Genomic DNA, 72089 nt, shown 5'->3' on the forward strand with positions numbered 1-72089 from the left:
TTTTAAATCACGTCAGGCATAAGCTGTATCTTTACTTTCAATGTTAACATATATTTTTGAGTATTTTTCCATTCCATTGTTCAAAAGTAATACAATTTGATTAAAGTGAAATTTTTGGCAACATAGTTATTCATGCAAACAGTTGCAAAATATGTAATTTTGCAGCACGACTCTTACATTAATGCAACTAAGCTTACCAAGTTGGATAAATACGATGAGTGCTGAATTTTAAATTACTTCAAATTATTGAATAACTGCGACCTATCAGAAAGCCAGCTCTCAAGACACATTCCCCACCAGTTGGGACATTTGTGCCATGAGATCTAACCCCCCAAAGTTGACCATTTGATATGGAAATTTAAAAAGTTGCAAAAACATTGTCCAGCACTGTACATCGGACCGACGAAATCGGCTTCGCCATCGACCGACTACCGAAAGGAAAAACTCTGCTGGCCCGCTGTGGAAGGAAATTCGCGTATCTAATCTTTCCGTTCAGTTTGTTCTCGTCGTTCGGAAGGTTTGCGTCTAAAATCGCGTTTGTGTCGCCGTTGTCGTCTTCGGTCGGTTGGTGAATTGTGCAATTTGCCTACATATCTCTTGCTCAGCAATTAGTTACCAAACAGCTTGAGGTACCTTATCAAAGCAAAAAAAGGTGAGAATTTGAGGAAAAAATGTTTTGGATTTTTTTTTGAGATCATTGTCAAGTTCAAGCCAGGGTTGTTTCCTGGTGTGTGGCTCGACTTGGTCCAGTGGTTGGGGAAACCAGCTTTCGAAGCAAGTGTCATTTTGGTGCGATCAGTGTGAAATCCTTGAGCCATCGAGAGTGAAAAAAATCGCATGAAGATTTTTGTTGGACCATAGCATCGAACTGGCTGTCGAGTGGAAGCGAATGATGCTGGTGAAAGGATTCGAATTGGATTTATCTATTGGATGGCATGGAGCGGACCTTGGAATAATAAACGGGTTGCATTCCACTTATGCGACCGGCCAGCTCGATCCTCTAGGACATTCTATATCTCGATGATTTGTGCTTGCGAATAATTGGTTTTGGTGGTTCTTTACGAGGGTGTACAAATTTCTTTTTGTCAGAAAATTTGGGGGATCAACCTACAAACGAGAGGTAAGTATTTCACAAACAAACTTTTGTATGGGACGTACTCTGAGAAATGATCGTCATGGGTTACCCCGTTGAGATTTTTGAAAAACTACCATTTTTTGCGACTTAAATCAAAAATAATTTCTAGCCAGCAAAATTTCGTAATACTCATTGTTTATATGTTTTTTGAAAATCTGGAAAAATCATTTACTGTATACTTCACATGAAAGTGATGCAAGCTGAGTTTTAGAATCTATGGAAACTATGATTTTTTCGGTACATTCCTGAATAAAATAATCAAAAGTGGGTATCAAACTTAATATATTTGTTTACCACGAATAGATGGGACATTTTGCAAAAAAAAAACTTTTCTAGAGACATCAAATAGTAATTTATCTGCAACGAGTTGCATACCACATTCTTTGCAATTCTAAAACTTGTCGTTATAGTTGGATTATTTTTAGAAGTATCGATCCTTTGTTGAATCTGGATCACTCATATGAATCAAATTTGGATTAAGATGGATTCTATGGTGGCACTCAGATATTTTGCCATCTAAGATAGAACGGAAAATACTACTTTTTGCAATTTCACATAGTAATATGCTGTTTTTCATCACGCCAATCTGTCATGAATCGGCCTACTTTCCTGCACTGAAGTATGCAGTGCGGAAATAGTCATTACGCAACTGAAACCAGTGCTGTAATGGTTCATTACGCAACGCTTTCTCATTACGTAACTGTTTTGAGATGCGTAATGAATCATAACACAACAATTTTTCAGAAATTGTAAAATGATGGAGAATGCATTCCGATATAATTGCTGATACCCTCAAGTGGTCTTCTACGAAATTGCAAAAAAAATGTTGTACGTAACTCGTTGCAGAACTCGATTTTTACAGTAATCGTTGTAATTATCCTGCTAGACAAGCCTCGTAGGATAAATTTACGACTCGTGCTGTAAAAATCATCATTCTGAAACGACTCTATGACACTACCCCGAACGCCACTACCCCGAATGGGTCACTACCCCGAACGCCATTACCCCGAAAGTGTAATATTGTGAGATGGATAATTGTGGAGTATTGGGTGTGGAATTTCGATCAATTAGATAATATTCCTATGGAACTCAAACAGACATAGCCCTTAACTCGCAGTAAGATCATGCTGAGAGTTACAGGTTCAAATCCGACGATCGAGACAGCGCATTTTTATGCTTGTCACCTGTATTAGTCATACACATATGAATAATTGACGAAGTATACTCTTAGCTAATAACTGTGTAAGTGCTCGTGCGAATATTAGGCTGAGAAGCAGGCTTTGTTACAGCCGAGTTATTACTTCGTCTTCCTGACATTACGTCCCAACAGGGCCTGCTTCTTAGTGTTTCTATTAGCATTATCACAATAATTAACTGAGACTTTTTATTGCCGATTGGCTATTTTTCAATCATGTAACAGGTACGAAGATACTCCAAACTCCGGGAAATCGAAAAAAAACTTCCAACCTAAGATGATTCTCGACCGGTGGAGTTCGAACCCACGACCCTCAGCTTGGTCTTGCTGGATAGCTGTGCATTTTCAAGTACGGCAATCTGGACCAGATGTAACTTCAGAAAGATATTGAAGATAATATAAGAGCAATGTTCCAAAGAACAGCCTATATTGAAAAGAAGGGAAAATTTTTTATGAAGTTAAAAACTATGAAATTCTAAAAAACACTATTTAATCAGGTCCATAAGCCACTGCTGTCTAATTTCCTTAGCCATATTTTATTTCTGAACCATCTGAATGACCAATTTGACTAAAATCGCTGGGCTGTAGTATAAAAAGGCTGGGTAGCTTGTGCTAGCATGGACACCACAGTAAAAGTTCTGAACTCACACCTAACAAAAATTTCAAATGAAATAAAAAATTCTGATCAAAATGATAGCCCCTCCAGCATTAGTGGAAAAAAGAGCTGCTTAATCTCTATTCAAACATCCTTACAACTTGTTTATGGTACAACTTATTAAAAATAGTTTGTTTCCATTAGAATTAGCAGTATTGGAAAATATCAGTGGCTTTGTGACAATAACTCAAAAGAACAGCCTATTTTAGAAAGAAGGGAATATTCCTGATGAAATGCTTGCAGCGATGATGACAATAAGCGCTAAGATGAACCAGGCTTCGGCTAAAATTGTCGTTATAAAGATAATAATAATAATGCCAATAAACATTACATAAGAATTGATTAATCAACCAATAAAAAATAAAATTTCTGTAGTGGGATATAGCTACCAACATAATATTTTGAACTAACAATCAACATATGAAGGAAGAGATAATTTTACGTTGTTTTATTTACGTACCGTTGCTTACCAGCTGTAATGTAACAGCCGTATACATACAAACCAAGTTCAGTCATATATTATTGTCCACAAAAAATACTGTGCTACCTATATTCTGAACTATTCGGGGTAATGGCTCATTCGGGGTAGTGGCGTACAGTGCCCCCCATTCGGGGTAATGGCTTTCGGGGTAGTGACCCATTCGGGGTAGTGGCGTTCGGGGTAATGGCGTTCGGAGTAATGGGATGGAGCCGTTTTTGTTGGTGGGGAAAATAGGCCGTTACATTGTTAATTATCTTGATGGTTGATATCCCAAATAGCTGATCATATCAAAATTATATCACAAATATATCATATCAGATAAAATTATCTACCATTGATGAAATTAAGATAAGAATAATTAATATTCCTACGATTAATGACAAGATTATATCAGAATTTGTTACAATCCATTTTACATCATATCATGTTACAAAAAGATAGGGAATATTTTGAAAATCTTGTAACAATCATTATTATCATAGGTTGTTATGATAACAGGACATATTATAATTGTGTTTTATTGTACTTAAACCAGTAAGTTTGTCTTTTTAAAGCCACTAACTGTGACTTCGTGGTGTTTAGATCAGTCGCGGGAGCTTTTTGAAGAAGACTAAGTCCATGTTCATATGAGCTGAGAAGACGTAGAATTAGTTGAGCTTGTATCACCCATGCACTTCAAGTGTACCAATAGCCTCAATGGTATGGGCTTCAGGTCCATCCCGGTGGTTTGGTACATGTCTTCGTTGGATTACCGTTAAAGGTAAAGTCTTGTTTTCATTATCATTATAAATTCTTATTAATTTCATTCGATTCTACGAAATCTGCCAGAAGTTAAGTCTGCATGAAACATCGAAATTTCATATGGGAAGGTATAGGAAATAAACCTTTGAATGCTCATAAAAATAACTACAATAGTTACTTAAAATTTGTTAAGTATATGGTGACAGACTTTTGCTGAGTTACATTATAGAAATATTATTTTAATATTTTTTTTTCGAATAAATTGTTAGTGCTATAGCTTATCAAAAGTCTAACTCCGGAAACTTAACGGAATAAAATTTTATTGATTTATCTAAAATTCATATTCAAATGGATAATTAGAACATTTAGAACATTTTAGGAGAATTTCGAAATTGGCTTCCTATGTTTTGCCATTTTGAAAAAATCGGCTTCGCACATAGGGTCAAATGTGTTTACTACCTAAGTGGTCATGATTTCCGTATTTTTTATTCAAATTAACTTATACATTTAAAAATATTTACCCGGAAATGAGTACAAATATATAGTTTTTACCCTCATTGACTTATACCCAAAGCGGTATTTGTAACAAAATACACCTAATGTAAAATAACAAATGTTACAAAAAATGTTCGTAACTACACGTCGACAATTTTGATAGTTTTAGCCAGTCGGGATGCAATGGGAATACAAAAGATTGGGTAGCGTCCATTTATTACGTAACGCCAAAATTTAAAATTTCTGATCTGATCTGATGATGAAAAAAGAGTAATTCATGAATAACTTTGTTACTTCAAAAGATAGAGTGATGATATGTTTAGCAAAAACACGGGTTTTTCTATGACAAACAACTTTGTAGAAAACACAAAAAATGTTAAAAATCTTGGAATATATCTCAAAAAGTATAAGAGATAGAAAAATTGTGTCTTCGACAGAGTTGTTTCAAATTGCCAGTTCTACAACTTTGCCGAAGACACCATATGTCTATCTAAATATTTTGAAAAAATAGTGTTTCCATCTCACTGCTAGGTGGATTGATCACAAAACTTTTTTCGCCAAAAATTGCGCTTTAATATACCAAGAAACTTCTCCGAACAAACTATATCGCTAAAATCATCGGTTTTGGCGCTACCGTCAAACGGGGCTTCTTTTGACATTATTTCCACATTCTTTAACTTTGAGGATTTGTTACTCTTAGAATTATAAATAGATATTGATTATTCTTGCCTATATTTAAGTTGTATATATACGTAACAAATGTGCAAAATATGAGGCAAATCCATTAAGAAATAACAAAAATGCTTGAATAGCGAAAAAAGTGTGTCCTTCAAGACAAAAAAGGGGCTACTTTGGACATTTTCACAACTTGATAATGAAATGATTTTTCCTTATAACTTTCAAACTGATTCTATAGATTATTGTCCACTGTGATGTTATTGAACGTTTTTCATTGAAAAAAACATTATTTAGAAAATTGCAAAGCTAGAAACAATTACACATATATTACAAATTTCAACGAAACATGCCATTCACTATTCTCAGTTTGCAGTATGAAACTTAAATTTTCAACTTACTCTTAAATGGAACTATCAGTTTCGAATGACTGATTTTTAAGTTAACATAAACGAACGATTTAACTACTAGGTACTGCGATGATTGATGAGTTATGTACAAAAACTATTTTTTTTTTCTATTCTTACTGTTATATAAACGAAATGTAGAAGGATCGTTAATACCAGTAACTAATTCAATACCAGTAAGTAATTTTCATTAAAAACGCAATCTATGAAGTAAAGTTTAGCAAGATCGTAAAGAAGTAAGTTTGCTTTTGAAACATGCTTTTAGCTTTTAGCAGTTTGGAGCTGGCTTAAGAGTAGTTTATTTTATGCATGTGAAGGATACAATAGTTTTGTACTGCAAATTCATGTAAAATATGACGGACAATATTTTTTTAGAGATTATGTTGTGAACTTGTCATTGGTACGTATTGAAATTTGTGTGTTTTATGCCTATTCACTTTAACAAACCATTATTTCAAATTTTTTTATGTTATAAATATACAAACCAAAACATTATAAGTAAATAAAAGTCGTAAAAATAAGACCTTTGATCATTTATTTTAATAAAACAACAATTTTAAGCAAAACAAATCACAAAATTTTCATGAAACATGACGATTCGATAGTTTTCTGATGCTCCCAATAAGTTTCCACGACATGGGTAAAATTCAAACATTGTTTGCCTAGCCAATGTTTTATAGCTTGTGAATATTTATTCGGACATTTTCGAAATGTTTTCTTGTTTATCCTGTTATTGTTGATGTTGTTCCAAAAAGAAATCATGCCTAGCAATAGAGCATACTATGGTTAATAAAAGTGCTGAAGACACAAAATTGCTCAGCTTAATATTTACGCTGCAAATAAATACAAAAGGTAAGTGTCCAAAGTAGCCCCCGGAATCAAAAGTAGCCCCGTCCGACGGTATTCAAAAAACGCGTGAAAACGAGAAAAAAAAGACAGTGCGCTTGTTGTATGAAAATTATTAAAATTTTGAATGCGCCGTAACGCTTGAGCCTACTTCCCCCTATCTCTAGAACGTTACATAATTTTAAGACGGCGCCTTATCATAGGACGAACAGTAAAATTGAATTTTTTAGTCAACTTTGCAAGAAATTCGCATCAATTAGGGCGTCTGTACCAGTGATAGAGGCAATAGTAACGGGTTGGAGAATAAAAAATCATCAAAAAATAATGGAAGGTCGTTTTTTATATCTGAATACCACATTAGTAAGCTTTTCTATTCTATTTCACGTAAAAAATAATCTTAGAATGATAAAATCATTAATTCTTCTAAAAAATCATTTCCTCCATTACTGGAACATGTTCCAGTAATAGTGGTATTTGCTAACTTGTGTTCATATAATAGTGGTTAACATTGATTTCCCATTGAGACCCACTATCATAGGAACGTTCCACTATTACTGGAGCAAAGGAGCAAAAAAGTTAAGGTTTTTAATTGTTTTCTACTATTTCATTCATATTATTTGAACAAAGGCCATGTTAGAAAAATACACATGAAAATATAATTTGCCTATAACACGCTTAAAACCACAGTACCACTGTATCAGCCAGCCTATATTTGATTTTACCAAACTTTTCAAAATTTAATATCATAGATATGTTCCCATAAACCAAAGGACATATCAAGCGTGTGCTAGAAAAAGGGCGTAAGTCGCATGATCGATTTCGCTATACACACAATTTTATCTATTCACATAACACGTCATTCCTTTCGATTTGTTTTTTGATACACCTTCGTTATCTTAAGTTGTATACGTTTTCTATATTTTTCATAACTTTTGATAGTTCTCGAGTGCATCAGTGACTATTGATGTGTTTAGTTTGATACTCATTCTTATTCAATATTGACAATACGAATGTCCTGAAAAATAAAGAACATAATTTTTGAAAATGAGAAAAATCATTATGCATACTTTGTGTGGGAAACATACACTGAATTATTTTTCCCATATAGTTTAGACTTTCAGAGATTTGAGAAAAATGAACGCAATGAGTAACACGAAATTTTTGAACTATAAATATCTGGAGACATAAGTAAAGAATAAAAGCTTGTTTCAAAATTTCAACGGGCAACCTCTTAACGTAATTTCTAAGAAATCTCCCAATATAAGAGTTTATGTGTCACAGGTTGAGCACTAAGTTTTTTTGACAAAGTGAAATTTTGGGATATTCCTTTTTCTTCTTATTTATTAAAATAAAACTTAGTCAGTTCTAGACAGCTTTTAATTTGTCCATACATTAAAGGAAATGGAAACAGTTTATGACTGTTAAAAAAAATCTGATTCCTTTAAAATCTATATTTCAGATTTCAGATTAACTTTGTTACAATTTCTGAAAGGAATTAAATAAAACACTGGAAAGAATATTTGAAGTGTAACTTTTGGTCAAATCTATATAATAGATTTTTGTTGAGCCTCTTGAGAAGCTCTTGATAGAAGTCCTGGATAGTATTCGTAGGATAAGATCTAGAAACTACAAAAGTCAAATTACTGGAAGAATCCTTGGAGTAAATGTAGCATAGAATACACGGAAGAATACTTGAAAAAATCTCCGATAGTTTTTTATGGAGCAATGAAACATTTCATAATTGATTTTGTTTATCACTTATTGATTTTTAATCGTGATCTTGCATTGTAGTTCTATTTTATCAACTGATTAAAGAAAGCTCTCAAAAAGAGGAGAGGGAGTTCCGAAAGCTAGAGAAAGACACTAACTTAAAAGAAAACTAGCAATATTACTCTCACTGGTTAATCATTTCGAGAAAAAGGTATAAAGTTTAACCAAAAACAACTATTTAGATGTTTATAGTATGACGATCCAACATTTTGTCCATTTTGAATGGTACCACGGCGGCTTTGTCTTTGTCTGATGGCGGATGCTAACTTTTGTCCCGAAGCAGATGTACCAATAATACTGATTTCTACTATAATTGAGTGCTTTATAACAAATACACTCTACAAAGACTTTTTTACAACTTTTATTGAACACTGAATAAATATCAATATTAGATTAGTATGGCTTAAAACATAATTTCATTTGTAACTTGATAATAGTTTAATAAAATTGTTTATTATCTAATCTTCAATCGGCTGATTTAATATGGGGTCAAAAATACAAACAGTGTTACCAGGATTTCTGTTCCATGTGCTGAGAAAGCCTCACTTTTATCCCGTTCAAACCAACTACTCTATGTAAGTTTTCAGAGCATTTAAGTGTAATCCTTGAATTATAATGAAATTAAGTGAAGAAAAATCGTTAGAGATATTTGACGATAAATTTCTGGGTGAAATCCTGAGTATTTTGCATTAGGCTCATTTATGTTTTCACTTCAAGATCTTGACCGTGTTATGCATTATTGAAAGTTGAGCCTTTATTTTTGAAGGTATCTCATTTAATGGGGCCTTTTGACAAATGTTATATCAGTTATAACGGCTTTTCCTCATTTGAAAATATGTTTGTTATAATTAACAATTCAGGACCTAGAGAAATTAGGGGCATAATAGACACATTAAGCAGATGCTTATTTTAAGACTATAAAATGGCATTATTTTTCAGTTATACTCGGCTGGTAAAATAGTGTCGGGCAAAGTGAAAACTTTCGTAGAATTTGTAGAAACTGTATTAAAAATGGGTGTCAAACGTTCTGATAGCTACAAGGGATCTTTCTCTATCACATTAGTAAGAAAACACCTCTCAAGGGTAACTTCTTCTTCTTGGCATTGACGTCTCCACTGGGACAGAGCTGGCTTCTCAGCTTAGTGTTCCACAGTTATTTACTGAGAGCTTCATTTACTGAGAACTTTGCCAAAGTTGCCATTTTCGCATTCGTATATCGTGTGATAGGTACGATGACACTCTATACCCAGGGAAGTCAAGGAAATTTCCATTACGAAAAGATCCTGGACCGACCGGGAATCGAGCTTTACTTTGTAGCCACGGACTCAAACCACTCGGCTAAGGAAGGCCCCCCTCAAGGTTAACTACTTTGCTCAAAAATTAGAAACTTCCACCGCCTTGCTTATAAATCAAATATATTAAGAAATTAAAATGAAAACAATCAAGTCTAATTTCAGAGGATAACTGAAGCAAACCATAAACTTTTATACCGTTTAACAGTTCATATACAATACAGATTTCATTTTCAGTGTATAACATTTGAATGAAATATGCATATTCTTAGAGAATAAGGGATTGTCCATTTCACCCCGTGTGTTCATAATCTTCCTAGACTATCAAAAAAAATATGAAAAGCAAAGCGAATAAGCAATGGATACCTCAAAAAGTATTGGTACATTATAAATATTCCAAAACATTGAACTAACACAATAAATGCATATTTGCACTACTACTACAGCTATTAAGGGGCCGTCCATTAATTACGTAAGACAATTTTGGCGGTTATTCAATCCTCCCTCCCCCATGATAAGATTTTTTGTATAAAAATCAAAAATAATTGGTATGACACGTAAGAAATCTCAAAAACCCCTCTCCCCCCATAACCCCTTTCTTACACACTTATATTATTTTACGGATTCCTGTAAAATCTCAACAGCTGAACGGTTTGGTAAAATAAATTAATAGAGTACGGTAAATTTTCACAGTATTCGGTAAAAATTCACCGGAATCCGTAAAATTCCGACGAAATTACGGTGTTTTATTTCACCGAACTGTTCAGCTGTTGAGATTACGGTGAAATTCACCGTTGGAGCTTAGTGTGTAATTAATGTAGGGGAAGACGGGGTAAGAGCGCCCGCCGGGATAAGATGGACCACCTTCAGTTTGGCATGAAAACGGAGATTTTCTTGAAAGGGATGGTACACAAATTATGTCACGCTAAATTTAAACTTTTTTGACCCCCCCCCCCCCCTTTGTCACGTTTTTTGTATGAGCCCTCCGAAATTTTTGTAAGGCTTGTCACGCTTGGCTTGACCTCCCCCCCCCTCGGAGCGTGACGTAATTTGTGCACACCAAGCACTTTGCATAAACACAAGATTTTTGACATTTCAAAGTGAATGCTTTGAAATTAATGTACAATACATGAAACAATATACTTTTTAGAATAACAGGGAACTGATATATTTTTTCGCAAAATTGTGAAGAAAATCGAGTTGGTCGCTTTTATTCCGTGGGTGGGTGGTTTTACCCCGTCGCTAAAAATAATCGTGATATGAAATCACCTCTTCAAGCTTCAAGAAATGAATAAATTTTTACAAATACAACTCCTGTGATAATTTTTGATCATGCCCAAGGCTTCAAAAAAAAAAAAAAAAAACATGCTGCGTCAAAAAGGATTTAATGATTATTGATTTTGACATGAGAATTAAATTGCTTAGGCGGGCGGTCTTACCCTGTCTTCCTCTACGGCTCCTAAGGAATGTGTGTCATACATAGTATGAATAAAGTTCACGGTAGAGCATGAACATCGTGGATACTACATTTTCTTAGTAGTATGAATAGCATCCTGGCTTCAAATGTAGTATCGGGATTGACAAACTCCGAGTTTCTAACCATCAGACAGGTAAAACAGATTCATTTCCAGAAAATGTTGCCGGTAACAAGGACTTTGTACCGTGAATCTTTGAATTAATTGAACATATTACCCTAGCCCGACAATCAAGATGAGACTAGGGTTCAAATTGATAGATCTTACCCCGTAACGCACCACGAGAAGGTGATCTCCTATATATAGTATATCGATATACTCGTATTACGGGTGTACTAACGATCAATAGGGTCCTAAAGCCCTGTCCGAATGTTAGTGCCAAACGCTTAAGTTTAGGTCAAAACACATGTTTACTGAATTTTCTAATGTTTTCCATTGGTTTACGTCCTAAAAACATTTTTAAATGTTGGGTGTATTTTGTTCTCCGTGTCCCTTCCGAAATGTCTGATAGGTACAACCCCAGTGTTAAAACTAAAACCTCTGTGGTGTTTTTGCCGACTAAGCGAACGTCAAACATGTTCAGCAGTGTCAATGTTCATTAACTTAGGGATCCTATTTTTAAATTAAAGTTTAAACATGATACAGCGGTTATTTTAGGACCGAATTCAGTAAGCTGTTGTATGCCCACCAAAAACTTTTTGGTGTGCCCCTCGATCATGTTGAAATAAAAACAACTACTAAACAAGGCTATTCCCTCCATACCGCAGAGTCCGCACAAGAGAGTCTGTTCATGCACTACAGCAAAATGCTATCGCAACGGTGATTCCTTTTGTGCGATTGCGTTCTTCCTTTCACAATAGGGAACACAAATACCTACTGTAGAAGGCATCGCATCATTTTATTTTGACATGCACTCACGCATCCGATTCCCTGTGATATATCTACAATTACATTATATATCAGTCTATTTCCTCAACACTGTCGTACATTACTTTGTAATCTATCGATATTAATCATAATCTACCCAATTATATACAAAAATAGCTATGAAAGGAAAAAAGAACGGCTGTGAGCAAACCCTACTCATCCAGTAATCACGCTCTTTGGTCCCGAGATAAACTAGCCCAGGACTAGAAATCTTGTTAATAAAGATACGAATGAAATCATGGTATTCTTTTTTATCTTCGCATTACATACCCTCTTGAGATGCACCCTACTTTTTATCTTATGTTCAATAAATGGAAGTCAAATAAATAATTAAGACATCCAGGAACGAATAAAATTCAAACCTAGACACCTTCAGCATGGCTCTGCTTAATATTCACTGGCTTTGTAACAAGGCTAGGGAAACCCTATCAATCTTGTAACCAATCATAAAGTTCCAGAATAAAAATAATGTATGATAATTATTCATCAATTCCAACAAGAACCAGATACACTATCACCGTGTGCCAATCAATAACTTCTTCAAGGTGCACTTGAAGTCACTTCAAGTCCGCCTAAAGATTTTTTTCGCTCTTTTTCACAGTCGTAAAGCCAAACCAGATGAAAACCTTCAAATATCCACCGCCGGTTCAATGCGAGTGGGTTGTTGCGGGTATTGATGTTGCTTTCAGCCCCCTAACCACATGTCTTGCTGCTGCAGCCTTAGACTTAGATGATGGGTTTGCTGTTTGCTGTTGTCAGTGACACAAACTTACTGCCATTTGTTAGAATCGTTCTTTGCAAAACCTACGGAGCACCGTTTGTTCAAGGTGGTCCACATAAGGGTGCATTAAACCTCCGGACGATTGGTCTCATTTCGTGTAACCCCCGTCGTGTTGAATTGCAGTGATTTGCGATTAGGTGCTCCGATTGGCTGATGAAGGTCTTACAGTTGCTATTCTTAGATCGTTTGAGAAATTATTCCAATTAATACTAAATGCGGTGTCAGTTTTACACGTTAGAACTTAATAATGTTCTTAGAAATTTGGGGTATACTTTCACACTAGGGTGTCCTAGAAATAATCAATGCTCGAAAATTCATGGTAGTTTTTTTTTTTCATTTTTTTTATTGAACATTAAATAAAGGATACATAGTTCGTTCTTCCTTAATAACTATTTGAACAACAACCAAATTCCTTTAATTCAGTGTCCTACTCTATCGTTTACGGTCAACAAATATTTAAACAATTACCGAATTCTTTTTCATACAAACGACGGTTGTTCCATCTCAGATCCCATATTCCCTTCTTAAAAACGAATAGAGACTGTCCTTGACCTACCACATTGAATGAAATTGCTCGAATAGTCAACCATAATGCCACTTTAAGTTCTTTCTTTGCATTTTGCATTTTAAATTGCAGACTATCCTCTAAATCATTTACATTTAACTTTAACTAATCTGTTATGGATAACATGGCTACACCAGTCCCATACTTGTTTGTCTTCTTTGCATGATTTTATGCGATGTAAATTAGAATCTATTTCTCCACATTTAACACAATCCGATGTTGCGAGGTTCCTATATTGTACGCTTTTAGTTTTTCTTAAGGGTGGCCAGGTCCTCTTCCACTACGTACGGCCAGCGTTCCCACCGAGTATTGTCCGCAGCACTTTACGCTCGAAAACACCGAGAGCTTTCCGGTCTGACTTTTTAAACGTCCACGCTTCGTGCCGTAGAGAGCCACCTGAAGAATCAATGTTTTATACAGGGCGAAATTCATTTCCGTTTGCGAGCTGCGGACCTGAGCTGGTTACGTATTCCGTATAAGGTCATATGCACAGCCGCAACACGTCTTTTCACTTCGCGGGAAATGTCGTTGTCACATGTCAAGTGTTCCAAGTTAAACAAATTCTTCAACAACTTCAAACACTACCTCAGCGCCTACACCACCAAACCTGACTCTATTTCTACCTGCAACCATGTACTTCGTCTTGGTAGAATTATTAGTCTGGCCTATCCTCGCAGTCTCCCTTTTCAGAGGTACGAAGGCCTCTTCCACTGACCTGCGACCGATTCCAATTAGGTCCATATCGTCCGCAAAGCCAAGGAGCATATGCGATGATAGTGCCATTTCTCTGCACGCCAGATCTCCTAATAGCACCCTCGAGTGCAATGTTGAATAGTAAATTCGAAAGTGCGTCTCCCTGTTTTAACCCGTCTAACGTCCCGAATGAGGTTGACACCTCGTCTGCGATCCGAACACTTGATTTCGAACCATCCAGCGTAGCACCTATCAGCCTAATTAGTTTCGCCGGAAAACCATGTTCTGTCACAGCTCATTTCTTTTCACTGAGTCGTAGCCGCTTTGAAATTAATAAACAGATGGTGAGTCTGCAAGTAATACTCCCGGAATTAATCTAAGATCATTCGCAAGCTAAACATTTGGTCCGCTATCGAACGGCCCTCACGAAAACTAGCTTGGTATTCGCCGACAAAGGACTCCTCGAGTGGCGTCAGTCTGTAAAACAGGATGCGCGACAGAATTTTGAACGCCGAATTCAGCAGGGTGATTCCTCTGTAATTGGCACACTCCAGTCTGTTTACCTTCTTGTAGTTTGGGTGTATGAGGCCATCCAACCAGAGCCGTAGCGTGGTCTTATGGCGCCCTTGGCAAATTGCCCTTTGGGCGCCCCTGAGTCAATTTTGTTTTAATGATGCAAATTTATATGTGATAATAGTTTTCATAAAATTCTCAAATAACCAGACTGCTCAAGCTTGCTAACATACTGTATAACTACAGTTGAAATGGATTTACAGTGGGAAATGGCCTCAAAATTGTCGAGTTAATGTTATAAATTGTAACATCAATATGGTTCAAGAGGAACCATTTCTCACTTTAATTCAACTTCTACAATTAATGTTACACAGTAATGCTAGCTTCATGTATACTTTTTTCACCTTTTACATGTATAACTTACAGCGTCAACAGCATGGGTACTTGGGATACTAGTTACTTGCAAATGAAGTTTTTTTTTAGAAAACAAAACAATATCATGTTTAGATACAAATATTCACATATTTAGAACACATTATAATATTTGGTAAGTATCAATAGAAGGTGTACAAGATAGGCCTTCTTGAGAATTGTTGAAGATTATCTATAAGATATTTTGAAGAAATTCGCTGGACCTCTTTTTTGATTTTTTTAATCTCGTGAATACAATGTACTAGCTTTGTTTTCATTATTAAAAAAATGCAGGGGTTCCTGGAAATTTTATAATTATTTTGCTTAGCAACTCCTCCAAAAAACATTTTTAAGTTGTTCTCCAAGAGTGTTCCAATAAATGGAAATAAATTTGTCTAATCCTTTGGATGATATTTAATAAAAAATAAATACAAATAGCCTTTATTCATTTTTTTTCATGAAATCAGAAAAATTGATTGGAAATATATGTTTCATTTAGATTTAATTCCTTTAAAAAACATAATAAATTGGAAATAGTTCCATTAATTAATAAAAGCGCAGAATTTGCTACGAATTGTTATGCACTACTAACACAACAGCCTATTTTCAGTGCACTCGTGTAAGTAACTTACTAAGAGTAGATTTGAGCTATTCTAGAACCTCCAATACTTCATTTTCTTGGGGCTGGATATTGGAAATGGTAAGGTGATTTGAAATTGGTTAATGCTAAAATATCTCCAGTAATGCAAATATTTTTAACAAAAAAAAATGTTGTCAATCAGTGTGGAATATGAAGAATTTTTCACAGGTTAAGATTTTTTGAATATTCTGCCCAGTTGTAAAAAAGTTTACAAAAGAAATCCACACAAAGCTCACCTGTTCAGGATTTTCTGTTATAATTATGAACCATAGTCTGAGAAAACTGCGAAAAATTATGTGAATTTTTTTTTCAGGATTTTGTGAAAACTCAACTTGTGATTCAGTAAGATTTTGTTTGAAAAAATAGTTGTTACCCAATAGCTTCCGTCTACGCTTAATATGTTTTGTTTTTTGTTGTGTTATCAAAAAGTCCTTTTATGTAAGATAGTATTAGGTTTATTTGAATATTCCCTTCCCAGACAACCAGAAGTCGCATAACAGTTTACGAACAAAGTCGTTAACTTATACAAATTGCATCACACCCGCACTACATGGTGGATGAAATCGTTTGATTGATGAATTTCCTCGCATAAAACGTTATTTTTTGAGTTCATATGCACATTTTGTTTCGCCCCGTATACTCGTACAAAGGTAGTCGGATCAATCCGTAGCAGCTGTCAAATGAACTCTGTTATCATAAATTAAGTCGCATAAGAGCACAGATTAGTTCGCAATAAAATCGATACACTCGTATTGCAAGCTATTTTTCATCATATAAAAATGCACGTATATCGCCTCCACTTTTGTACGCATAAGGCTTTTTCGCACCATCTTATACGTGAAACTTTCCACATATAAGCATCGCATAACGTGAAAGGTGATTCCGTTATACGTACAATCTGGTTTTCTGGGTTATTTCTTCTCAATATGTACTCCCAATGTAACACAACACACTTGAATTATACTTAAACTAGTTTTAACGGCTGTTAAAAATTTAAGGAAAATCATTTAGTGGTTTAGTAAGTAATTGATGCACGGAAATCATCATATATATCAAATCGTCTTTGAAAACGAATCAGGAGTTGTTCTAAATTTCCTTTATTATGCTAAGCAATGTCTTAAAGTAATGTATTTTAGCGCACCCTAAAGGCTGGCGCTCTTGGCGGGTGCCAACCTGGCCAACCGCACGCTACGGCACTGCATCCAAATAGCCGGTGGGCAATTCTTCGTCCTCCCATACCTTCTGAAGAACTCGGTCGATTGACTCACTCGTCCGGGATTCCGTTCTTCCCAGCAGCCATACAGTTATTCAGCTCGCTGATAGCCTTCATAACCTCTCCTATGGTCGGTGGGTCCACAGCTTAATCGTCATCATCAATGTGCATCCTGTTCCTCGCTACATTTCCATTTTCTCCGTTCAAAAATTGTTGAAAGTGCTCCTTCCACCTGGCAGCCACCACCATTTTATCGGTCAGCAAATTCCCTTCTCGATCACTGCACATGGCGGGCACTGGTTCGTTATTGTGCCGCGCATTATTGATCGTTGCATAGAATCTCCGCATATCGTTCCGGTTCATGCTATCTCGAGCTTAAGCTACCACACTTTCTTCGTGCTGCCTTTTCTTTCTGCAGTGGATTTGTTTTTCTTCGGCTCCCGCTGCTCTGTACCGCTCTCTGTTCTGGTTGGGTACCGGCCACAAGCTTACGGCTTCTGGCGATATTCTTCATGTCTGTCACTCTTTGGCACTCTCCATCGAACCAGTCGTTTCGTCTTCGTCGTTGACCAGTGCCAATCACTTCCCGCGCCGTTGTTGTCGTGGATAGGGTCCCACAGGCTGTCGACATCTCCAACTACGTTGATTCTTCCCAACTGCTCGTCTAGCAGCTGATGGTACTGTGCAGCTACCCCATCATTCAATATCGACTGGCGCAACGTTTTATTTGTTGTGGAACTTATGACGCTGGATAACCGCGCCCGAATTTGAGCTACAACCTCGGAAGGTTCTGACATCCATGACATCTATCAAATGTCGCCCATCAACCATCACGTGGTCTATTTGGGAGCAAGCATCGCCACTCGGGTATTGCCAGGTGTGTTTGCGGATATTCTTTCGTGCGAAATTTACTAGCAGCAGCAGCGAAGGTTACTAGCCGCAGGCCATTATCGTTGGTAACGGGATGAAGGCTTTCCGTTGCAATGATGGGTCGGAAGAAATCTTTTTTCCCGATCTGCGCATTTGCGTCGCCGATGACTATCTTGACATCTTGTTTTGGGCACTCTCCGTAGGCCTTATCCAGGCTCTCATAGAACTCATCCTTCATGTCATCGGGTTTATCGTTCGTTGGCGCATATATGTTGATCAAGCTGTAGTTGAAGAACTTGCCCCTTCATTCTCAACACACAGATTCGGTCGCTTACCGGTTCCCATCGAATAATTCGCTTCATCTGCTTCTCAATCACTATAAAGCCAACTCCACGTTCTGCTCTGTCGCCACCGCTGTAGTAGATGTGGTACTTGAATGAAGTGTTGGCAATGGGGTCCACCGCTTGGAATTCACGTTCTTCGGTTCTCGGCCAGCGTATTTCCTGGGTAGCTGCTACGTTCACGCTGACATTTCGTAGTTCACGAGCCAGGAGCGTAACACGCGCGGGTTCATTCAAAGTTCTCACGTTCCAAAATCCAACTTTCCTATTGTTGTTCTTTATTCGTGGCCAGGTCTGTTGCCGTAAAATCGATCCGTTTGCTCTACTTTTGCCTTCCTTGGTTGGTGAAGAGTCTTCGATAGGCCACCTAACCAGGGTTGCGCTACCTACATCGTGCTAGAGGGGCTGCCTCCTCGGTGCTGACACGATACAGAATTGTCCGTTTGTTCTTTACATGATGACCACGGGCATAGCCATCACAAACATCCACCTTTATCAGGGCTTTGGACCTCTAGCTCTGGTTCTCAATAGTTTAGAAGCTGTACTGTTAGGAACAACAGGACGTAACGAAAGGGTGGCTTTATGGGTTGACCATAGATACGTGGACATGTAGCTGTTCGGTGTTGAAGTTGGTGTAGAATATGCCATTTTGTTTCCCTTATCCGACTTCAGAACGCACTACTCCGGGTGTTCTGCAGAAAACCTTTTTGTAACCCGGGTTGCATTTTCACTGAACCAAAGAAGCGGAGTATTCGTGATTGCTGGTTGTGAACTTGAGAGAAAGTTTTGTATGCACGCTCCAACGAGGCATCTGTTCCGATCAATCCCGAATTTTGGTCTCATGCTAAGGAGGGAAGAATCTCTAGAAGTATTGACGCCACTTGCATTGAGGAGCCCTTTTTCCTTAAGTTAGGGGATTGTTTCCTTGTACGGATCGTTGACGTTGAGTAGGTGATAATAGAGTCAACTCCCCCTTACTAGATATTTGTACCTCGAAATCGAGAACTGTGCTAAGTAGGTTTCCATGGCTACTTCGATGGTTCCTTGGATCACATTTGCACTGGTTTAGTGTTCTATAAATTGATATCTTCCAAACTCGATGATCCTTTCAATATCGAGTTATGGAGAGTTGACCATGGAATGAATCAAATCAATCGTAGAAAGACTTTCTAGAAGATCACAAGGACTATCAGGGTATTGAGAAACATCCTTTGAACCTCTTTTGAGTTTCGATTCAGATTTCAAATAAGTTTCAGAAATAACTGCTATGTGTATGTTATAAGCCGCTAGAAAATTTAACAGTTCGTCCTCTTTACCATTCGAAGGACGAGCGTTCATGTTGAAAACTAGTGGTCCCGACAAACTTCGTCTTGTCATCAAGTAGGCTGTTGAAAAGCGCTTTTGATCGTCCCATATAAAATGACAGTTTCGTTCGCGCTCGCTTTTTCAACTTTCCCGGTGAATATCCTGGGATTTTTATACACACAAACACGTCGAAACACTTGACGAACAAAACTGTGAAAGATTCATTCAAATCCGTTTACCCGTTCGTAAGCCATTTCGTGACATACAAACACCATTCCATTTTTATTTATATAGATAGATAGAAGATATATAGAAGATATTCAAATATAGATTTGAATCTATCAGAGAATCCAATCCAATCCAATCCAATAACAATTTTACTGATAAATTGCACACAAATTTGGATTGCTTCAACCATAAAAGTGGCTTTAAACAGCAGATCAATCATTTGATTCAACTGTTCAGTTTAAAAATCAGATTCAGAGGAAGACATGATACTGGAAGTAGGAGCATTTCCTGATGATTTTTTGTTGAGACTTTCCGAAAGATGGAGTTGAAATTATCTGCTGCCTACCTACCTTGAGCAACATGAATGCTGAACATTTGAAGGGATTAGAAGCAAAGTTGTATAAGTAACAAACACCTTATTTACAAAAAATCGGCTTCAACGTTTTTCATGAATTTTTCATACCATACAAATTCTGTTGGAGCCAAAAAATCCTATCTTCTACGAATTCTATCTTGTTTCGGGTTGAACAAAAAATCACCTTAAAATATCGTCGGAAAACAGTAGAATTTTTTAGTATGCTCAACTCAAAACCGACCAAAATGTCTCTTACGTTTAGGTCCCTCATTTATTTTTCTGGGACATCCTATTTCACACATGAAGACTAATTGCAAGCCGAAAAGGTTGCACCCTGGTCGATCGCTAAACCGGCTTTTGCCGGTTAGTCAGCTGTGATTTTTTTTTCGGCTCGTCAGTTGTTTGTTTCCATTTATCGTTGTCTCATTAGTTGGGCGACCGGTTTCTCGGGGTCTCCGGATGTTTGGAGGGACCATTCGGCTTTCAACCGGGCGCGATTCCAGTTCAGTGTCAAGGGTCAGTGCAATAAGCGGCGGCGAGGGTGTTGCTTTCACGCATGGTTTAGTTCGAGGGGTGGTTTTCGAATTGCTGCCGGTTGACATCAGAAGGTTGAAGTGGCTTCGATTTGGGACGTGGTTATGATAAATTAGTGATGGTTCGTATTTTTGCGAAACTGTCTGACGGTCAATGACACAGAATTTTAAAACCAGCTGATTACCTGGATAGCCGTCAAACAGCTTTGTATCATGTGATTTGTTGAAAAGTTTTCTACTGCCTATGCGTCATCAGATCTTTTGAATATGCAAATCCAATTTTAACATTCACGAAGGTCAAGCTTTGCTCAGCAGTGAATCCCCTGACTGCTTTGCTTGTAAAAAAACGAAAACCTTTGTATATTTTTGCATATGTTTACCAGTTTTACTATAAATAAAACGTCAGACATTCATGTTCAAAGCCCAAGTAATAAACTAACTCTTGCACTTAAATGTTTGAGAAGAAGTTCGCGATCTTTCAGAGTTTCCGGCTAAACGCGACAGTCTCCTTTCTTCGCCAATGGAGTTCAAGATCTCATGCCTAAATCCTCCAAATTCGGAACAACTGATCACGATAGGTGGCACTCTTTGTTTCCTCACTTGAATCAAAGAGCCTGGGCTAGAGGCTGCTTCGATTCGATGTTCGGAAAATTTGTCAAGCGCATCAATTTGATTGCTCGTTTCGATGAAATTATCAACATTAACCATTTCACCTTTGGAAGCCAGTGTGCATTCCGGACATTTTGAAACCCCACTTTTTTGGAAGGAAGTTTTGAATTCAGAGATTCACCCTTCCTTGCAACAATGTCTAGTAAATAAACGAAAGAGGGATCACTTCTTCTTCCAAGAGGTTTTTTTCCAAGACGCAAGAAGCATTATCACTGATATCTTTCACTAACGGGTCCAACGAAAAATCAAAGTCACGGGTCCAAACAAGGATTGAAAAGGGATCAAAAGTAGAAAAAATAGTACTGAAAAGTACTTTTTTGTAGCACTGAAAAGTACTGTTCATAGCACTTGCTTCGCTTGCTTGGGCTTCCGTTTTCTTTACTAGCGCTGCCTTTTCTGTGAAATTGCTTTGCATTTAACGTTTTGTGAACAATTCTATATAAACTCTTCTTCATTCTATTTCAGGAACACAAAATGTGGACGTCACCGTTATCTTGGACTCTTGTAGTATTATTTTCAATAGACTCTGTCCGTTCACTTGATCTACGTATGTAGACTATTGTATGCGTTTGAAAAATGTTATTATGCACTACCCAGAAGTATTTAATCGTTGAAATATTGAAATTTGAAGCATCTTGAAATGTATTGTAATTATTGATTATAGGATTCTGTCTATTATCGTTATTATGGTGTACCTACAAAATTTTATATACGCTTAGGTTAAGGAGATGTGACACCTTTCAAGATGCACAATTATCGATTCCAATCTTCAGTATTTTGTTGGGTTAAGTCCTATAGTTGATTAGCAAACTTAATGTATTGCTCGTAACACTGCATTAGGATCTTAACATTTTTCAAACGTATCTGATTTTTTTTATCCACAAAGTAACACTAAACAATGTTTCTTACATTCTGCCCTAGCCGAATACCTGCACGTATGCCACCGAGAAGACCCAAAGCTGACCGAATGTATGAAGGAATCCATCGAAACGTTACGGCCGTATCTGGCCCGAGGTATTCCAGAATTGGACATTCCTGCCATCGAACCAATCAACCTGGGTGACCTGATCGTAGCAGAAAGTGTACCCGGCCAGGGCATCAGCATTACCGCCAAGGACATCAAAGCCTACGGCCCGTCCAACTACCGACTGAAGAAGCTTAAGTGAATACCGATCTGAACCTCTTCCCGACAAGTTATTGCTGTGTGCACGATGATGCTTGTTGATCCTTCTTTCTCTATGATCTTTCAAAATCTAATTGAAATCGATTGATAATTATAATACATTGTGTTTATTTTTCAGTGTGGTCGAATACGGCAAAGTGTACACCTTCGAGCTGGAACTTCCTCACCTGTATGTCGAGGGCCGTTATGTAGTGGACGGCAGGATCCTGCTGTTGCCTGTGAAGGGCGCTGGAAAATTCAACGGAAACTTTAGTAACTATTATTTTTCTCTTCTATACACCTGGTTGTTCTTTACATGGACCGTTTTGTCCTATCATTCTTACCCTTAACATAACATTTATTTCCATGCCATACTAATGCTCCGGTCAAGCAGTTGTTCTGCAGTTCTATTCAAAATATAAAAATGATATATTAATTACAACACTAGGCATCACTGGTTTACATTTAACACTTGGTTCTTCTATGAAGTGTACTTAAAAAAATCATCTTTATATAGTAAAACCTTAATAATTGAGTTGATTTTAAAACTATTACAGTAAAATCCCAATTTTTTCAGCCCCATGCTGCATTTAGGGTTGACAAAATCGGGGAAAAAAAATTCTACTGGTTTCAAGGACTTCAACGGATTTTGTTTATATGAACATTGTTTTTTACTTCCATTTGCTATGTACCGTATGGCAAGGTAACATTGATCAGTTTCTTGGATAATCATTAAAAATTTAAAAACTTCAAAATTTCGGTATTTAGATGATTGTATAGATGTGTCCAAGACTTTATGCAAACAATATTGCCAGTACAGACGTGCTTACTATGATTAAAATATATATCAATTGTAGGTTGACAAAATCGGGAAGAAAGGATGCTTCAATCGGGGGTAGACAAACTCGGGTCAAAAAAGGTGCTAACATCGGGGGTAGATAAAATCAGTGGTAGACAAAATCGGGGACTGACAAAATCGGGTCATTACTGTATCAATATTTTGATCTTATTTGATTTGCCGTAGCAGCTCAGAATTTTTTTGAATGAACTGAATACATAACGTGAAAATATGCTTTTCAGCAGACTTAACCGCACTTACCTACCTTGACACCTTGATGGCTACCGCGTAGCGTCACGCCATTTCCGGGCGTATTGTAGTGCTCCATCTTTCGTCAGTCTGCCGTATTTTACACGCTTGATAATATTCGAATCTTTGTACACTTGATACAAGTCGTGATTCATGCGTCTGCACCACACAACATTTTAGATTTTCCAACCGAGTATTGTCCGCAGCACTTAACGCTCGAAAACACCGAGAGCTTTCTGGTCTGCCTCTTTCAACGTCCACGCTTCGTGCCTGTAGAGAGCCACCGGAAGAATCAATGTTTTATACAGGGCGAATTTTGTTTCCGTTTGCAAGCTGCGGGTCCTAAGCTGATTACGTTGTCCGTAAATGGCCCTATTGGTAACACGTCATTTCGCTTTGCGGAAAACATCGTTGTCACATGTCACAAGTGTTCCAAGGTAAACGAATTCTTCAACAACTTCAAACACATCCCCATCAAACACTATCTCAGCACCTACACCGCCAAGCCTGACTCTATCTCTACCTGCAACCATGTACTTCGTTTTGGTAGAATTAATGGTCAGGCCTATCCTCACTGTCTCTCTCTTCAGAGGCATGAATGTCTCTTCCACTGACCTGCGATCGATTCCAATTAGGTCTATATCGTCCGCAAAGCCAAGGAGCATGTGCGACCTTGTAATAATAGGGCCATTTCTCTGCACGCCAGATCTCCTAATAGCACCCTCGAGTGCAATGTTGAACAGTAAATTTGAAAGTGCGTCTCCCTGGTTCTGCCCGTCTAACGTCACGAACGAGGTTGACACTTCGTCTGCGATCCGACCACTTGATTTCGAACCATCTAGCGTAGCACGTATCAGTCTAATTAGTTTCGCCGGAAAACCATGTTCAGACATTATCTGGCACGGTTGTGCTACTTTTCCCCGAATGTCGGTTCCTCGAATGTTGTTTCCCCGAACGCCAGTTCCCCGAATGCCAGTTCCCCGAATATCCCGTTTCCTCGAATAGCCCACTTCCCCGAAAAGTTGTTGGCACACATATTTGACATAACTGAATACATTTCAGGAGGGTAAATGTACTGGTCATCTGATATGCACCCTTCTTTATTTGATTGACGGTTCTTACGAGTTTTACCGTCCTCAGCATTTTTGGCAACATATGTATAGTCGAGAATGACTAAATACCTCCTTCTTTTGATTGCTTACCATTCTTTCTAATTCACCATCCTGCCACTGAAAACTAGTATAGCACCTATCTGAACTGCTGCACTTTTCGGGAAAACGGGTCATTCGGGTAAACGGGGCATTCGGGGAACTGGCGTTCGGGGAACCGACATTTGGAGAAACGACATTCGGGAAAAGTATCACAATCATCTGGCACAGCTCATTTCTTTTCACTGAGTCGTACGCAGCCTTGAAATCAATAAACAGATGGTGAGTCTGCTAGTTATACTCCCGGAATTTATCTAGGACCATTCGCAAGCTAAACATTTGGTCCGTTGTCGAACGGATCTCACGAAAACCAGCTTGGTATTCGCCGACGAAGGACTCCTCGAGCGGTCTCAGTCTGTTAAACAGGATGCGTGACAGAATTTTGTACGCCGAATTCAGCAGGGCAATTCCTCTGTAATTGTCACACTCCAGTCTGTGCCCTTTCTTGTAGATAGAGCGTATGAGGCCATCCAACCAGCCGGTGGGCAATTCTTCGTCCTCCCATACCTTGAGAAGTATTCGGTGGACCGACTGATAAAGCTGCTCACTTCCGTGCTTAAGAAGCTCGATCGGGATCTTGTCCTTCCCAGCAGCCTTACAGTTTTTCAGCTCGCTGATAGCTTTATCCTATGGTCGGTGGGTCCACAGCTTGATCGTCAACATCAATGTTCATCCTGTTCCTCGCCACATTTCCATTTTCACCGTTCAACAATTGTTGAAAGTGCTTCTTCCACCTGGCAGCCACCGCCGTTTTATCGGTCAGCAAATTCCCTTCTCGATCATTGCGCATGGCGGCACTGGTACGGTATTGTGCCACGTACCATTGACCGTTGCATAGAATTTCCGCATATCATTCCGGTTCATGCTTTCTTGTGCTTCAACTACCATACTTTCTTCGTGCTGTCTATTCTTTCTGCGGTGGATTCGCTTTTCTTAAGCTCTCGCTGCCCTTTACCGCTCTCTGTTTTGTCGGGTTTCGGCCACAAGCATACGGCTTCTGGCGACATTCTTCATGTCTGTCACTCTCTGGCACTCTTCATCGAACCAGTTGTTTTGTCTTCGTCGTTGACCAGTGCCAATCACTTTCTGCGCCGTTGTTGTCACAGCTTCGTGGATAGGGTCCCACAGGCTGTCGACGTCTCCAGCAACGTTGATTCTTCCCAACTGCTTGTCTAGTTGCTGACGGTACTGCGCAGCTACCCCATCGGTCGACAAGCGTTGTATATTGAAGCGCAGCGTTCTGTCTGCTCTGGAATTCGTGACGCTGGATAACCGCGCCCGAATTTTAGCTACAACAAGATAATGATTCGAGTCGATATTAGGGCCTCGGAAGGTCCTGACATCTATGACATCTTAGAAATGTCGCCCATCAACCAGCACGTGGTATATTTTGGAGCATGCGTCGTTACTCAGGTGTGTTTGCGAAAATCTCCGGTATCACCGCGGAAACCACCTTCACCGCTTTGGTCGGTTATGATAGCAACCGGCGACTTTAATCAACAGATGCCTGATCTCTCTGTTTTGTGCCGACGAGGATTAAATAAACCGGATGTTTCCCGACTTGAGGCAGCAACAGCCGCATGAATATCAAAAAATAGTTTCTAATAGAAGTAGCGGTATCGTGACTGTTGGGTGGATGAAAGAATTTTGAATCTGTGGAGGGAAATATTTCGTCCAACAGGAAGAGGATTTACAGTATTGAGAATGCTAAGTTTAGGTTAGCAAACTAAGTTATTTGAGGTTAGTTTTGTTGGCGCTCCTGTTTGGGGCGCCCTGACCGGTATCATAGTCAGTTTGAGCGCGCACCTGATTTGACGTGAAATTCATTACGCTGATACCCATAGCGTTGAACCAACTGTGCCGCATCTCGAATTATTTTTCAAAATGTGGTGAGTATTCATGTTTTCAAAAATTCATAAGAAAATTAGGAGAGCATATAAACAAAATGTGAAAACGTTAATATTCATAAAAAAATGGTTGTCTTTTGAAGAAAAATGCAAAAACTGGGGGTTAGATCTGACGGAAATGGTCTATTATTGCGCAGAAAAATCTTTTCCCAGCAGTTTTTCGGTTATTGCTCAAAGAACTCTCTCTCCGGCAATGTTCATTTCAACTAGTGGTCGGAGAACTCTCTCTCTCCGACCATTTTTTCCCAATTTTTGCACGAAGACCTCTATCTCCAATTATACCTTTTTAACGGTACAGTCACCCCACAGTTATGCATCAACTAAGGATCATTATTCAGAACAAAGTATGCTTAAAATCATGTTGACGCTGTACAAATCAAAATTACCTTCCTGACACTGCAGAATATAGTTGGTTTTGAGAATACACCTCAAAATACCCGGTTATTTACGAAAAAGTGTCGATTTCGATAGAAATTGTAAACGATGTTCACCCCACAGATGTGGATCAGTGGGAGAGGAGGATCCATATTATGGATCAAAACACTATAACAGCAATTTATCTACGGGGTAAACGAATGGTGTGTTGGTGAAAGCATACGTTTGGCGTTTCTTTCGGAATCGTCTTATCTTTAATTCGATTTTGATTGATTGATTTTTACGATGATTTCAATGATTGGAATTTATATGTAATAAGTACGTAGAGGACGTTCCTGGAGAAACTTTTCAACCCTTAAAAACCCGAGACGAACCTTGAATTTTCAAATGGCCACAATTCGGGGACCAGTAGATCAAATCATTTGAAATAAAGTTTGAAGTGAATGCGATTAGTTAGTCTTACAATCCTTGGGTAAGACATCCTCCTGACCCCGGGATTCTAGGTAACGGAAGAAGCGTGGACTCGACGGGTCTAAAATTGGCCTCAAACGGATATCTCAACATCCAAATTAGCTAGGAGGTTGGTGTCTTGGGCAAATCTGTTCGTCGGATTAAGGAGTATCTGGCGGTTAAGAGTCTGATTGGAAATTCATCCGCTGAGTGGAACTAGTATCAAATAATCTTCAATTTTTTTTATTCTTTCTGATTATTTTACAATTTTACAAGTGCACGGAGTGCCCACTTGGCCGCTATTGTGCCGAGTGTCATAGTGTTCCTGTAGCTATACACTGATCAGAACCTATTTTTAAAATATCTCTTACTTCTACTACGAGAAGATAGGAGGAAGATCACTGCTGTTGCGCTGTTGGTCCAATCCGTTGTCCATATAACCATAGTCCATTGTTGTGCCGTAGGTCTTCTTCCAATGCTTCCATGTCGTTTGTGGCTTATTGCCTACGAAGAGGGTCAGTGTATCGCAGACACCATTCGATACTGTCGAAGGATGGATGTGCTCTCCAATGCACGATCCTCCGTGAGGCGTCTTCTAGACGAGATTTTTTGTGGGGAGCTGGGAATCGAACCCATGGCCATCTGCTTATAAAGCGAAAGTGTAACCTTATCAGCTAGAAGATTGGTGCCTTTGGCAAAGATATTCAGCAAATTGAGGTATATCTGGTGATGAAAAATCTTATTGAGAATTTATTCGCTAGATGACGCTAGCAACAAATTCATTTCAATTGTCTGTTTCTTAAGACCCTTATCAGCTAGAATTGTGGTGTCTTCGGCAAAGCTGTTCAGCAGATCAAGGACTTACTGTTGGCTAAGAGTCTGATTGGGAATTCATCCGCTAGATGGCGCTAGTAAAAATAAATCTTCTCCACCTTAAGGTGTCTTTGGCAAAGATATTCAGCTGATTTAGGGTTATGTGGAGGTGAAAAATATTGGTGCCAATGTATGCCAGATCAAACAGTTATGGCCATGTCATGGCCTTAGGCTGACGACTTAGAAACGCTGATTCAATCAGAAATAACTGCTTAAACTCTGATTGGACACATGACCGTAGCAAATCAAAAGCAATATGCATCAGTATTGTTGCTCAAGACGTGGTGCTAGCAACAAATTTTCCTCTATCTTTTGTACCTCAAGATTCTTATCTGCTGTTCAAGGGCTATCTGGCCATAAAAAGTCTGATTGAGAATGCGATAGCTAGGCAATACTATTTAAAAAATCTTCAATTTTCAGTACCTCGATATTTAGGAAAAAAAAAGGTTCCTGTCTAAGGGTGGAACCATATTGAGAAATAATCCGATAGATTTAGCTACAGTCAACTCTCCATAACTTTATAGTCATAGTCTTTATATTGAGTTATAGAACCATATAGAAAGTAGGCTTTCATGCCTTCTTTCATAGTATCTTTAAGCGCAGGTGCATTGATTGTGTGTTTTATTATGTATGTGGCACATTTCATATCTGTTTGAATAAAGCATTGGTAATAGTTTCTGGTTGGCCATACATTGGCGCAAATATTTTTCTACTGAAAATATTAGCTTAAGATACCAACATTCTAGCTGATAAGGATCTTCAGATAGATGAGATTGAAGATTTATTTTTATGAGAGCCGCCTAGCGGATGAATTCACCTCCAGATAGCCCTTTATCTGCTGAACAGCTGTGCCAAATACAATAACCCTTTAGTTATCATTATCAACTTTAGATATATTTAGATTGAAGAAAATGTGTTAGTAGTTCTACCTAGCGGATAATTTCTCATTCAGACTTTACTGCCTGATAGCCCTTATTCCGCTTAACAGTTTTGCCCAAGACACCAACCTTCTCAATATTAAGGATCTTGAGAAATAGACAATTAAATAAAATTTGTCAATAGCGCCAACTAGCGGATGAATTCTCAAATAGATTTTTGAGATCCAGTTAGCGCTCAATCTGCTGAATATCTTTACAGAAGGCACCAATCTCCTAGCTGATGAGGACCGAGGCAGAGAAGATTTGATATTTCTTGTTACTAGAGCCACTTAGCGGATGAATTTCCAATCAGACTGTTTACCACCAGATAGTCTTGATCAGCTTTGCCGAAGACACCAATCTTCTAGCTGATAAGGGTTTTTTTTAAGAAACGGACACGTTAATGTTTCCAGTGGGCATTTTGCCCTATGAAGCACCACACTTGACAATGGACTAGCATGCAACGCCCAGTGGCACAGTCCAAAAACATTCCTGACTAAAGTTTCCCGGTCTGAGGCGGGAATCGAACCCACACTCCTTAGCACGATGCTGCTAAATGCCTGGTGGCACTGGTTAGCCCACGTTTTTTTATTTTGAGATACAAATGATTGCGAAAAATTTGTCACTAGCACCACCTAGCGGATGAATTCTCGATCAGATTTTTCTTCGCCAGAGAGCCCTTGATCTGCCGAACAGCTTTGCCGAAGACACCAACCTTTTAGCCGATAAGGATTTTGGGATACAGATGGCTGAATAAAATATTTCACTAGCGCCACCTAGCGGGTAAATTCTCAAGCAGACTGTTCATCGCCAGATAGTCCTTGATATGCTGAATAACTTAGTCGAAGAATCCAACCTTCTAGCTGATTTGGATGTTAAGATATCCGTTTGAGGCCAATTTTGGACCGCTCGTGTCCACGCTTTTTCCGTTACCTAGAAAAGAGAGAGGGATCAGGAGAGGTGTCTCACCCAACGATTGTAAGACCAACTAATCGCATTTACTTCAAAATTTATTTCAATTGAATTGATCTACTGGTTCCCCAATTGTGGCCATTTGAAAACTCAAGGGTCATCTCGGGTTTTTAAGGGTTAAAATAATTTCTTGAGCATACTTTGGAGAAATTCTTCGAGATATATTTTTGAGCAATTTGGTTGACGTTCTCTGAGAAATTTTTTTTGTAAAATCAGAAACCTATAAAAACTTCAGGAAAAATCTGTTGAATAGTGACTACTAATCCCGGGCATGATTATCCGTGGGAATCCCAGACAAAATTCAAAGAAAACTGGTAAAAAAGCTCTCGAAGAAAGTACTGAAAAAGTTTGGAAATAATGCATTTAGAAATCCTCGGAGGAATCCTTTAAGAGCGCATGGTTCAATGCCACAAATATTCGTGAAATAATCATATTCCTCGTGAGTGCTTTGGAAGAAATCTTTAAGGATTTTTGTTTTTATATATGATACAAAATAGTATTTTTCGAAGTGAAATTAAATTTAAAAAATACTACATATACAATACAATATACTAAACAAAATAACAGTTTCTGTTGATCAGTTAAGCAAAACGAATGCAAAAGTAAAGAGAATTAATGTCAACTATTTTCGTTGAACCCTTACAGCATATTGTTCTGTTCTACAATCATTATTTGATGAAATTTTAAAGAGTTCGTCGCTATCTCTGACAGCTTACCCCAGTTATACAGTCAGGTCTTCTATTAGATACATGGTTGGGGGGCGTAATAGAAATCTGCGTTATAGGAGACCCAGGGCTTATGGGGGTGTTGTTGAATATCTCGTATGCCAAAAGGGATAGCACAGTACTGTCCTCGGCGAAGTTTCAGTGCTAAGTACGATCTACCTCTAGAAGTTGAGGATCATCCTTTTAGTTGAGAACTTGGCCGGTAGGGGCGCTTTTTCTGATTTGCACTATATGAACCACGAAGGATAACAATAATCAAATTGTTTGCTCACTAGCGCCGCCTAGTGGCAAAATTTCGAAACTTTCGGCTCAAATAAGGTTAGACCTTGTGATACTGAGCAACTTTGCCAAAGACGCCAGCTTTCTAAGTGGTCAGGCTACTGAGCTATGCGCCAAACAAAAATTCTATGCTCACTAGCGCCACCTAGTGCCAAAATTTTGAAACTTTCGGCTCAAATAATGTTAGCCCTTGTGATACTGAGCAATTTTGCCGAAGATACCATCTTTCTAAGTGGTTAGGCTACTGAGCTATGCGCAAAACAAAAATTCCATGCCCACTAGCGTCGCCTGGTGGCGTAATTCCATATCAAAATGACCACCGCATGTCAGCCCTGGAGCTACTGAACAACTCCTGCGAAGACACCAAAACATTCCAAAACATCAGTATCTAGAGATATCATATTTTACAAAATTTTGCATTCTTATCCCTCATGGTTCATATAGGGCAAATCAGAAAAAGCGCCCCTACCGGCCAAGTTCTCAACTAAAAGGATGATCCTCAACTCCTAAAGGTAGATCGTACTTAGCACTGAAACTTCGCCGAAGACAGTACTGTGCTATCTCTTTTGGCATACGACATATTCAACAACACCCCCAAAGTGATGAAATCCCATAAGCTCTGGGTCTCCTATAACTTTCTGGTGTGTCTTATAGGAGTGAGGTAATAGGAGTGCACGTTATAGGAATGCGTTTAATAGGAGACCCGACTGTAATAGAAAATAATCCGATTTCGAGTGCCTTAGCGAAAATCTATTTTACAAATAAGGGCAATTTTTGTAATTGAAGTTAGAAATTTCCATATAATGTTAAACGCCTAGAGGTATGCAATAGCCTGCACAGTTGTTGTTATTTATTTGTTTCTGTTCGAAATATATTTTTTATATTCCAAAAACGTTTGATTTATATTGAATGCAATGTCAAAACGTGAATATCAATCGTTATCTCTTCAGAAATATTATTTTATACTTATTAATAACAATTCATGACAATTGAATATTTTGTAATACAGTGATCCCTCCCTTACTCGATATTCTATATCTCGATATTTCCCCTAACTGGATGGAATGCGCGATCCCTTCAATCATGCTTTGAAACCTCTGTAAGTCGATACCTCTCTAACTCGATGTTCCCTAACTCGATGCTATCTGTTTCAGTTTCCCAAGTAAGTTTACCTCTCTAACTCGATATTTTCATGCAAAGTTCTAAATGTTCACCAAATGTTAATAAATTTCATGAGTTTGATTATTATGATTAAATTGATAGTAAAATTAAGGTTTACTGTCGATTTCTGGGTGCTAAAATTTTTGATTTTTGCTGATCGGTAAAAAAGTGTTACATAGGTAAATGTGGTAAAATTGTATTGTTTTTCATGTGAAAATAACTATTCTGAATGTATTTTGTCAAAATGATAAAATGTATAAAATTTGAAAAATTTGTGTTCTGTATCTCGATACCTCCCTAACTCGATGGTCCCTTCAATATCGAGTAAGGGAGAGTTAACTGTATATAGCTTTTTGGAAAAAATTTGGGGTGGGTAATGTCTATTACATTACCGCGGGGTTGACGTAGAACTACGATGATTAATAATTTGATTTGTCATGTGTATGAGTTTGTAAGTGTACTAGTTTTGTGTTGTTATTGATCGGATGAAGTTTTCAGAAGTTAACTCTTTTTGGACTCATTTTGGTAGTCCTAAACAAAACCATTTGGCGTTCTGTGGTTCCGAGAACCAGTGTTATGTGTTCCAGGAATAATGCCAGATGATTGAATTTGTTTGTTTGGTCGTTGCTTCCTTGTGTTGCTTGGTTGGGTGATCGGTTTCTGGCTCCAGCTGTAGTTCGCCAAACTCCTCCAGTAGATTAGATGTTTGATAGCTCGGGTGCTTCGATTGTTAGAATCGATAGAATCGGTCCAGTGCTTTGGTATGTAGCAATATCCATTGCATGAGCATTTAGTATTTAACGCAGTTTGTCTCAAAGCGTCACTAATCGATGATTGCCTAAGCGCTGCAGCTCATTCCTTAAGTCAACCCTCTTGGGAGAATTGCTGCCTTTGGCGTGATGGAACTTGAAAAAATTGGTAGAGTTTGTCAAAAATAGTCCTTGCAGTGAAGTAACCCGCGACAAACCAACATACACCAATTGCTGATCCTGGCTTTTGTCATAGTCGTACACGACCTCGGGGAAAGTTCCACCTTGCGACTTATGAACAGTAAAAGCACAGGCACTAACCATCGGGAACTGAATGCGTTTGCATTTGATTATGCCGCACAGTTTGAAAGTTAAATAAAAATTCTCTATATTTTGAACTCTTATAACTGTTTGTTGGTTTAACGAAATTCCTTGAATGGCACCTCAATTGAAAGACAAGACATCAAAGGGTCATGTCGTTTACTTACTGAATCCCACATACCTGTCCAAATAGTTTAATTACTGTTTTAAAAGAGAACGTTGATTCAAGCAAATTTATAAATAGGGGTGCTAGAGAAAATTTGACGTCATTTGCTTCTCCGCTTGGATCGCATCTCAGCAGGCAAAAGATCGTCTGGCTCTGACCGGGCGTGCTTCTCAGGCACAGACATCGATAGCGAAGGACCTCCCCGTTTGTCTTGCTTCGCTCAAATCAAACTGTCGAGCGAGCGAGAGAAGATGCCGTCCGAAGCCAAAGCCATCAGCGCTGCCACCGCCAAGAAAAAGAAGAAGAAGAAGAAGAGGAAGCAGTTCACAGGAAAATTTGCGGTCGAACTGTGAACACGGTTGGGCAAGTCATTCTCGCTTTGTGCTTCACCGCTTGTTTGCGTTCACCCAGCCAGATTTAAAAGAGAAATATTTCCGACTTTATATATGACTTCTAATATTCCTAAATCAATTTCACAGCTTCATACAAAATTTCATTTGTCATGAATAATTTATGACTAAACATTTTGAGACTGTAATCGCGGACGCTGCTGCAGTGCCGTCGGGGTGAGTGCTCAACATTCCACAACAATCGTAAAATAGAGTGGCTTTTCCAACAGCGTCTTTGATTTTCCATGTTTTATGGGAAGACTTTGATTAGCAAAATTATCACATGTAACAAAATTGCGACATATTGCATTTGAAAAGATATTCTCATTGAACAATTGTAATAATTTTGGATCAGAAATTTACCTTCATAATAAAGAAAACTATTGATTATCAATAGCTCGTATTGATTATTTAGTTAATGTCAACCCTTCCAGCAATTCATGTTCGACCAATTTCTCACGCATTAGCATTCTCCGCAATTTTCAAGTAATTCCAAGCCCAACACATTATTGGCACATACCCATTTCCCAGATTGGTCGATCAGAAAGCGAAGAGCACAAAAGGGAGGAGCATCATCTTCTATTCTGAGGTTATAAAACATGCTTCCTTCTTCGGATTCAGTATCATTCCAATTCCGCTTTTGAGCTGTTAAGAGCTCCTCCGAACTTGCTCAGCGAGAAGTACCTCGCTGCTAGAAATCTGCTGAGCTGTTAATCTTCAAGCTGCCAATCCAGCATCTGGTTTGTGAAATCGCTCAAGATTTCTAGGTTGACCGATCCGCGCTTCTAGATTTCGACTCGTGGTCACAGCATCCAAGCTCAATTGGCCCTTTTCAGGGCCAACATACTTTCATAGAAGGGTTTATTGGATGATATTTACTGATTTATCTATAATGATCTAAATATCGCGGTATACTACAATTTGGTTCACATAATTTACCCCACAAAATAACATGAATTTGAGAATTTACCGCTGCAGCGCCGTCGGACCGTAATAACATCATACTACTCAGCATTGTATGATATTTCTAACAGCATCGTTGATTTATCATATAATAGGGGAACACTTCCTAAATTCTCGAGTATGGAAATTGGAAAATGTATTAAAATTGCGACAATTGTAATGAGCAACTATTGATCTGATTTTTTTCTACATGTTAGTCTATTGCAAATGTCATAGTATATAAATCAGAACACATTGAACATTGATCAGAAATATTTAAAATTTGCACAAAACCAAAACATGCGTGATTTTAATTTATTGTAAGCTACTAAAATAATGTTGATATTTTTACTGTCCATACGAACGCGCATGTGAATTTTCCATGATATGTAAATCACTAACCAAGACATCAACTTCATGTATCTTATCCTAGATTGGTCAATCAGAAGAAGGCGAAGAATACGGAAGAAAGGAGCATCGTCTGCAATTCAAGTTATGTAAAACATACTATCTTCGACAGATTCGGTTCATTTAAGGGACGAATGACCTTCGGATTAAAATCCCTCTGTAACAACAACAGGATTCGGTTCATTTCATTTACACTTTCGAGCTAGTAAGAACTTCTCGTGATAAACACAGTATAGCTAGTAATATTTCTTAATGTGCTTACCACATACTTGCTATAATATCTTAATTCATCTCGTAGCATCATACAATATCTGATTTATCACGAATAATCGACAATACGACAATTTGAGGATGGTCCGAGAACGCAATAGACAACATGTAGAAAAATCAATTCAGATCAATTGTTGCTCATTACAATTGGTCAAGAAACAGTTTATACAGTATTTAAAATCGGTCGCAATTTTAATACATTTCCCAATTTCCATACTCGAGAAATTTGGAAGCGGGGGCCATGACTGGTCCTGGCTGGAAATATTCGTGGGGAGAAACTCGACCCTTTGCTGCAGGAATTTCATTAACAACTCTTTGGCAAAGCATAAATTTTCCGAGGAAAGTTCTGCTAAAAGTGAACTTTTTCAAAACAACTCTTTTTGATTGGAACATTTATCAACAACTCTTTGTCAAGTAAAATCATCTTAAATAACTCTTTGCTCCATCGCCAAACCAAACCATTTCATTGAATTCATCAAGTACAAGAATATGAATGGTAAGGAGAGGCAGATGGTGTGTATTTCGCTGGCGTTAGTTTCCAACAGGTCGCCGGTTGGCGCTGACTACTAATCCGTCCACTGAATGTTTTTCAGTTGTTGCTTTCGCTTCGTTGCTCTCTGGTTCCGTTCGCTACTCGCACACTGCTGTGGCTTTCACGCGCTCTTCTTTGCTGCTCCGCTGCTTGATCCGTTCGTTATGCCGTTCGATTTGTGAATGAGCTGGGAGCAGAACAACCAGCGGTTTTATTTGCTCGAGCTCCGTTCACCGATGGCGAGTGGTGGGGCTCTCCCTTGATTGTTTCGTCACTCCGTTCGCTACTCGCACGCAATTGGTTATTGCTTTCGCGCTATTTTCGTTGATGGTGTGATTCTTCGCTGAGTAAAAAAACTGCAACTCTTTTGATTTTTCATGCAAAATGACCAACTTTGATAAACTATATCTCAGTTATTTATGGACCGATTTGAATGAAATTTTCACAGAATATCAGACATAACTTAAATTTTAACATATATTTTTGAGTGATTTTTCCAATCACACGTTGAAAAGCAGTAACGGTTTGACTTAAGTGAATTTTTTGACGTTTTTTTTATAATTGACATAACTAAACATATTGAAGGAAAAGCTTCATGGTATCTTCAGCAAAGTTGTAGATTTTTGAATAAGTTTGCTGAAGACAGTTTTTGTGTAAGGCTATCAGATTTTAAGATAAAAAGTTTTGAATTTTTCGTCGAAAATTACAGTTTAGTCAAACCGTTATTACCTATAAACTTGTGATTGGAAAAATAATTCAAAAATATATGTTAAAATTCAAGTTACATCTGATGTTCTGTGAATGCAAAAATGGAAACTTTGGCAAAGAAAGCTCTCAGTTAATAACTGTGGAAGTGTCATAAGAACACTAAGCTGAGAAGCAGGCTCTGTCCCAGTGAGGACGTTAATGCCAAGAAGAAGAAGAATAAGAAGATGTGGATAAGTTCTCAGTTTATTCGACAAACCAGCTAAATATTTCATGGGTGCACCACAGCAACAGGGTAGCGGATCACAGTGATTTAGTTGAAATCTGGAAACGTAGCTCAATCTTGAAATCTTGAGCGATTTCACAAACCAGATTCTGGATTAACAGCTCAGCAGGCTTCTAGCAGCGAGGTACTTCTCGCTAAGCAAGTTCGGAGGGGCTCTTACCAGCTCGAAAGCGGAAATGGAATGAAACTGACTCCCTCGAAGGCAGCATGTTTTATAACCTTGGAATAGCAGATGATGCTCCTCCCTTTTGTGCTCTTCGTTTTCTGATTGACCAATCCGGGAAAAGGGTATGTGCTAATAATGTGTTGGGCTTGGAATTACTTGAAAATTGTGGAGAATACTAATACGTGAGAAATTGGTCGAACATGAATTGTTGGAATGATTGGCATTCCCTAAATATTCAATACGAGCTATTGATAATCAATAGTTTTCTTTATTATGACGGTAAATTTCTGATCCATGGGTGCCAAAATTATTGCAATTGTTCAATGAGAATGTCTTATCAAAAGCATTCTTAATATGTCGCAATTTTGTTACATGGGATAATTTTCCTAATCAAAGTGTTCCCATAAAATATGGAACATAAAAGGCGCTGTTGGAAAAGCCACTCTGTATTACAATCGTTGTGAAATGTTGAGCACTCACCCCGACGGCATTGCAGCAGCGTCCGCGAGTACAATCTCAAATGGTTGAGTCATAAATCATTCATGACAAATGAAATTTTGTATGAAGCCGTGAAATTGATTTAGGAATATTAGAAGTTATAAATAAAGTCGGAAATATTTCTCTTTTAACTCTTTTCCACAAATTTGATGGCTCTGAAAAGAACCGATGGCTTTGTTAGCTTCGATGTTGTTACGGATAAATAACACTGCTCGGACCAGCAAAACTCAGGGGGCTTCTGGTATTTGCTCCTATCGGGATTGCTTCTTGACCACCAATGATGATTTCATCACGAGTCGAAATTTTGATGCGCGGGTCAACAGCTCCTCGGCCGATAATTTGCGGCGGCGATGACGATGGCTGGGTGAACGCAAACAAGCGGTGAACCACAAAGCGAGAATGACTCGCCTGACCGTGTTCACAGCTCGACCGCAAATTCACCTGTGGACTGCTTCCTCTTCTTCTTCTAGGCGGCGGCAGCGGTGATGGCTTTAGCTTCGGACGGCATCTTCTCTCGCTCGCTCGACAGTTTGATTTGAGCGAAGCAAGGCAAACGGGGTGGCCCTCGCTATCGATGTCTGTGCCTGAGAAGCACGCCCGGTCAGAGCAAGCCGATCTGTCGCCTGCTGAGATGCGAGCCAATCGGAGAGTGAAAAGCAAATGACGTCAAATTTTCTCTAGCCACCCCTATTTATAGATTTGCTTGAAATCAATGTTCTCTTTTAAAACAGTTATTAAACTATTTGAACAGGTATTTGGGATTCAGTAAGTAAACGACATGAAGCTTTGATGTCTTATCTTTCGATTGAGGTGCTAATCAAGAAATTTCGTTAAGCCAGCGAAAAGTTATAAACGTTTAAAATATTTCATGCCAGCGTAACGCTCTTGGTTTTGAAATTCCAATTTCACTCCTGTATAGAGAAGAAAGACGTACTTCTACGTCAAAATAATCGGGAAATGTTTTTCCCGGTGACCTTTTCAATATGTGCTAATGCAGTAATTTACGTGCGTAAATGTTAGAAGCATTTCAATTTTTCCAAAATTCTGACAATTAACAGCACTGTTTTTCATACATGTTTGAACTTGGAACACTTTTGTAGGTAGATTTTCCTATAGTTCTGTTATTCTATGAATAAATTCTAATCCACGTTGTCTATTAACGTTCTCCAATCAGCTGCAATAATGCAAAAAAAGTTCAGTTGTCGACTTTCATGTGTTTACATGGGTATCAAAGTTACCCCATAACTTAAAATCGACTTCCAATTATTTGAAAAATTATAGGTCCATTCAAAATGTTCCGTTATGAAATCTTTCGACTGCAATCGATAACTGATAAATTTTAAATTGAATGCAGACATATTCCAATTTTCTTCTAGAAACTATCAAAGTTACCCCGTTTTACGATACTATACTAGTCTACAGTAGCAGGATGGTGAACTAGAAAGAATGATAAGCAATCAAAAGAATATGGTATTTGGCCATTTCTGGCTAAACACACGTTGTAAAAAATGCTGATGTCGGTGAGACTCGGAAGAACCGCCAATAACATAGAAAGGATGCATATCAGATGACCACTGACCAGCTCGTTCACTACTCTAAATCTTTTCGGGGAAATGGGACATTTGGGGAACTGGCGTTTTTGAAAACGACATTCGGGGAAAAGTAGCAAACCCCTTAATTAATACGGAACTTTGTAAAAACATTTTTTTGTTTTTTTTTTTTCGAAAAATGTAGGTTATATGAAATTTTTTAAACGTGAATGAGGTAAATAAACTCTGCGCAAATCAAATCAGCCCTGTCGTCGTAAAACTTGAGCTTCTTAGTCGTCTCTTCTTGAGGGGAGGGCGTTGCAATAGCCCAGAGGGCGCTTCTACTCCCAGGCGTTAGTGATGTCGTCTCATAAGAAATATCAAAAATATTTAAATATACAAAAATCACAAATACCACAACTACTTCAATGTACATTCCAAACAAGCGAAACCCAATATGAATTTGTTCTGTAAATTTCCCATAACTTGTACGACTTCTTTGCATGTGTAAATGTTATAAAGAAAATGATGAAATTCAGAAGAAGTGTTTATTAACCAATTGAATTTAGTATAAATTATCTAATTATTCCCCAGATAAGAGGTTCAACAAATAACATGGAGCTGCAATGCTTTGTGAACTGAACTAAGAGCAGGACAAGCACCGTATCGAGAGTTCACTGTCTACAGTAAAAATTATTTAAAATTGTTAAGATTCACCCCACAGACAAAATAAAAAAAAACCTACTCGATTTTTTCTACAAGGACAGAGACAATTGTACAAGGACAGAGCCAAGTTTTTACCTTTTAATTTCAAAGGAATAATTGCGAAACGCTATTTATTGAACCGAAAATTCAATCGAATCGGCTTTATAGTTTTAACCTTTTATAAGGCTGCTACGTGACCGGTGTTATTTGATATTAATGTCGCTGCTATACTTTGTCAATCATTCTGTATTTTTAGACTTTCTCTGAAATTCATGAATCGATTTGTATGAAAAATCTTCCAAGACTTGACGTTTCATTAAATGACAAACAAAATATGGTACTCAAAACAGTGCGTAAATTCACATTTCTTTTTTTTTTATTCAAATGTCATAACGATATCTTACCATTTAAGTTTTCATGACATCATCATTTACGACCTTATTAAAAATATGATGAGTGACTGGATTTTTTCTTAACGGGTTTGTTCATAGATGTATCATGGAATTAAACTGATTTAAAATAGATCTTCTACCTGAAGCATAATATAATACCACGAAAAGTTGTTTAAATTGTGATAACTTGTTTGTTTTTCGATTTTTGGTACCATTTTTTTTTTCAAAAATCTCTTCCATTTTTAGAATATGTGTCAACTTTAAACATTGATCTTCTTCTTCCAGAGATATTAAAAAAATCCTTTGATTGACGCGTAGTCATAATCCACTTAAATATCTCAAAATTTATCTCATGTTCGGCATTTCATTTTTAAAACAATGTATTAGTGGAAGAATATTGTGAAAAATTTAAGCAAATTGATGCAAAAGTTTTCGAGCAATGACCATTTATGTTTCTGGTATGATTCTGCCCGTATGAAGCTCTTAAAAAGTCAAAAACATAATCATGTATTTATTTTATGTTTTTGGGGACAAGGCAATAGAAAATCAAAGTCTGACAGGGCACATAAATTCCAATATTTTTTACCTTTTGTACGCTCACAGTGCAATCGTAAAATTTAGAATATTCTGCATTTTTATATGACATCAGAATCAAGAACACCCTTATAATACTGAAAATGCCAAATATTTGCTACAAATCGTAGTTGCCGAGGAAAGTTTGACTTCAGTCACAATGGACCAATTCTCTCGTTGACGTTTTAGCGAATCCATGTTATTTACGTGAACACGCATGCGTGAAAAAAATTAAGAACAAGTCATAATATGTATTTTATGATAAAAAGCTAATAATAATAGAGAGTAAATATATTGCGCTTGTTAAACACAATTCATGTTTCAAGCATTGAGGTGTTGTACCTGCAAATGTGAAGTTATGTCCACAATTGTTTATACATGAGAAACCTACCTAGTAAATTCTCAAAAGTAGTTTCAATTTAAAAAAAAACGGACTATATTCGATGCAATATACTTTGTCATAGTTATTTAGCTTTAGCACTTTAAGGATATAAAAAATAGTAGAATATCCCAATTTATTGATTGTACTATGAGCATACAAAATGTCAACAAACTATTTAGGGTTAAAATACCAAACTTGACAAAAAATGGTTGAAATTGGTGAGCCCTGTGAGACCCGATTATTCTATTGCCATGCTGATGCTTTTGCTGATAAAAGAAGCAATGGACTACGAGGCCATGCAGTAAATATTACCAAGCATTTAGTCACATCGAGTCAAGAAGTGTGGGTTCGATTCCCGATTCAGTCCTGAAAACTTTTCGTCAGGAATGTATTTCAACTGTGTCACTGGGCGTTGCATGCTAGTCCGTTGTCTAGTGTGATACTTTTTTCAAAGGACAATTCGTCAACTGGTGGAAGCATAAACGTGTCGATATCTTAAAAAACACAGTATACTAAGTATGGCTGCCGAAAAGTGCCGATCCAGGAGAAACTTGACTATAAAAATGGTCGAAAATTATAAAAATTTCACCATAAATATTCTAGGTTAAGACTTTCAGTTTGTTATGCTCAAAAACGAATTTTATGTTTTCATCCAACACACTATAATCGGAACGAACTCATCATTACAATGAATGTATTGATTGGAATTCACAATACACTAATCACAATTGATCTAGACTGCATTGCTCATGCCCGCAAGAGCAGACGACAAAATTAAAGGACCAAACACCACTCATCACTTGATTTACATTAGTCACAAAGTAAAACAAATTGGTTATCTACAGGGCATTAAGATACACTTGATATTCGTTAAACATAGTTTAATTAATCCATTATTAAATTGTTTTTCAATTACTTTTTACAGGGCGTTAAGATCTACTTCAACTATGTAACCTAAGGTTAATGTTAATAAAGCTTGGAATTTTAAATTAATGTCTTACAGGCCGTTGAGATGTACCTGATATACATAGAGTTAGGTCAAATTCCTACAGGGCGTTGATATTACTAAGAATGTGCAATTGATGTTCTACGAGGCGGTAAGATAATTTATATGAGACAATATCAATTGCTTCAACGCATTAATACAGCTTGTCAATTGCTATTGATGTCATACAAAGCGTTAAGAAAACCTGATTTACATAGGATAAAAACAAATTAATGCAGGACGTTGATACAGCTAGGAAAATTTGATTAATTCCCAACAAAGCGTAAAAACGTAAAAAAGATCAATTTAGGAAAAAAAGTCAAATTATTCCAGGAAGTTGATAAAGTTTGATCGATTGATGTACGTGAAATAAGGCCAAATAACTCCAGGAAAAGTAAAATTATTCCAGGGCGTTGATACAACTTAGAATGTTCAATTGCTTGCAGGGCGTAAAGATGCAGCTGAACTAAGAATATGAGACAAGGTCAAGTTGATCCAGGGCGTCAATACAGCTTGGAATTTTTAATCGATACGGGGTATTAACGGGAACCTGATCTACGTAAGATACTGTCAAATTAGTCTAGGACGTTTATATATCTTGCCAATCTCTTTCGATGTCTTACAGGGCGTTAAGTTGCACCTGATTTACATGGGACAAGTTCAAATCATTTCAAGGCGTTGATACAGCTTGTAATATTCAATTGATGTCCTACAGGGCGTTGAGACGCACATGCTCAACATCAGATGAGGTCAAATTACTCTATAACGTTAAAAAGCTTGAATTTTCAATTAATGCCCAACGGGAGCGTTGAGACGCAACGCATATGTGTACCAAAGAAAAAGTAAAATTACTCCAGGTCATTGATACAGCTTGAAATTTTTATTTGAGATCCTACAGTGCGTTATCATGCACCTGATTGACATAGGTTCAGGTCAAATTACTCTAGTGCGTTGATAGAGCTTAGAGTTTATATTGGCACGTTTATTCACATAGGATGAGGTCTAGTGAATCCAGGGCGTGTATCAAACTTGAAATTTTTAAATGATGTCCTACAGGGCATTACAATGCAGCTGAACTATATGAGACAAGTTAAAATTACTCCAGGGCGTCGATACAACTTGGATTTTTTAAATTCGTAATTCAATCCAATTCAGGGCATTAAAATGCACGTAATCTACGTAAGAGAAGGTTAAATTAGTCTAGGGCGTTTATACATCTTGCCAATCTCTTCTGATGTCCCACAGGGCGGTAAGTTGTAGATCAAATCACTCTGGGGCGTTGATAAAGCTTGAAATTTTCAATTGATGTCTTACAAAGTGGCGTAAGGACGCACTTGGCCTACAAAAGATGAGGTCAAATCACTCCAGGGCGTTGGTAAAGCCTGAAATTTTCAATTAATGTTCTGCAGGACGTCAAGATACACCTGATCTAAATAAGATAAGGTCAAATTACTCCTGGGCGTAGATACAGCTCGTTAATTTTAGGTAGATATTCTATAGGGCGGTTCTTTATGAAACAATGTAAAATTACTCCAAAGCGTTAGTACAGGTTGTAAATTTCGATTGATGTCTTATGGGGCGTTAGTATATTGTTGTTGATCTTGCGAAGTTCTATCACATTACCTACATTTTTCATGACTCCGGGTGAACATTAAAAAAAAACTGAGAAAAGCTTCTTAGTCGTCGACTAAGCGCGACTAAGCAGGACGACAGGGCTGAATCAAATACGTTCCTTGCATGGATTTCGGTGAGCAGATATAAGCAATTGTTGTGAAGCAAAAATGACCATTTTCAATGAAAATGTGACAATTTGTGATTAAAAACATATTTTCTTAAAAACTGTACATGTTACAAAAATTCTAAGAACAGATTCCAAAACAATGAGCAAAAATCTATTCAATGAATTGATTGAAAATGGTCGAAGCAAGTGACAAAAGTTTTGATCTTGTCGCCTGGTGTAATTACCAAATTGAAGTACTGACTTTAATCTCCCATTTCCCCCTCCTCAAACAGCCCAAGGATATGGAAACGTGCGCATCAAGGGAGACCGAAAGGTGATCAACGGTAAGAACCACCTCTCGCTTGCCAAGCTGGACATCAAGATCAAGGTCGGTGACGGGAAAATCAAACTGGAAAACCTGTTCGGCGGCGATCGAGTTCTAGGTGAGCAAGATTCTAAATAGTGTTTCCCTTCCCTAGACATGTCGCAATTCCACTTTCAATTTTTAGGGGAAATCATCAACCAAACCATCAATCAGAACTTCTCCCTCCTGAGCCACGAGCTGATCCCGCTGATCGAGAAAGCCCTCCAGAGGATATTCAAGCGGACGGGTAACAAAATCTTGGAACGGTTCCCCGAAGAGGTTTTATTCCCTTGACAAGCTCTAAGAGCGGTTCGTCCGATGGGATTCGGAGCACACTTATAAGTTAAGAAGCAAAGAAAAAAACATGAGACAAATTCGAACGAAGCTAACTTTAAGAGAATCTGATTCAAAACGCTAAGTTATGTGTGAGCAAAACGGTGATCAACTTATGAACTATTGTATACTTTGAGGCGCCGAGCAGGTGATCTGCTGCGGTGTAAAAAGCTTTCGAAAGGTGTAAATACTGTTGAAATTATGTCGATTTTATTTAATAAAATTATTGAAAAACTTTTGAGTCTGTTTATTTGCGATGACAAATCGTTCTATGAAATATTTCTGTTAAACTGGGCTGTACTCTCACTATATCGAATTTAGGTTTGGCGCGAATTAATGTCATTTCAATTCATATTTACAGTGTATAAAATTTCATTAAACTCTATTTTTATGGTAGGGATGGTAAGGAAAATATGGGAGTTTCACAAAATGGGATACTACATCCTTTGACCTATAAGCTTAGGTCTTTGAAGACGCTCGTATATATAAGACCCGGGAAATCTTTTTTTTTTCGGTGTGCAGACTTTCCATTTCTCTACTCGAAAATTGAAAAGCGAAACATAGTGCACTTTCCCCAAAATTAGATTATCACGCAAGTTGTAGTGTGTGAAAGAAGTGTAATGAAAAGTACGTTGGCATCAGATCATCTCGACATATGATTATACTTATTCCTTGAACTACAACAAATTAAACCACTGAAACACTAAGCGGCTATCACGCTTCGAAAGAGCATGCGTACTCACAAGTCATTACCAAAATCGATCACTACGATAACTTTGTAACTTGTAATTTCAATTTATTCGATCAAGTCAAAACAAAAAACGGAATACAAAAATAATTCGCTCGATTTTCCATGAATCAATCAAAAATATCGATGTTTAAAACATCGATTGAAAATCGCCCAATTCTAGTCATACATTGAAGAATGGTCACACAGGTTGCCTAGTTGTCTGCGCTACATTTTCCACCTGTTCACTAAAACATCGCGCATAGCATGTTTAATCTATCAGAGGTCTGCATGGGCTAGTTCTGCACGGAGCATCTATTTGAATTCGATTCATACTAAACCATTGCTCGTCTGACAATCTTTTATCTCTAGAAGAATAAACAAGGGTGGATGTACCAATAGTAGAGGTATTGAGCACGATTCGATTTCATATAACCGCTGACAATCTAATGCAATGAGACCATTAAATGTACCGTTTCGATGGATGTTACGGACAGCTTCAAATTCCAGACACTATTTTGTATGGGAATCATTTCACACGGAATTTTATCCGTTATGAAGTTCCATGCAAATGTATGCTTTAGCCGTCTCTTTAGTGTTTTTACGATTTCAATTGATGATTAGACTTTTCTATTAATGATTTTCATGAGGACAGCTTATTTCAATTCGAATCAAAATGGGGAGTTACCATTTTTGCTATCACCAGAAAGAGTATAGTTTATCAATTCTGTAAAAGAGTACTAAAGAGTACACTTAGCCCATCCAAAAATTGAAATTGCTGCTTTTACTGATGCGATTGTGTTAATGTTCTTGTTTTATCATTGTTTCTTAAATTCTCTGTTTTCTCTCAATCTCTAAAATTCTCAGGTCGCATAATCATAGTCAATTATAAATAAAAATGTTACAAATGTGTTTACAAATTCCTTTTTTTTTCTCGTGCAAAGAATGCAAATAATTTGCATATTCATTATTACAGTCATTATTACTACATTTTAATCGCATTTCTTAGAACCATTTCAAAACATTTCATCTTAGATTTCACGAATTACAATTTTTTTCATCCTCCAATTTTTACTTTGAGCAAATAGATAATAAAATAAACAAATTATACAAAGGCTATTCTTCTTTTCGTTATAAAATTGTATTTCAAATAAGGCATGTTAAAAAAATAATTTTTAACAAAAGTGTTCTTAAAAGCAATAGTGGTTTGGAACCAGAAAAACTGAGATAATTTTGACACGTTAATTCTAAACAAATCTTAATGACTTTAGTTTAAGTTTTAAGTTTTGCAAATGACTTGTTAAAACATAATGATAGATGAAAACTTGATTGAGTTAATAGTTTTTTTAGTTCCATTTTCCATACTATACTTTAAAGTTGAACCCTTTTATCCCCACACCTTTGTTCAACCCTTTTCTTTTTCTTCTTCTTCTTCTTCTTCATATTCTTCTTATTATTCTTATTCTTATTCTTCATGGCATTTGTAGCCGCGGACTCGGCTAAGGAAGGCCCTCCCTTTATTCAACCATTCGATCACTAACACGACGTCTCTAGAAAAAGCGCTTGAACAAAAAATGTTGCAAGCAGGCTAAATTATTAAAAATCATTTAAACTCAAAATAATTGTAAATTGTAAGTTGATAAAAAGTTGTATATCCTGATGGTATTTCTATTCCAAAATAAGATTAATGAGTATATATATATATTCATTATAATCATAGCAAATAACACCAATTCAATTCAACCAGTATTCAAAAATCGGTGGATTATCGGTGTGTTATCGTGCGAAAAAGGTTCATCTGGTTTCTTCACGGTGTGTTTTGTAGAGCAATTTCAAAACAAAAAATTCGGCATGTCTGAAATTTTGACACAAGAAAACCATGATTCTCCCCTTTCATTTGCAACCAAAACGAAAATAATCGGTCCCCCTAGAACATTTTTTTTTTAATTTTTTTTACGGAGTTTGGGATATAACTTAACTTTAGTAAGGATCTTGGGTCGTTTTCGACCCATTTCAAAATTCAAATCATTGCAAGTTTTGATTAAAATAACCTAGAAATTTGACGTTTTCTGACAATTATTTATTTTTTTGTGGGAACATTTATTTTTGCAGAAACAAAAGTTTTGAATGGCCTCTTAGCCTTAGCTTCCATAAAATAAAAGTTACAAATTATGATTTAGGGTCGTTTTCGACCCGAAAATTCAAACAGCTCGAAAAAATCAGTGTGTTGACCGAATTTAATTCTATTGTGCTGAAATGAAAGGTACACATGTCGATTTTCTGAAACCCATCCGCAGATCCGGAATTGCATCACTGTAGCCACCGGCAACCTGCTACATCTGAAAAAAAAGTCCCTTTAGAGACCTTTACTTTGTCAAGCTGTAGTTTCGAAACTAAACAAGTAGTCTGAAGCGTCCTCATATTGTTGAATAGGTATTTACTTGGACTGTAAATAGAGATTCTCAAATCATTTAGTAATTCATACCCGGTTCCGAAAACCCGGAACATCCAAAAAGTAAGTTTCCATCGATACTATTCGGTTGATGGATATTTTGTCATAAAATTTCTCAGTAATAAGCAACCAATTACCGGTGCACATCCCTTGAAAAACTCGGTCCAGTATGGTCCATGTGGAACCGGTTCATGCAGACCCGGAAGGTAGCCAATCGGGACAATTCGATGAAATTACTCGGATTGATGGCAAAAAAAAAAACAAATGAATTGTGTCCAACTCATAACGATTTATTATGTTTGAATGTTTGTTGCCAAAAGAATGAATTAATGGTTATTCTGGTTCTTTTGGAGCACCAAAATGACCACCGGAAAACCCGAAATATGGGACCACTATGTTTTAGCACCAAAACTAGGCATGCGACGGCTCAAACTTCATGGTTTTGACTCTTCTAATTCAATTATAGAGCCAACTCGAACGTCTTTTGAAGATTAGCATCAGAAGTCGTACGAGCTGACGCTTTTATAAGTTTAGAACACAACAAAGCTATAGAAAACATAGTACTTGAGATCTGCTGGATACAAATAGCAAACAAGTCTGTATGCACTAAAGTTCACCGTTTTTGGCTCCTTTTTTGGTGTAATCGGAGACTTTTATGATTCACCTGATATTTTTGCTAAAGCTTCGCATGATTTCGTAGTTGAGCTAGTAAAATTGTAAAGTTACTGAGCTGATTGAATGTATTTGTTTTATGAATTAGTATAGAATTCCGTACAATTCTAATAAAACTATGCTAAAGCTGAACATTCTTCTTCTTCTTTCTGGCGTTATGTCCCCACTGGGACAGAGCCTGCTCCTCAGCTTAGTGTTCTTATGAGCACTTCCACAGTTATTAATTGAGAGCTTACTATGCCAATGACCATTTTTGCATGCGTATATCGTGTGGCAGGTACGAAGATACTCTATGCCCTGGGAGGTCGAGAAAATTTCCAACCCGAAAAGATCCTCGACCGGTGGGATTCGAACCCACGACCCTCAGCTTGGTCTTGCTGAATAGCTGCACGTTTACCGCTACGGCTATCTGGGCCCCTAAAGCTGAACATTACAGCACTTATTGAGATCTCTGAGCAAAATGTTACGATCACACGATCAATCTTTCACAGGTAGATTTGTTATGAATGAAACCTTTCGATGTTTGTATGAATTCATTTGCACTTTTCCTACATCAGTTTAATAAGGAAGTGTATATTCGTCAGCATTATTATTAATATTCTTATCTTTATTTACGAGATTTTCAGCCTTAGACTGGCAGCTAATCTGAGGATATTCGTCAGCAATTATGTTTGATTTACCATCGCAAACAAAAGCAATGTTCTGTCAATTCTCACAACAAACACATGGACAATAGTGTCAACATTGCATTGCTATTGCAATTGGGTTGGAATAATGGATTTATGGAATGTTATATTGCGTCTGCGTCTGTCATTGGCACAAATGTGAACTTGTCAATTTTCTAGAATCTATGACACAAGGTCGAAAGGGCAAAAGATCGAAGAGAAATAAAGAGGGGATAAAAGGTCAAAAATCTTCTTTCAAAAATGATTTTATATCCCATAATGCAAATCACTTTCAACCTTTGGTCCTTTTGACCTTTTGCATTTTCGACCATTTTTCTTGTCTTCCTTTTGTCTTTCGACTTATAGTCCTTTCGACCTTTTGTCTTTTGATCGCTTGTTCTTAAACCAATCAGAAAGATGAATATTGCTCTTGAGTTACAAATATAACTTGAAAAGAGGTTGTTTGACATACTTAGTTTTAAGAGCAATGCAAATTTCAACAATGGATGAAAGCAAAAGAGAAGGAACTCAAAAATTTAAATTTCGGCCTCGGCCTGTAAATTTTTAGGCTGTCTAGAATATAATCTACATGATATTGACACTAGATTTTTGCAACATTTTCATCTTAATCCGTTTAAACAGTTCACCTCACCAAAATTTATTATTTACGGTGCATTTAAAATGATATTACAAAAAACAAAATTTAAAAAAAAAATACACTATACCCCCCGATGGATTATTTTCATTTTAGCAGCAAATGAAAGAGGAAGGTTTTGTCTTTCATCGGTCCAAATTTGAGACATGCTGATTTTTTTTGTTATAAAGTTACATGCAAAAGACACCGTGTCTTCAGTAGATTACAAAGACGACCAGATTTTGTCAGCCCATTCTTCAATATTATGTTTGGCTCCACTTTAAAGTACAATAAATTTACCACAATTCTTTCTACCCTATGTAATGCCTATTCATAGTACATTGAACAAGATAAATTAGGATTTAAAGAAAATGTTATAATGAAACGGTGGTAACGAATACTCTTCCGTGAAAGAGCTTCAAAATCGGGTCAAATCTGTATTTGATTTGCAAGGAATTTACAGTCATATCAGGAAAAGAGTCTCTTGACCCTAATTAGTAAAAAAGAATAGTACACAAATTTTCAACTCAAAAAAGAGACTTGTACTCTGAAAGGAGATCGTCTGATAACCCTAGTGTTCGACATTTGACAGCTCTAGCTTACTGCGAAGCTCTGCAAACACATCATCATTGCTTTTGGGATGAACCGAGGTTGGTTTCTTCGTCAACGCATTATTTCGCTTTCCTATTTGCCTTTTTGGGCAAAGAGCTACAAAGATACAACGAAAAGTTGTCTGGAAATGCTCTTCCCCGAACTGAGAAATCGGAAAAAATGCTCTCCCCTAACTGAGAAAGGGAGAAAATAATCTCTTTCTCTTTTAAGCACTGAGGTTGTCAAAACAAACTCTTTACTACTGTGGGAATGGAAATATGCAAAAAGAAACGTGTAAACTCTCCATCCCACAGAGCTCGTACGCTCAATTTGTGTGTGGGTAAAATCGCTTCTCTTTTGTAGTTGATCATTAAAAGAGGGAGAAAGAGGATAAGTCAAGAGCAAGGAACAGTGGCGCAACCAAGGGGGGGTTTTGGGGGTCAACCCTCCCCCCCAGAGCAGATTTATTTCCAAATAAATTTAACACTACAATCCATAAACATCGGACCAGTACGTTGTATTAACAATAATGTTCTTCAAAATTGATGCTTTTGAATAGTAAGACCCCCAAAGAGTTTTATTAAATTGAAATTATCTTGCTTATTCTGATAAATAAACAGGTTTTTGACGAGCAGTTTGTCATAATACATGCAGATATGCATGCATATTGAGACCGTTTGACCGTATTGACAGATGATTGATGCAAATTCCGATTCCTCAAAAATCTCAAAGTTGGCTCAGCATTTAGGCGAATTTCAAGCTTTCGGAGCACGTGAATCACAGGGAAAACAATACCTTAGTTTTTGATGATTACAAATAAAAATCCTGAGAGAGATTATGGGAGAGAGCGGTTCCGATCCTAAGCAAAAAAAAAAAAATAAAATCACAAACATTCGTCTACAAGCTGCAAATGCTGATTTACCTTCGAAGAACTGCTAATAATAATCGCAATGGTTCATATTACAACCTATTGCACTTGAAGATCATAATGTTTGTTGAAAAACTTGGAAACGTATTTAGGGGGCGTAGAGTGATTGAACGCTATCACGCTAATGTATGTGCGTGCATTCTTCGTGGTTGGCCAAATGAAGTATTTTCAGCATTGGGCGTAATTGTTCACGTGACTATGTTTTGAATTGATAATTGTTCTAGCTGTTACGTCTGTTTGTCTGTGATTGTAGTGTCGTTAAACCAATCATGCTTTAGAAGTAAAATCTACGCCAATTTTCATAGAACGAAATATTCTTTGGAATTCGAAAGTTCTTTTATCTTCCATCACCGTCCTTAGGAAAACTGTTGGGAAATTTCGCCAGGTACAACATATTCCCTTTGGCTAGCGGAGTTAGTTTATATAGAAATGTATGTCTAGGGTGGACGAGAGAAGCTTAGGTTTGCAAATGTTGTTTCGTTATTTATTGATTTTAATCCAGAAAAAAAAACATCCGCCCTAATTTTTTACCCCGAATAACTTTTACAAAAAAACATTACTTTTAAGTTTGCAAAACCCCCCCTAAAGCCAAATCCTTGTTGCGCTACTGGCAAGGAAGAAGCCTGCTCGAAAGTTAAGTATTCTGAAGGGTCGATAATGCAAAGGAATCATACATAAAGAGTTATTTAATATGCTGTGTGGTGAGTTATATTTCACTGAGACCTTAAGTGTTCGTATTATAAATCAAAGTGGTATATATTATTCTTGTATTAAGGCTAATTTGCTACTGAAATGGAATCGCTCAAGAAAATTATCGCCGATGCTTTGCAGAATTTTCCTACAGTGATTTCAGTTTAGATCACATTTCCTTTCAACTGTATACTGCGATCAGAAAAAAATGGAAATTTCCTTGACTTCCCGGGGCATAGAGTATAATCGTACCTGCCACACGATATACGAATGCGAAAATGGCAATTTTGGCAAAGAAAGCTCTCAGTAAATAACTGTGGAAGTGCTCATAAGAACACTAAACTGAGAAGCAGGCTCTATCCCAGTGGGGACGTTAATGCCAAGAAGAAGAAGAAGCATACACGGCACTACCGCAATTATAGGAACATCCACAAATATTGGGTCATTTACCCTACGTCAAGTGTCGACCCACCATAAGCAGTCTCCAACTTTGAAGCTTATTTTGTTCTATCTCTGATTGAACCCTTTACCCATTACCCCGAATGCAATCACCCCGAATTCCATGCCTCCAGTGACGTAGCTAGAGTTTTGAGGGCCCGGTGCGGAGGCAGATTTCGGGGCCCCTCATATAGAGGTTTACAAAATATGCCTCACACGAGACTTTATTTTTTTTCGAAACCGTTTAACATTCAGAAGAATGTTTCGTGATTGAAAAGTCAAAAAATATTCTGCCGATAAAAATTCACTCATACGAGGCCGTAGCCAGGAAGTAGTTTTTGATGCTATGTCACGTGGAATGAAAATATATACGAAACAATTGCTTCACAAATTTCTATATGTTTCTGTGTAAAAAGATCTTTAAAGGTATTCTTGGATAATTTTACTTTAGCAGTAACTTTGGTATTTAGCAGTATGCTATCTAGTGGAATCGCTGAACAAATTCCGAAAACTGTATTATTGCGCTAACCTGGTATTTTTTGTAGTTTTTGACGCAGATTCAGATGCAGATGATAGATATTAATCTATGAGGAATTCCCAGCAAAACTCATAGAGGTCCCAGACAACCAGAAATCGCATAACAATTTACGCAATAACCCGTATATTCATACAAATGACATCACACTTTTGAATGAAATCGTTTGATTGATGAATTTCCTCGCACAAAACACTATTTTCTGAATTCATTTGTACTTTTTGTTCCTTCCCGTATACTCGCTCAAAGTGAGTAGAATCGATCCGAAGCAGCTGTCAAATCAACATTTGTTATTATAAATTAAATTGCACCGACTAGTTCGCAATAAAATCTATACCCTCTCATTATATGCCATTTTTTATCATGTCAAATATGCACGTATATCGCCTTCACATTTGCAGGCATGAGCCTCTGTACGTGCCATAAATTCCTTTGCTCTTTTGACTTTTACTGTGCGTCGTGTGTTGTTGCTATCTCGCTCTCTCTTGCGGGTAACTTGAATACAGGGCGCACAGTAAAAGTCAACCGTTTTAAAGGATGCACAGGATCATAAGGCAACTTCTTGGAAATATTTTCTCGTCTTTTCAACGAAATCTTATTTGATTGGTAAAATCCATGGCACAATTTCATTAAAAATACCAGGAGAAATTTATAAAGAAATACCCTGATGAATTATTCAAGATAACCCGGTATATATGGATGATTAATAAAATAATACCTGCAGAAATTTTGATTCACCGTCATTTTTTAAAATTAAAAAAATAACATAATGAAATTATTTTTTTCGGGTACAAACCCAAGTTCGTATCCTAAATATTTTTCCCAGCCTTGAGTCTTCCAAGTGGTCTCGAACATAAAAGAAAATTAATATTTGCATCAACCTAAATAGGAAATGAAAAACCGATTTTTTTTTATCTTTATTAACGAGATTTTTAGCCATGGGCTAGTTTTCATCTCGGGACCGACGGATTTACTTCCCTTCCGAAGGAAGTCGTCACTATAACATTTCAAGTCATAATTGACTATGTCGAGGATGGGAATCGATCCCAGGTCCTCGGCGTGAAAGCCGAGTGTTCTAACCACTACACCAGGCCCGTCCCACCTAAAACCGAAATATTTGGCTTACTTATTCTACAACAATCATGGATTTGAAAATACCTCAAACGTTGAAATTTAAAAAATGCTCATTTTAAACCTTAAACTCATGAAAATTTACTATTAAGAAGGTCTCTGTATCATTTCTTAAATAAGTGACAATGAAATGGTTCAGATAGGAAATAAATATGTTCAAGTTGAAAGCTCACCACTACTCCAGATTTTTGGAGCCCTACAGAACTGTGCTTATAATGTTTTGAGAAACCTTCACTGCGATTTTGGGGCCCCGGTGCGGACCACACCCATCGCACCCCCCTAGCTACGCTACTGCATGCCTACGAACGACTCTGCCAAAAATTCTAAAATTGTGTCATTGCTGTGAATGAATAGGTGAAAATATTAAACATTGTCAAAAAATATGCTGTAGCTATGCTATAGCCTCACTATAGTGAAGATAAACATCTGATTCAATTATTAATTCAATTAATAATGTGTTGATTAAGTAACATGCCTTAGAAGTATCTTTTATCAGTCTTGCACAAATCGCGTTATTTTTAGCGACTTTATTTTACAAAATTTGTTCTATGTCAGAAAGAGCGCATAATAAAAATCTGAAAAAAAATATTTATCAGAGACGATATGGTCGAGGTTCTGCTAAACCGCACCAAACGCCAATTCTTTCAAAAATGAGTTATTTACACCAGAGGATTTAGATTATCATAACCTATCTACATTTAAGATATTGAATGATTTGAACCATCCCTCGTTGAGTAAATTCAAAATTTTTCTGTAGCAGGATATGTAAAACTGAAATTGTATCCAACCAGAGCGAACTATAAACCTTAGCTTGCCATTGGAGGTCATTTTGTATTCTGATTAAAGACGGCTTTTTTTTAATTCTTCCTTAAATATTGCTAAGTGGCCATTCCGGACAACATACAGTAACAACACCAAAGGATTTTAGTATGTCATGTAAGTTAACGGCTTTGTAAAATACAGTATTGTTTCGGTGGTGCTGATCTAATATCATTGAAATTTTGTTCAGCCACACCGCACCAAGTACCATTTATATAAAAATCGTGTTTTTGTATGAAGAAAAGATATCAACATTCTAAAGACGCTTACCTTCGCTTTATATATAATATGTCGATGGGTCCATGCAGGAGCCGTGATGAAATAACAAGACATTTAAATTTGATGTTGTCTGAATAATTTGGAAGCAATTGGTGCGCTTTAGCTGTTCAGAAAATGACGTTTGCACCTGTTTTCATCATCAAGCCTCCTAGATCAGATCGCGCACAGCTTTTTTCGAGCTATTCGCTCTCAATTCAACAGTTCTAAATAACCGAGAGGTAGCACGCCTTATCACCACTTGAACGACACGAATTCGAATCCCAATTAATATTTTTTTTACGTTGTCCCTAACAGGCAGTCATATAAAATCAATCAACTTTTAGCTTTTATGACTATTTTTGAGCAATAAAGCACAAGCAATTCCATGTACAACAGGAATGATGAAACGCATGCCATTCTTGGTATCCACTTCACATAAAATTTAATAGTCGTGAACTTGTTCAGCCAAAGTGTATTAAATGCGAGTAACTTGGTGCGCTCTGGCAGAACAAATTCATGATTTTCTTCGATCGGCACATTCTTATACTACATCATTATTGTCTTTTTCGAATCTTTGAATGCGTGAGAGATTTGGTTCAATAACTCTTCTGTTGAAATAGATAATCCATCAAGAGAAAGTCGGTAGAATACGTTATAATACGAATTGGCTTGTACTAATTCATACCACTACATTGTGGCCAGTTCTATGGAAAATTACAAATCTTTTCCGTTCACAGTGCATAAACATTTGTGACAAGCATTCCAACATGCATGGCGATGATATGAACCCTTTTTATTTATTTCTTTCTCCTGTGTTCCTGGAAATCATGAAACACATTCAGCCATACCGAACTGAAAACCATTTTCTTCAATTTTTGTTCAGCCAGAGTGAACTGAGTACCTCTTGATATGAAATCAAATCTAATTAAATGGAAAATATTTGATGATTTTTTTGAATATTCTATCTTGAGTTACTTATTCGACCCTGTTATTCATTTGTGAACGGTGAAATTTTCAAAAGAGTCATTTGCAATTTACTCGCAGATGAATGAACTTTAAAGTTAAATATCTCAAAATAATGCTTTTGGCACTTGGTGCGGTTTAGCAGAACCCCGACCATATGATAATTGATCAGACTATCAGTTATTCAAATGGAAATTTGAAACTTAGGCATGTAAAAATTGTATTTGAACTAAAAATCCGATTCCAGTCGTGGTATATTTGAAAATGCTCGAAAACAAATCCTTATCTATATAAATAAAAATGGAATGGTGTTTGAATGTCACGAAATAACTTACGAACGGGCCAATGGATTTGAATGCTTATTTCTCCGTTTTGTCTTTTAAGGGTTCCGACGTGTTTGTGTGTATAAAAATTACAGGATATTCACCGGGAAAGTCGGAAAAACTGGAGTGAACATTTTGTATGGGATGATCCGTAACGTTTTTCAACCGCCTACTTGATGGCAAGACGAAGTTTGCCGGGACCACTAGTATTTACATAAAAACATGAATAAATCAAAAATTAAAGTTTCCTTCACAAGAGAATAGGGATTAACCTTTCGTAAATCTGAAATGTTATTTTATTTATTTATTTATTAAACAAAAAATTTAGAAAGAGGGAAAAACCCCTTTGAGTGATTTCCTTTGAAATCGTTCTCAAAAGGGCACAAAACCTCTTTATCTTTTCTAATAACGTTATAAAAAAAAACTTAAAACTAAAGGCTCAACCGGAAATGATCCATATCAGAGCCATAATCTTGAGAAGGAGTTTCAGTAACCAAAAATGGGAGATGATGGAGGAGTTCAAGGGAGGCCGTTGTTCTTGATTTCTGAAACGAAATAAAATAAAACGCAAAACAGTATCATATAACATAATGAATATCATTGAAAAAATCGTATAAAATTTTAATCATAGGAAGCGATCTAATACCAAGAATATCACGAACAGATACAGGTACAACGGTATCTAAATTCTTGAAGTTATTTATAAGTTTTTTCCTAGGCAAAATATAATTTTTGCAATAAAAAACTATGTGATCTATGTCTTGATAAGTTTCACCACAATCACATAAATTTGAATCTATAATGTTAATACGATATAAATGACTATTACAAGTATAATGATTAGAAATAAGTCTTCAAATCGTACAAATCAAATTTCTACCAGCAGATAAATTTTTAAACCAAGGTTTTTTATTTACAATTGGTAAAATGGAATGACACCATCGACCTTTGTCACTAGAATCCCAATCAACTGCCAAGAATTCAAAGCATAATTTTTAAATTTTGCGTAATATTCCGAATGAGCCACATCTCGTTTATAAATAATTCCACGAGTAGCATCTAATTTTGCTAAACAATCAGCTTGTTCATTACCAAATATATGACTATGGGATGGAACCCAAACAAATCTAATAATAAATCCCCGAGAATGCAAATCATATAATAATTTTCTTAACAATAAAATTAAATAATGAGCTTTAAAATTGAAATTACATGATTCGATAGAATTGATACAGCTAAAACTATCTGTACAAATGATAAATATGTTTGGAGAATAATCCTTTATTATATTACATGTAAAATACAATGCAGTCAATTCAGTTACAAAAACTGAACATGGAGATTGTAATTTGAAAAAATATGCTACATCCATATTATGCACTCCAAATCTTGCATTATTATTAATCAATGATCCGTCGGTGTAATACACAAATTTTTGATCAAATCCACAAAATTTAGGTTCAAAAAACAATTTAGCATATTGAATACACATATTATTTGGTATTTGATTTAATTCCCAATGTAAAAATTTATCAATATAGGGTTGAAAAGAATGTACATTTATATCACAATTGTAAAACGTATTTGATAAAACAGGTAATATATGCTCTGTAGAACAGTGATTGAATGAATTCAACATTTTACTAGAAGGATTTAATTTATGTAAATCTTTTAAAATATTTATTAGCGGATGCTTATTTGTGAAGCATTTTACGAGGAATTTACAATTTAGTTCATGAAAACGAATTTTAAGAGGAACAACTCCAGATAAAACTTCAACAGATTTAGTATGAGTCGAATTCATTAATTTCAAACAAATTCTTAAACAACGAAATAGAATTTTTTCAAGTTTTGCAAAATGAGTTTGAGTGGCACAACCAAAAGTAAAACAACCGTATTCCAAAATTGAGCGTATTGTTGTTTTATAAAGAACTATCATATCAGAAGGATGAGCACCCCACCAAGTACCAGTAATAGTTCAGAGAAAATTTATCCTTTTGGAACATTTTTTCTGGATATATTTAATATGCAAATCCCAATTTAATTTTGAATCATACCAAATACCAAGATATTTATATTTATATACTTGTTCGATTTCATATCCATTAAGAAATAGATTTATATTTACTGTAGAATGTTTACGTGAAAATATAATATATTTAGTTTTTTGCACAGAAAACGTAAAACCATTCTCAAAAGCCCACTTATCAATATTATCCAAACAAATTTGCATATAATGACGTATTATTTCTCTATTACATCCACTAATTGAAATTACCTTATTATCAGCGAATTGAACTAAAAAACAATAATTTGGGATAATAGATGATATATCACATGTAAATAAATTGTACAAAAAGGGGCTCAAACAAGATCCTTGAGGAAGTCCAAAATAACTATTACGGGTAAATTTAGACGTCCCATTATGATAAAAATGCATGATTTTGAATGAAAACATGTTATATATAAAAATTGGATAAAATTGAAGGAATTTTATACATATTTAATTTTTGAAAGAGTAAATCAATAAGTACTGAATCATATGCTCCAGACACGTCTAAGAAAGTCGAAATAGTGTCCTGTTTTTTGTTGAAAGAAAGCTGAATTTGGGAAGCCAAAAGTGCTGTGCAATCACGGGTACCACGACCTTTTCTGAACCCAAATTGACTAGGAGATAAAATATTATTTTTTTCAGCCCATATCTTAAGACGATTTAAAACCATTCTTTCCATAAGTTTACGAAGACATGATAGTAAACTTATTGGTCTACGACTATCAGCCAATGAAGCATCTTTTCCTGGTTTAAGTATACTTACTACTTTAATTGAACGCCATTCTAATGGAATAACATTTTGTAAAAGAAATGAATTGTAAATTGAAAGTAAATGAGCTTTCCCTTCGATCGGTAAATTTTTAAGAACGATAAATTTAATGTTGTCAATACCTGGCGCAGTATTATTGGTAATAGATAATGCTAAATTAAACTCATGTATTGAAAATGGAGAACATAATTCTGGAAAATAATTGGTTGATTGTTTGGTTTTAAAATTAATAGATTGAGGAACAAAATCTGGGCAAATTTTTGATGCAAATTGATCAATCCAATTATCGGAGTACTCCAATAAAGCAGGAGAAGAATTATCATAATTTCTTAAATTTCTTGCTACAGACCACAATGTAGACAATGAAGTGTCACTATCAAGATTCTCTATAAAATGTTTCCAATAATTTCGTTTCTTGAATTTAGTAGTACGAGTAAACCAAGCTTCTGCTTTACAATATAGTAAATAATTTTCTCTAGTACCCAAACGACGAAATTTTTTAAAAGCTTCCGATTTATTTTAAGAGCAATAGAACAATCGTTATCCCACCAAAACGTAGGACGAATATTTTTTTTAATATTTCAAAGAGTTTTCTTTTTCTGTGATTTAAGTAAACTATCCATCATAATTTTAATAAATTTAATATAATTTTCAATTGGGGAATTTAAATCTTGCAAATTAATTAGTGACACAGAAATTAAATCCGAAAACTTACTCCAATCAACGTTTTTGGTATAATTTGGAAAAGAAGAATTTACATTATTACTATTTTGCGTTAAATGATTCAAGTGAATCAAAATTGGAAGATGATCACTTTTATTTGGATCATTTATTATGTTCCAAGTAGATTTGAAAGATAAATCAGTTGAACACAAAGATAAGTCAATACATGAATTTTTCAATGGAGGAACAGCAATTCTGGTAAATGATCCATCATTTAGAATATTTAAATTATATTCATCAATTAAATCCATTAATAATGAACCACGACCATCAGTTCTATCACTACCCCAAGAATAATTATGAGCGTTAAAGTCACCCAAAATGTAAAATGGATGAGGAACACTATCTAAAATCATTTTCAATTCAGATATTAAGAAATTTGCATTGGGAGGGATATATAAACAAATAATATGAAAATTGTAATCTATATGTTTTACAGAAATAATAACATTTTCCAAATGTATATTTAATGATAAATTTATATATTTGAATTCAATGCCATTACGAATACCAATCAAAACCCCACCAAAAGAAATATCTCTATCTTTACGAATTATATTAAATGATGGAATGCGTAATACTTTTGACTCCGTTAACCAAGTTTCATTCAAACAGAAAATATCAATTTTGTGATGTTCAAGCATAACTCTCAATCTATCTATTTTAGGAAGTAAACTTCTACAATTCCATTGTAAAATATTCAAAATACCATTAGAATTTGAAGCCATTACGATGAAAATAATGAAGCAATGATGGGTCCAAATGTATTCAATTTATCAAGGATGGAGGCAAGAAATGGTAAAATCATTTTAATTATCTCTTTCCAAAAATCATTGAATCCCAACATTTCTAATAATTCCTCCAAAATTCCTAAAATTGGGGAATTTTCATAAACATTTTTGTTATTATTCGACGAATTGGCATTTGTATTCATATTACAATTTGATGGATCAGATTCTACTCGTTGAAAACCTGGAATTATACGGGAAGAGGAAGAATTTAACCGCGGAAAATTTTCATTAAATGACTTTGTATTAGAATCAAATTGAACCTGAACTTCAGGAGAAGATTTTTGAATTCTTTTTCTTTTAGAAGGGGGTTTATAAATATAGTTATCTAAATTCGAAGTGTCATCAAGCTCATCATCAGTTAGAGATTCATAAATATTAGGAGCAGTTATATCCTTAGAATTTTTCAAAATTTCAGAATAAGAGGACTGATTTCTGTTTTTCAGTTTTTGATTGTATTTGGACTGATTATTAATGTAAACAGGGCAATCTTTCAAAAGGTTATGTTTTTGATTACAATATATACAAAGCTCAGAATTTTTAGTGCAATCTGATGATAAATGTGGTTGACCACATTTTGTACATTTAGGTTTATTGGAGCAAAATAAATTCGTATGTCCAAAAAGAAGGCATCTTTCACAATGCATTATTTTTGGAAAATAAAGCCTAATGCGAAAAATAACATTATTAACTTTTACAAAATCAGGAAGAACTGATCCAGCAAACGTAATTTTCATACAATTAGAATGAATATATTCAGAGCCTTTATCGTTCAATTTTAATTTTGATAAACGTTGACAATCTAAAACATCAACAGGTGAAATGGCTTGATTTTTAAAAATACCAATTCCGTAATTTATCACTTCATCACATTGAAGAGATTCATCATATAAAACACCATTAATTTCACAGAAATTACATGGTGCATATACACGATACGAATCTGAAAAAAGTTGCGATTCTAAAAGTGAATTTGCATCATCACGAGAACCGAAAACAACACGTAATTTATCAAGTGAAATCTTTTTGATTTCCTTGACGGAAGAATATTTTTCATATTTCACTTCAAGCTTCAAACCAAAAGCGTACAACCTCCTCTTGAAAAAATCCTACTCCGCACTAACGATACTTCTTGACGTCGTCCGCGCCACACAGGCTCAATCGAATAGTCCTCTCAATCTTATAGCTTCAAAAATAAATCTCGAGGAGATTTCACGCTCCACAAGTATCACGCCGACTCCAAAAACTTCCGCCGCACCACACAGGAAACACCAAGACACCGCGCCACACAGGAAAAAGTCCACTGCCGCACCACACAGGAAGAATGAAAATCAGCTACTCGAATCACAAATGACTCGAGTTCGATCTTCAAATCGCTTGAAAATTTTTTCTCTGAAAATAGAGAAAAAATGTCAGTAGCTTGAAAACTACTACAGCAATGAAAATCTGAAATGTATTATATTTATAACTATTCAAAATACCTGAGGAGTTATGTGGAGAGAAAAAATACGAGATTCTACGAATTTAACCATTTTCAAGTGTTCTCCAACAAAGCCAAATAAAATTTCAAACAAAAAAATATGTGAAACATACTTTTTACAATGTACTTGAACTCACCACGGCGAAAGATTTTGATAAAAACATATTTTACTAGTTAGTTTTCAACAAAAACAAAATACAGGGTCTGTGCTGACCAGATAAGAATTGATTTTCTAAAATAAATATTTTCAATGTGAACGATTATTTAATCAAGTAAATTTATCATAGATGCTGTTTAAAATAGCCTACAGAAATATACAAAAATATAAAAATATTTGATTGTTTGGAAAAATACTATGATTTTCATCATCAAAGTCGTGCCCATACTTTCTGGGACAGCCTATACTGACAAACGGAGAGAAAATCGGGAGCGAAAAATCAACAAAACCACATCGAGATATGAAGATATCGAGAAAGGGAGGATATCGAGATGGGGAGAGTCGAGTGTACCTTTGTATTAAGGTAAAAATTCTGCCTGATACCGAAAACCTAGGGTTGATATCTTGATATTTGAAAATGGGTTAAAGCTTTGAGAACTTATGAAAATTCTGAGAATATATCTGAACAAATGATAGATTCTTTCAATGGATTTGTTCCTTAGAAATATCTACAAAAAATTAACCTAAACTTCCGCTATCCTATACCGTAAAACGGGGTAACTTTGATCATAATGAGCCTTCTCGTAGTTCACATCAACATTTTTCGTTAAAAAACTTTCAATAAATAAATGTTTCTTCTCTTTCTTATATTCACAAGCTTAAGGTGAAGAAGAATCGAAGCCAAAGTTCAAATTTTCAAGAGCACGGATCGGGAGAACCAAACATCCGATTGAGCTGAAAACTTAATCGATTGGTCACTAGCTGGTGTGTTTGGTTCTCCAGATCCGTGCTCTTGAAAATTTGAACTTTGGCTTCGATTCATCTTCACCTTAAGAAAAATAAGATTTTTGCGAAAATTGAGTTTTGTTCATGTGTAAATAGTGATTCGCATGACGCTACCGAAGACTTATACCTCACACACAGGGCAGATCGCTTTTATCGACGGCCAAAACCTCTAGTACTCTGGATATGCATCCTAGAGGTTTGGTGTCTTCAACCAAGTATTTTGGAATGATTTGTACTACATTTTGACTCCTTCGGATTTGAACTAGGTAAGTTGAACGGGAAAAAAACGGCTTTTAGCAGACTCTGCTCGTCGTTTGTTTTGTTCTGGTTCTTCGATGCAATAATCTTTGATCAAATCGGTCGTTGTTGGTTCGTCAGCATGTGAGCGTGGATCTTGCTTAGTATTGATTCATTTTGCGTAAACGGCATGATTATTTCCACCACTGGTTAAAACTGATCTAGAGCAGTTTTATCTCTTGGCAGGAGCGTCCTAGCAAAAAACTTTCTTCCGCAAATTTGTTCATTGAGGCATTTTTGACATTTCTTCTGAAGACACTTACCCACTGACGTGGATGGCGCTGTATGCCAGTTCACAAAAAAAACAGCCGTAAAATCGACTTTAACCATTTTTTGTACAAAAAAAAAATGTAAAAAATATGTTGTCATCAAGTTTTTAAAGCTTAACAATAACAAAGTAAATTTACATTATCTACTGACAAAATTTCCAGAATTAATAATAGTTTTTTGTAAAAATCGTCCAAAAACAGTGTTTTACAAAATCCTGGATAACTCATGAAGCAGAAGATAACGGCAGCTATTTTTTCGTCTACGACTTATCAAGAATATAAGTATTATTGTCACGAAGAAAGATAAGATTGGCCACGTTGGGCTTTTTAGCGGTGGTTCTGATGGAGGCACACCGCGCGACGATTGGAAGGTTAAGGGTTTCAAGATGCTGAGGAAATCTTTTTAAAAAGAAAATACCGTAAAACGGGGTAACTTTGATAATGCGGGTAACTTCGATAGTGTGGGACCCACCAAATTCGAAACGAAATAAGATAATATCTGTTAATCAGTTATGCAAAACGAATGCGAAAGTAAAGAATATTAGTATGACACTTCATGTCTGAGCTATTTTCATTTGAATCGAGAAAATTTGAGACATAATATACGAATATTAAAAATTGATGCAACTCTAGCAATTTCGAAACGTTTACGAACAACCTGTTCTACAATCACTATTCGATATAGTTTTGAATAGTTCGTCACTTTTATTTGACAGCCTTGTTTTCATAGAACTTTAATATGGTTTAAAATCTCTTAGCGAGAACCATTTCAACAAACTGTGACCATTTTTGTAATCTAAGTCAGACATTTCCATGCAACGATAAACGCCTAGAGATATGCAATGCCCTATAAATGTTCGTAATTCATTCAATTTTGTTTGATTTATGCTCCATTATCAAAGTTACCCCAAAACAGAAAACCGACGTTCGATTATATGAAAAATTATATATCCATTCAAAATAAATCTTTCGGCAATCTATCAACTGCAATCGATAGCTAGGATGCCAGTACTTGTTTTAAAAATAAAAATTAAAAACCTTTGAAACAGCTTGCATAAATATTCAGGATTTCTTGAAAAAAAAAAAACTATCAAAGTTTCCCCGTTTTACGGTACTTATGACAGGTACACATCATTAAAATTCCGCTACTTTATCAACGGAAAATTCTCGATTTATACCCGCTTCTGGTAACATGTCTCTGATTTTGATTTATTTTCTAGAATAATTAAAATGCACAGTGGTCCAGGAATCAGTTTTACGCGAAAAGATGCAATTTGAGCTTTAGAATGAAACATTAGACAAAAACGGTCTTCTACAAAGTTGTTTGTATTAGTTAAGCCCTTTGTTTGGTTTTATTCAAAATTAGGGTGGACCACATTTTCATAGAGATTGTATAACTAACTTTCTTATTTGTAGAAATTATTATATACATGCTTCAGCAAAGTTATAGACCATTTAATTTCAAGCAACTTTGCCAAAAAAAGTTTTTTTGTATCTCTTAAATTGATCGATTTAGAGCTTTTTTCCTACGGTGACATAGGGTGGTCCGAACAAAACTGGTTTTCTGGCTCTAGAGTTTTCAATTCAAATTTCTCATCAAAGTAGTCTATGAAACACTTTTAGAGCTTTGAAAAATGCGTAATTTGATGAGTGAAGAAACTCGCTATCTCCTTCCGTTTAGGAGTTATTGTTGTTTTTCTCTCAAAAACATGCCTACTTTGATTGTGAATATCTCTGATTGGGGCAAACATAAAAAATATCTTTTGACGGCGTTCGAAATACAAAATAAAATTGTATATTATATCAAAAAATTACAGATGTGTTATTTTTGTAACTCTAATAAAATGCCTTGAAAAACAGAGGATTTTATGCAGAAAAACTTTAATAACTTTTGAACTAAAACAGATATCAACAATCTTTTTGCAAGAAAATTTGCGTTTTGTTAAGTTCTAAAAGTCGTTCATAGACCGCTTTGACGAGAGATCTGAAATAAGAAAGATAGGGCTCTAAAACTATTTTGAAGATTTTCATAGTATGTATTTCTCTATTATTTTGCATTTTTAGCTTGAAAATGAAATTTTAAACAAAAATGATCTTCTACAAAATTGTTTTTAAAAATGTAAGCTTTCATACTCTGTCATCTGAAACTACACCCTAGTTTGCAGTGTAGTAGTGCACAATATCACATAAATAATATAATCAACTTTTTTATTTGCAAAAGTACTGGTATATGCTCTTAGGCAAAGCGGTAGCACTTTAAATTTTGATCAACTTTGCCAAAAAAAGTTTTTCTGTAGTTCAAAATTTGACCAATCTAGAGCATTTTTTCCTAATCATCGCAGGGTGGTCCAACAAAAATAAGTTTTTCAACTCTAGTTTTTTTAATATTATTTTCTCGTCAAAGTCATCTATGAACGACTTTTAGAACTTAACAAAACGCAAATTTTCATGCAAAAAGATTGTTGATATCTATTTTGGTTCAGAAGTTATTAAAGTTTTTGTGATAAAAAATATTTTACTTTTAAAACGTTTTATTAGAGTTACAAAAATAACACAACTGTAATTTTTTGATATAATATACAATTTTATTTTATATTTCGAACGCCATCAAAAGATATTTTTATGTTTGCCCCAATCAGAGATATTCACAATCAAAGTAGGCATGTTTTTGAGAGAAAAACAACAAAAACTCCTAAACGGAAGGAGATAGCGAGTTTCTTCATTCATCAAATTACGCATTTTTCAAAGCTCTAAAAGTGTTTCATAGACTACTTTGATGAGAAATTTGAATTGAAAACTCTAGAGCCAGAAAACCAGTTTTGTTCGGACCACCCTATGTCACCGTAGGAAAAAAGCTCTAAATCGATCAATTTAATAATAAATCAAGAGATACAAAAAAACTTTTTTTGGCAAAGTTGCTTGAAATTGAATGGTCTTTAACTTTGCTGAAGCATGTATAACATAATTTCTACAAATAAGAAAGTTAGTTACACAATTTCTATGAAAATGTGGTTCACCCTAATTTTCAATAAAACCAAACAAAGGGCTTAACTAATACAAACAACTTTGTAGAAGACCGTTTTTGTCTAATGTTTCATTCTAAAGCTCAAAATGCATCTTTCCGCGTAAAACTGATTCCTGGACCATAGTGAAAAGGGTCGATCCTCGGTCGTTCAAGGATATTTTCGTAATTTAAATTTATTTGACTGTCTTGGACATAGTGTACCATTGTATCTGTCACGCACTATGGCAACTTTTGCTCTCAGTTAACAATTGTGGAAGTACATTTAGAACTATAAGTCGTTAAGTTCTGTTTCAGAGAGGAACTAATGCCAACAAAATAATTATCATATCAAGTTTGGCATCTACACTTATTTGCGTACAAAGCAGGAAATGTTGCAAGCCATGAATTAAATACATATATCGATCTTAAACTCTTGAAAAATGATACGGTAAGATCTGCAAAAAAACGTTTTATATTGAGTTGTGAAATGAAAATATTGAAAATAAAATATTGGTTCCTGTCCTGGCTCTTAGTCTTAATAAAATAATCTAGAATTAAAAAAAAACATAAGACGATTGCGGTGTTGAGAGAGAAAAAGCAAAAAATGGCTTACCAGTAATCAAAAGAAAAACTTGATAGACAGTTCGAAATCGAGCGAAATATTAATTGAAAATCAGGTTGCTCAGGATTTCGAAAGCATTCCAGATAATAAGAATGTTTTCGACATTTTTTTTATCTGCGCGGCAACAGCCAAGCATAACATTGTATAGAAATGGGTCTCTGAGTATTTCGTAATGTGTGTCTCTCATTTCTTCACGTTCAATAAATTGAACTGGAAATTCTAACAAATGCTGGGTTGACATTTCATGCCACCGCAATAGCAATTATCGACTCGTTTATCTTCCAAATTGCGATCAGCAGTACACTGTTGTACCTATTCCTCAACCAGACACCCAATTCTCAATCCTGCGCTCGGTGGTAAAATTACGACACAACTCCCCGCGATAACATGCAGTCAATCAGCAGCCAGCCAGAGCAATACCCGAGCAAAATCGAAACGAAATCAAGTCAAAAACATATCTTGTTTTCTTGGCAAATTTTTCAAGATAACCCCTCGATTTTCCTCACAGAATGATCAATCCTCCTATAATTAAGTTCTCTACATTAAAAAAAGGTAATCATATTCATTTATACCTTTCAAATCACCACTTTTCGGAGTGTGAGGCATGTTTGGAATTTAAGACAAAAAGGTATATCTCAGTGAAATCTCAATTTCAAAACGGTTTTCAATTTGCTATCACTGTTGGGAAAAATGATTTTCATTCCAGAATCATTGAATCATTTATCTGTTTTCAGTTTTGATATTCTAACGACCAAAATGTCAAAAAACTGATTAATCAAAACCAACAACATCACAGTATCAAAAAAAATATGCGTATCAATATGTTCTCAATCTTTGCTAGGGTAGGCTGTTGGTTCGCGATGCCTGACCGCGAACACATTACATAATTCGCATGTGAGCCTCGTCTCAAACCCTCCCAACAAGCCGAACTTCGCTGAACACTTCAACCAACAGCGACGAGCGGCTGGCCCGGGGAATGGATGGCGTCTCGCTCGACAAGATAAAACATTTTCACCTACTTTTTCTTTCGATGCCGATGAGACGTTGATGGTGGCCGTCACTATTGGCACCAACAGTCAGTCAGTGGATCACTGGAGCGATGCCCTCTCGTGACTCACTCTTACCGAGTTTTGTTTTCGTTTGTTTACATTCGGTTTTTTTTTTTTGGTTTTGGCTTTGGCTTTGATTGTTGGGCGACCTGCGAAGAAAGCTCAAGGCGCTGAGCCGTCCCATTACACAGTGTTTTTATTCGGTGATTTGTCGATCCAAAAAGAATTAGATACTTCAATCAGTGCGCAACGTACCTTCGTGCTGTGTATACACAAATTCTCTCTGTTCTCAAAACTACCTGAAGCAATAGAACAGTGTTTCTCAGTGCTACAAAAACAGTACTTTTCAGTACTATTTTTCTACTATTGATCCCTTTACGGTCCTTGTCTGGACCCGCGCCTTCGATTTTTCCTTGGGCCCTTTACACAGCAATAAATATGTTGAAAATTTTAGTTTATTTGCATGCACATATTTGAAACATCGTAATAGACTGTAATGTCAACGACATATCGTTTATTTTCCGATCGAATGCACTTCAAATTTACATAATCATGTAACATTCAAGCATCTTTAGTTGAAAATTAAACGTGATGTTGTAACAATAGATGAATTTGATTTACTTTTCTGTTAACGCTACATTGAAATTTAAAGATTTTTATCTGTGTAGGGTGGACAAAAACCTATTAGAAGGTTTCTTCTTTCGTTTATTCACTGAATATGGTTGCAACTACGAACAAAAGGAAGGGCGAATCTCTGAATTCACAGCTTCCTTTAAAAAAAAAGTGCGATTTAAAACTGTCACTAAACGTGGCGAAAATGGAAGAAAAGACGTTTCTCCGAAATGGGCGCTTTCGTTCAGGGGAAATGGTTAATGTTGATTATTGCATCGAAATATGAAATCAGGGGATTTAAGCAGTAGATCTTGAACTCCATTAGGGGAATCGTTTGTTCAAGGTCGTCTTTGAAGGTCTCTCAAGTCTCTATAAGTCAACGAAGAGTTAAAAATGGAATAAATGATTTACTTGGATTTTCCCCAGTCCAAGTAATGAATATGAAAAAGAGAACCCAATCTGGCATTCTTCGAAAAGGGCTTTCTTAAGAATATTTTTTAGTTCACTTTAACAAAAGTGATCTTAATAATATTTATGCTTTAGAAAAAGCAAGATTTATGTTCGATGTCCGTCTGACATGGGAACAATTCCTGAAACCTGGAGACAATTTTTAGAACCCCACTTGATGCCGTCGGTGCCAAAAGTGGGGTCATGGCACAAAACATTTCCGCATGGATGCTAAATGCATGATTTGCGGAGGTTCCTCTCACACTAAGGACGTCTATTCTGTGAAGAAAGATACCAAAAAGTTTGTATGCGCAATTTGCGGTGGTAGACATAAGTCTAACTATTGGGATTGCCCTTCGCGTAAGCAAAACGTCGAGGCTCGTACCAGGCAGATGAACGGTTACGTTTCTACGATTCTCGGATTCCCCAGGCAGATTCTCTAACCACTCTTCTTTTTTGAGTTAACAACCGCTTGCTTTAGAATCATACCTATCAGGTATATTATAATCATGCTCATTAAAAACTAATTTTGTTCCATCGGGTAGCCACTTGAATCTTTTAATTTTTAATGGAATTACCCTTAGAAACTCGTTTGCGATATTGTTCGCGCCCGAATTGACCTCTCCGGTGGAAATATTGCCCAATTGTCCCCTACAGCAAGCAGCAGCAGTGCTCATTGACTCACTGACGTCAACAATCACTCATGAGTGACGCGCGCGCACGCAACCGCTGTCAAATGACGCTCAACGTCATCATCATCATCATCGTCATCGCGCGCAATGGATTACGACAGCATGAGTGGCAGAGCACCCAGATTCCCGATTGGTCTAGAATGTTCAAATCTGGAGAAGAATGGAATATTCTAGATGTCTTCGGGGAGGTTACATAAAGCTAGAGGAAACGTCGTATTGACGAACAGTATTTTCTGACCCGGCTAACGGTCAAGTAGCGTTGAGTGAAGTGTTAATAAAGTGTCAGTAGAAAAGTAATTCTACCCGCGTATTTTCTTTCTTGCGAGAAAGAAAGTCCCGCTTGAGGCACTGCGGCGCCTCAACATTTGGTCCTTCGAGCCAGCCGAATCGCGAGTTAGACTGCTGTCAGAGTCCGCACAGAGGGAGCTCTCAGACTCACCAAGAGCGAAGACGCCGTACATCGCTGCAAAAGTCAAGATCCAGTCGGAGCCGTCCAGCGTAAGCACGCTCGTTGATCGATTTTCGGATAAGTTCCGGAACCGGTACCAGACGGAGTCTGCTCGAAGAGGATACTCCAACCTGTCTTACGCGGGGGTACCGAGTAAATCAGCGACACTTGCTCGAGCAGCCAAGTCTTATGCTGGCGAAGTGTACCGACTGCCAGAGGCCTTTCGGATTCACCCCGTGTCAGAGCCCACCGAAGAAGAGGTCTCCGAGTCATGCAGTGCCGACCCACTCGAACGCATCCCGACCGACATAGAACCGAAGAAAGCTCAAGAGGAGCAAGTATTCTCCGATTTGCCCAGAGTAGAGTCACCAAAACGTACTGTGACGTCCAACATACCAGCAATCAGGGCACATCAGCGAAGTGATTGCCTTGAATAACGTCAGGAGTCAACTCGAGAGAAGACGTTCGAACAGCCAGATGTGGATTGATCATTCAGTGGAGTGACATGTGGCGACCAAGTGGGACCCGCTACCAAGGAACAGTCCGCGCATTCCAGAGAAGAGCCGTCAAACAATTCTGCTGCTGGGACTGTGATAGGGATAGCTGCAGCCATGGTAAATCCGGAGTCTACTTTGGTGGAGCTCTCTGATCCGTCCAGTGTGAACCAGCTCTTCCACACTGCGGCTTCTGTCGATAAACTGGACTTCATTCCGAAAGAGTACAGCAGACCCAATCAGTGCGAAATGGTGCCAATGCATTCCGATATGGTTACCAACGAGTCTCCGGCTTGCAAGGAGATATCAGAGTCTATTCGGGAGGAAATTTCTGATCAATCCTGTGCGACCCAACTACTCCCCGAAAAGACATCTGCTATACAACCGGAGTTCGACCATGAAGAGCGTTACCACGATGGCACTGTGGCTAATACCAACCAAAGGCTGCGACCAACAAGAGAACGTGAAGACATCACCAAGTCGACTGATGCTTTTCACTCATCCGAGATTTGATGTAGCAGCTTGTACTCGTCGAACCGAAAAGGAGTGTCCTACTTCAGAATATTGGGAGTTGAATGCTGACACTTCCAAATCTGTTGGGATCGTAGAAAGAAGTTGCAACGCTTCGGATGGGGTTCCAGGTCGCTATCAACCAAGGACAACGAGAAAATGGCTCATCCAACTAGCCAAACCACCACCTGTGACATATGCGAGCCATCCGAGATCTACAGTGCATACTGTATTGCCCAACCGGCTTGTCCAGGAGATCCTACGAGAGGAATGCCTAAGCCTGCGTCTCCAAGAACTGATCAAGCAGTGGAGCAACGTGTT

At 36.7% G+C, this 72089-nt stretch overlaps 1 protein-coding gene across 3 annotated transcripts; it reads left to right on the top strand.

Moving 5' to 3' along the window:
• Positions 1-490: 490 nt before the first annotated feature.
• Positions 491-44978, top strand: LOC5577688 (circadian clock-controlled protein). Of its 3 annotated transcripts, none has more exons than XM_021850535.1 (6): positions 491-652; positions 21677-21758; positions 22133-22373; positions 22513-22646; positions 44339-44488; positions 44555-44977. In XM_021850535.1, exons 2-6 carry the CDS (start codon positions 21686-21688, stop codon positions 44701-44703), a joined length of 747 nt encoding a protein of 248 aa, XP_021706227.1. In that variant the 5' UTR covers positions 491-652; positions 21677-21685; the 3' UTR covers positions 44704-44977. The 3 variants fall into 3 exon arrangements, with proteins under 3 accessions (XP_021706227.1, XP_021706228.1, XP_021706226.1); XM_021850536.1 differs by having other exon boundaries at positions 491-649; positions 21675-21758; XM_021850534.1 differs by lacking the exon at positions 491-652 and adding an exon at positions 20454-20525 and having other exon boundaries at positions 44555-44978.
• The last annotated feature ends 27111 nt before the right edge of the window (positions 44979-72089 follow it).

The sequence above is a fragment of the Aedes aegypti genome, chromosome 3 (assembly GCF_002204515.2).
Source record: "Aedes aegypti strain LVP_AGWG chromosome 3, AaegL5.0 Primary Assembly, whole genome shotgun sequence".
NCBI classification, from domain to species: Eukaryota; Metazoa; Arthropoda; class Insecta; order Diptera; family Culicidae; genus Aedes; species Aedes aegypti.

What these genes read in the sequence shown, in the direction of transcription:
- LOC5577688 (XM_021850534.1), top strand. Translation starts at nt 20,469, where the DNA reads ATGTTTGGAGGGACCATTCGGCTTTCAACCGGGCGCGATTCCAGTTCA. An exon ending in TACCGACTGAAGAAGCTTAA is followed by an intron (nt 22,374 to 22,512) that starts GTGAATACCGAT and finishes TTTATTTTTCAG; the next exon opens with TGTGGTCGAATACGGCAAAG. An exon ending in AAAATTCAACGGAAACTTTA is followed by an intron (nt 22,647 to 44,338) that starts GTAACTATTATT and finishes CTCCTCAAACAG; the next exon opens with CCCAAGGATATGGAAACGTG.